We start from the raw sequence: 62,594 nt of genomic DNA, 5'->3' as shown, positions 1-62,594 counted from the left end.
TTGGCACTTTTGACAAATTTTGTCCAAATTGGTTCCAAAGTTTTTTTTTCAGATTCCTCATTTCATTCTGAGCATTTTGAAAAAAAAAAGTTTATTGTAGCTCAAAAACTCAAGGATCTATGATCGTTTTAGTAAAGCACTGTTCGCAAAACCTCAAAAACTTGAAAAACCCTCAAAAAATCGAAAAATCAAAATTTCTCAAAACCGTTTTAGGGGAGTGTTCTAGTCACTATTTGCAATGTTTTCACTAATTATCACCAAATTCAGAGACCCTCATGTCTAACTCCTCGTTGAGTTGACATGGAATGACCCCTCACTTAAGTCTAATAACAGGAAAAGTAGCGATATTCATCGGCAACTTTGGCCCGTCCCGTACATTATGAAACGTTCAAATTTCGCCTATGTTTGACCCTGACGGGAATTAAACCTGAGTCTGGGGTTAAAATAAATGTAGTTTTCGTCATCAGCACCCTCAAAAGCATCTGAAACAATGCGAACACTCGAATAAAAAGAATGTTTAAAATATACCCCACTGGGATTTGAACCCGGGTCCAAACTTCTCCGATTTGCTTGAAATTGGCACCATTGGTTTTGTCTTGTCACCCTGATTCCAAAAATACCCCTACATGCCCTCCTAGCTGTATCCGTTGCCGAAATCCTCCTCGACCCCATGTACACCATGATGCAACTGCAGCAGCGCCCCCGGGGCTCGGATCGGATTTGCTGCCACCGGGCGGTTCTTAGGGTCACCCAAGGAGGCTGCATACCAAATTTGGTCAAGATCGGACCACGGGAAGTCCTCGGACGGACGGACGGACAAACGGACGGACGGACGCACAGCAGGGATCATACTACTGTATATGCCCGTCCCTCCGTCATTTTTTTACAAAAAATAAACGGGACGGGCCAAAAAATGACGTAGTTGAACATTGCGTACCATACCTCAATTATTTTGTCAAAATCTTGTTATCTGGCTTTCAAGTTTTTTCACGAATATTGACTAACGTCAGAACAAAAAGATTCTCCAAACGCGAATAAAATCATATTTTTAACGTTGCGGATCTTGGAGACTATTTGGTCAAAAATGTATTTTTTTTTTAATTTTTAGACTTAAGTGAGGACAAAAAAAATTTTTGCCCCAAAATCGAAAAAAATCATTTTTTTGGACGTTTTAGACCATATGGAGACTTTTTGGTCAAAAATGTGATTTTGAATTTTTTTTGAAGTTTTTGGACTTTAGTGAGGACAAAAAATTTTTTTGCTCCAAAATCGGAAAAAATCATATTTTTGGACGTTTCAGGCCATTTAGAAACTTTTTGGTCAAAAAATATTTTTTGAGTGATTTTGAAAATTTGGACCTAGGTTTAAAACCCGTTGTAATATATCTCAGCAAAAACTTTTATGCGGAAAATTAGTCTATTGTATAGTAGAAGAGATCCCCAAAATATGATCAAAATCTGGATGTAACACCTGGGGCACTTCCCTTGTCAGATGGAGGAGCTGCGGCCCGAAACGGAATTTACATCTATTTTTACACCCTTACCGTTTTTAACAATTCTGACGTCCTGGAAGCGTCGTTTGACCGCCCCAGGTCCCGCGGGCACGGGCTTCTGAAAGCGTTTTTTATGTTCTTTCGATCCCAAGTGGTCGCGAGGTTCAATAACGAAAAGGAACCCCAGTAGACCGTCAGTTGTGAAAGCAGCATAGGTCACATGGTCACACGGTGGACATTTCCTCATAGGCTGTTTCGGGTTCAACAAGTGATGATACAAAAGTCACCTGCCGTAATTTTGTGAAGAATAAGTCAGGGAAGAGAGTGAAATAGCCAGTTTTCTTTTGATGTGGCTGAGTCATATACTACAGCATGGCAATGTTGTCTTATAGGTGTCGGTGACCATGACGGAACTTACAAAACGACACTTTAGCAGCTTACAAAACCTAGAAAATCAAAAGTTAGATTGACTTATCCACATGAGGACATGGTCATCGTTTAGTAAAACAAATTTGAATTGCCGAAGCTACCAAATCACCCTCAGTTCAGGCTCAAGGCCCCGGTGACCTGAAATGACCCCCTACGCACGGAATCACCCGACAGCCGACCACACTCTCACTGACCACGTCCCCCACTCACCACTGACAAGTGACCACTTCGCACTCTGACCCCACATACATACTGGCCACACTCTGACCCCTAAAAACTGACCACAATAAAAAAAATCGAAAAAGCAAATATTTATTCAAATTCAGGGTTCAGGGTTCAAGTTCAGGGTTGCGCTCCATCACAGGTTTCCGGCGATGTTGTGGCCGACGGCCTTCAGGAACTCCAGCATTTCTCCGTCCTCCTTGTATTGGTCGTAGCGCTCCATGACACGGCTGATGCGGGCGTCCATCAGCACGTACTGGTTGCGCTTCTTCTTTTCAGGCGACCGTCCGCTGCCCAGCCGCTCAATGTCCCACTCCACCTCCATGACCTCTGACTGCAGCTGGTCAAGGGCAAAGTAGAGGGTGGGGTGCGCCTTGCCCATGATGGTGTTCAGCCTGCGATGCCACGCCTCGACGCTGTTTGTTGTCCTCGGCAGGTCACCCAGGGCTCTCTCGTGACAGTTCCACCACTCCGGGGGGAACACCGGAGTCCGGCGGCCGTGTCTCCGCCTGCAACCACGGATGTACTTCTCGTCCACATACTTGAATACTGGGCGAAGTGCAGCCGGCGCCTCCCTGCGTAGCTCATCGAAAACATTCTTCACGTCGTCCAGGTGGCAGAAGGCGACGGCTATCAGAGAGTGGAACGAGGTGCGCATGTCCTCGTTGGCCTCTTGGCGGTACTCCACTGCAAGCCCTTCGTTTTGGAGTCTCCTCCAATACGACTGCCCCAGGTGGAAAAGGCAGCGAGCGATGTCCGCGTCAGGAAAAACGGCCATCACCGCTCTGATGACGGCCTCTTCATAATCTGTCGAGACATACTCAGGAGCCAGCCTCTTGTGGAGACGGACACTTACTTCATGTTTGAGAAGTTCCAGAATCTCTATATACAACTCCTTCGTCTTCTTGGTCATGAGAACCATGACCAAGGGGAACCACTGCCCGTGAACCTGGCCGTGTATGGTGTAAAGTTGGTAGAACACACTGGGCGCAGACTTGAATGTTCCGTCCATTATCCAGTACTTAGCCTTAGCCAAGTACCGCAAATGGCGGTTCGTAGCAAGCACGATCATCTTGTCCTCAGCGTCACGATCGAAGAAAAGCAGCCACCTCTGGCCATCCACCCTCTGGTACTTCTCGGCGATCTCGACCAGGTCATCGATGTCCTTGGGGTCCTCTGGCAGTGATGACCGCTTGACCCTGCGTACGGCGCGCGCCATGGAGGACTTGTTGGGGGTCGTCCACATATTACGTAATCACGATTTTTGGATTTTTGACCTCCCCCTCCCCATTGTAATCAAACGTAATCAACGGTCCGACCCCCTCCCCCCCAACGGAAGATTACGTAATCCACAATTTTTTTTTAAATGAGAGGACCAGATCTAGCGGTTATATATGTTCCCAAACACGGTACGAGTGACAAAAAAAGTAATAATTTAAGCCTATGGGCGAGACTTAATCGATTTCCAGGGAGTTCCTGGGCAATCCAGAAACCGTTTTTACCATGCAGTAGTGAGGACGACCAGTCCTGAAATTATTTCCCATGATCGATGATGCTGCCGAGCGGTGACCTAGTAAAACCTTCTTTGCCGGCACCCGAACTTGTGTGTATCTTGTCTGCAAACGATCACTGAAAAGAATATCAGGGGTTTTCCATTTTATTCGCTTTTACAGTTTTGACGATTGTTCACATTAATGAGAAGATTTTCATTCTTTTTATGAAACTCCTAAAACAAGACAAAAGAGCTTCTTAGCGAAATGATAAATGCGCATAATCGTCAATGTGTCTATTGGAGGATGGGAAAGTGCGATTGGTGTCGGTGTACTGCAGTATTTCCGTATCAACGAAATTGCATAAAGTGACTAAAAAATGATTACGTAATCAAAACGGTCACCCCCCTCTCCCCTCTGTAATCAAGCGTAAGCCTCAGCTATACCTCCCCCTCCCCCTTAGGTGATTACGTAATATGTGGACGACCCCTTGGGCAGCTTCACGGCGGCCTCCCGGGAAGTAGTGGCGACGTGACGCTGCACGATGGACGCCGTTGTTTCGCGTGAACCTGAGTAAAGTATCACTGTAACGCCCAACACTTCGGCCAGTCTACTTTTTTCGTAAGGTTTAATTACGAACCTTGTGCATCCTCGCGCATTCGCTCCACCGTCTCCTTGGCCTGCACGCGGCCCCAGTCCGCCTGGTGATTAGGGTGCTCCCGCTCCCTGAGCACCGACCTCCTGTCGCTGCTCAGGAGCACGGTGGCATTGCAGGACTCCGTTCGGCGCTTGTCACAACGCCACTCACTTTCTCCGGACTTCAAATCACGGTGGTGTACAAACATGTACCCTTTATAGACTAGCTTATCTTTCCCTCGTTGCGTTTTTGTGAACCGCACCTCTCCTGGCATTTTTTTTGTTTTTTTGCACCCCGCACTCCGGCTCGCGCCCTCGCGCCGCGCCGGGTATCGAAGTTGATTGTTGCCCCAGTCTGCCCCACCCTGCCCTACCCCACCCCGGGTTGAAACAGAGGTACTGTACAATTAGGTGCCATCGAAAGTTTTAAATAAATTAATAAAAAAATTAAATTGTTAAAAAAGTGGTGGCAATCTAATATGGGTTCACTGTGCAGTCGTGGTCAATATGTTTCAGGGGTCATTTTGTACCTGGGTCAGTTTAATTGTGGTCACTTGTCCGGATACCTTTCTTACAACATAGAAACGGTTTGCCGCAGCCAACAGGCGTAAGATAAGAGGACTTGAAGGAAGGTATGAACATGAACACGGGGCAATTACAACGGACAAGACCGGACCAACATTTAGTATTTTTCAAATAAATAACGGAAATTCTGCGCTTTCAGATACGCTTGCCTCACGCACTAAATTTGGTGTGATGTTTACACTGGTGTAAATCAACTCAGAAATTTTCTGATACTTTTGCATATCAGAACATTTCTCATGTCTGAGTTCTGATGTTTTTTCGGACACCTATTTCTGATGTTTGTGTGTCTGATGCCTCAGTTTTCTGATGACTTTAGTTCTGATAACATCGGCTGGACTCATAAAGAAATATATCAGAACAATCATTTTCTTCTGTAAACATATATTTTGATCTACATGAGACTCGGAAACGGGGAAAACGTCTTCGGGGGGTCGAAATCAAGTCCGATCCAAATCTGCAGTCCAAATTGAGCTAGCTCGCCATCAACTCTCAATAAGACAGTAAATGTGATCCTATCTCATTGAGATAATAACAGGAAAAGTAGCGATATACATCGGCAACTTTGGCCCGTCCCGTACATTAAGAAACGTACGAATTTCGCCTATGTTTGACCCTGACGGGAATTAAACCTGAGTCTGGGGTTAAAATAAATGTCGTTTTCGTCATCAGCACCCTCGAAAACATCAAAAACAATGCAAAAACTCGAATAAAAAGAATGTTCAAAAAATACTCCGCTGGGATTTGAACCCGGGTCCGAAGTTCTCCGATTCGCTCGAAACTGGCACCATTGGTTTTCTCTCGTCGCCCCGATTCCAAAAATACCCCTACATGCCCTCCTAGCTGCATCCGTTGCCGAGATCCTCCTCGACCCCAAGTAGACCATGATGCACCTGCAGCAGCGCCCCCGGGGCTCGGATCGGATTTGCTGCCACCGGGCGGTTCTTAGGGTCACCCAAGGAGGCTGCATACCGAATTTGGTCAAGATCGGACCACGGGAAGTCCTCGGACGGACGGACGGACGGACGGACGGACGGACGAACGAACGGACGCACAGCAGGGATCATACTATATGCCCGTCCCTCCGTCATTTTTTTACAAAAAATAAACGGGACGGGCCAAAAATTGGCCTAGCCAAATCTTGCAAACAGGACTCTCACCAAATTTGAAACTGAAATTACGTAAACTTCGATTATATTTCTGATAACTGGCAGTTATCAGAAATAAGATCGACTTATCAGAAAGGTCTCTTTTTTCTGATGTCTCTGTTCTGATAACCTATGAAAGTATCAGAAAAAACCATTTCTGATGCCCTCTTTCTGATAAATAATTGATGTTATCAGAAAATACTCAAAATCTGATGTTTTTTGTCAAGTTATCAGAAAATCCACCGTTTATCAGAAAATTTCTGAGTTGATTTACACCAGTGTAACCCTTGGCATTTCGTGTTGCAAAATTGACTGAACCTTGTTCGTAAAATTACAACTTAATGAGGAGCAGCGGCATGCAGAACTCTCGTTCACACTTCATTTCAGCTGCACTTCGAGATGATATCTGGGCGTGTTCCCCCCAAGAGAATGTTAACTAAAACGCAGGCGAAGGCCACTTGTGACGGATACGATAGTGATAGTAAGCGGAATATATTTCTACATGCACTTTTGGTTTCTTTGATCTTTTATCTTAAGACTTCAGTGAATTATATCACAAATTATATTGATTTGTAGCTGTATCATATGATCAAACTGAGTGAAATTCGCCTGCGTTATAGGTAAGATCCTCATGGGGAGAACGCCCAGATAAGATTTTTTGAATAGGACTCTGCGGATTCTTTGCCGACAGGATCACCGCAAACGCAAATCTGCTTGGATGCACGTTATTCCCGTGGCTTCCGACAGGACCATACATAATTTTGAAGTGGGAGTGCCTGCCGTGAAAGGTGCTCTAGCAGCACCGGACGGGAACGGCAGCCAGCCTTGGAAGGGTGCATTTTCTCCGAGGGACATGTTTGGCGGACATGGCATGTTCCTTCAAATTTATCCTATCGGTTGCACCATGGCGATTTTGGGCCTGTTGCCAGTCACATTCAACCCAAGTAAGCAGCAGTGGTGGAGCGGTTGAACTGATGCTCTATGCCATGCTAATAGTGAAGCAAAGGCATCAAAACTATGCTCTTACAGGACGTAAACGATTTTCGCCCCTGGAACGTGCGTGAATCGTTTAGTGCCCATGGGAAGAGTATGAATTGGTATCAAACTTTCAGGCATACTTTTAATGCCCTTCCAACGGCAAACGATTCAAGCCCCTGAAAGGCGTGAAAGACTATTTCCTGAAGGCGGTAGGTTTCACTATGCGTTTGTTTCTCCACTGTTTTGGTCCTTCTTGAGACGCCTGTTCCTCAAGTCACGGCGGAGCGCAGTGCCTTGGTCAGTACTTTAGCTTTTCAAAAGCTCGCTCAAAGGGTCGAAATGCGAGTGCACACAGTAAATTGAAATGGCAGAATCTGTAGTGGTCTGAGAGCCCCAAATCGCAGAAACCGACAGGTAAACAGATCTGGGGCGGTTTTGCACCAAAACCGCCAACGGCAAACGAGACATTCCATGCCGGTTCGGCCAGGGCCTGAAGGTGACCATTGACGATTTCCGCGCCACTTTGGCATTTCTTTGTACTCATCGAGATAGGGCGATTGCCAAATTTTTAGGTCCCTAAGTCCATTTTTGCGCCCAGGGTGGCAATATTTAGAATTCTCTGAACTTTCTTTAGTGGTTTTGTTGAAATAGCGCTTCGAAGTCCCTTTCTTGGCTCTCCACGGCACAATTTCAACGCTAGCTCAATGATTTTGTGCTTAAAAGATGCGTATTAAATAGAGGAAGAGACTCCAGTGGTCAAATTCTACTTTTGAAGTCATCTTCGTGGTGATCCCAGCGATTTTGTAAATTAAAAACATGTAAAAATGAGGTAATTTTTGCTAACTTTGGCGAGGGATCTTTCGATGACCGACATCGATATTTGAACTTTTTCTAACGGATTCTTGAAGGTCTCGAGGAGATCTTTCGAGTTCCGGTGCCAGAAAGTATGGGACCGGCCCTAGTTTAGCCGCTACACCGCTCCAAAGTTTCGAAAAATCCCAAATTTGCACTAAATGGTGCAAGGAGTGGACTTTCGCTTGCAGGCCCACGGCAATTGCCATACGAGTCCCAGGCCATCTCAGCCCGACTAAAACAGACCCCTGCAATAACTTCAACTTGATCCCAAGCCCCAGGGTCACTCACCGGCTCGGGGGTAAAGGGGAGGGGAGGAAAGAATACAGTGAATTTTCACAAAATTATGCCCTAAGCTTATATGTCGTCCTAGCCCCGCATCAGTGGTGATTATGGACCTCAGGCCCAGTATGTTTGACAAAACTTGATTCCGCCTCCCCCAACTCCCCCCTCGGGAGAAGCGGGTGCTCTACAGGCGTTCGCTCACATTTGTCCGCGGGGAGCGCCTGCGATTAAGTAGAGCAGGCAGCCCCTGCAGCACGCGTGCCGTTCGGTGGCCTACCTTACAGGCGCTTCGGCCCTGGACCACAGGCCCTTGAACACTTTCTTCGGCCCCCTCTGCTGGAAGCGTCGTCTCAAAACATAACCGCAGTAAAATGGGATTGGAATTTTTTTTTAAAAAAAAAGCAAGTTCACCGAAAATGTTGCTCATTGTATTTAGGTCCTTGCAAATTGTTTACCGTGGTTTTAATGACTTCTTCCTTAGCTTGGCTATGTTTTTGATCCTTGAAATTCCGCCCTTGCCAATGGAATACTCTGATGAGGCTTCCTTTGATACTGGGACTGTTCCCAGGACGTTAAGAATGGGTGGCACATGGCCGCTTCAGTCTTCATTCCAGGTGAACTTTGTTGCTGAGAGAGGTGGATGGATAGAGTAGTATCCGGTCAGCTTCTTGCTCTTGCATGTCAATGTCTGTGATGAGATCCACATAGGTTTTTTCTCGCTACTATTACGGCCTCAAAATTATTAATTTCAAAAGTCAGTACTCTACAAACTGAAGTGTGTACTCAGTATGCATCTACAGATGCATACTTATAAGTACACACCTACAGATGCATACCTAGCTGAGTACACATCTACAGATGCATACCTGTTAAGTATGCATCTGTAGGTGCATACTTGGCAAGTATGCATTAGTGTAGGTGCGTACTTGTCACTATATAAATGCCCAGTATCAAGTACACAAGTACAGATGAATACTTGGCTGAGTACACATCTACAGATGTATACCTGTCAAGTATGCATCTGTAGATGTGTACTCAGCTAGGTATGCATCTGTAGGTGTGTACTTATAAGTATGCATCTGTAGATGCATACTGAGTACACACTTCAGTTTGTAGAGTAGCCCACTGGTTTCGCAGATCTCATGGATGCGGGAAAAGCGTGCGTCAGAGCTTACGCTTTTGCAGCCAGCTGTCGTTTCTAAATGAAGAAAAAAGATACAGAGATTGAAAAGAAAATGACTGTCATTTTAAATATATCAGATAGGGAGGAAAAATGATTTAGAAACGACACAGCTGGCTGCAAAAGCGTAAGCTCTGACACACGCTTTTTCCGCATCCATGAGATCTGCGAAACCAGTGGGCCACTGACCTTTGAAATTGATAATTTTGAGGCCGTGAATAGTAGCGAGAAAAACCTTTCTGGCCCTCATTACAGACATTGACATACAAAAGCTAAAAGCTGACCTGATACTTCTCTACCCACCTCTCTCAGCAACAAAGTTTACCTGGAATGAAGACTGAAGCGGCCATGTGCCACCCATTCTTAACGTCCTGGGAACAGTCCCAGTATCAAAGGAAGCCTCATCAGAGTATAAATCTCATCTTGGAAAGCTTGGCCCCAAATTGCGTAGCTCTAGATGAAAATGTAGGATTGGCATTGAAATAAATGTAGTTTTTGTAACCAGTACTCTGAAAACTACATCAAGAACCTATATCAAGAACCTATAGAGACATTCCATGCCGGTTCTGCCAGGGCCTGAAGGTGACCATTGAAGATTTCCGCGCCGCTTTGGCACAGTGGCACAGACATTGACATGCAAGAGCAAGAAGCTGACCTGATGCTGCTCTACCCACCTCTCTCAGCAACAAAGTTCACCTGGAATGAAGACTGAAGCGGCCATGTGGCACCCAGTCCAAACGTCCTGGGAACAGTCCCAGTATCAAAGGAAAGCCTCATCAGAGTATTCCATTGGCAAGGGCGGAATTTCAAGGATCATAAACATAGCCAAGCTAAGGAAGAAGTCATTAAAACCACGGTAAACAATTTGCAAGGACCTAAATACAATGAGCAACATTTTCGGTGAACTTGCTTTTTTAAAAAAAAAAAAATCCAATCCCATTTTACTGCGGTTATGTTTTGAGACGACGCTTCCAGCAGAGGGGGCCGAAGAAAGTGTTCAAGGGCCTGTGGTCCAGGGCCGAAGCGCCTGTAAGGTAGGCCACCGAACGGCACGCGTGCTGCAGGGGCTGCCTGCTCTACTTAATCGCAGGCGCTCCCCGCGGACAAATGTGAGCGAACGCCTGTAGAGCACCCGCCTCTCCCGAGGGGGGAGTTGGGGGAGGCGGAATCAAGTTTTGTCAAACATACTGGGCCTGAGGTCCATAATCACCACTGATGCGGGGCTAGGACGACATATAAGCTTAGGGCATAATTTTGTGAAAATTCACTGTATTCTTTCCTCCCCTCCCCTTTACCCCCGAGCCGGTGAGTGACCCTGGGGCTTGGGATCAAGTTGAAGTTATTGCAGGGGTCTGTTTTAGTCGGGCTGAGATGGCCTGGGACTCGTATGGCAATTGCCGTGGGCCTGCAAGCGAAAGTCCACTCCTTGCACCATTTAGTGCAAATTTGGGATTTTTCGAAACTTTGGAGCGGTGTAGCGGCTAAACTAGGGCCGGTCCCATACTTTCTGGCACCGGAACTCGAAAGATCTCCTCGAGACCTTCAAGAATCCGTTAGAAAAAGTTCAAATATCGATTTCGGTCATCGAAAGATCCCTCGCCAAAGTTAGCAAAAATTACCTCATTTTTACATGTTTTTAATTTACAAAATCGCTGGGATCACCACGAAGATGACTTCAAAAGTAGAATTTGACCACTGGAGTCTCTTCCTCTATTTAATACGCATCTTTTAAGCACAAAATCATTGAGCTAGCGTTGAAATTGTGCCGTGGAGAGCCAAGAAAGAGACTTCGAAGCGCAATTTCAACAAAACCACTAAAGAAAGTTCAGAGAAATCTAAAAATTGCCACCCTGGGCGCAAAAATGGACTTAGGGACCTAAAAATTTGGCAATCGCCCTATCTCGATGAGTACAAAGAAATGCCAAAGTGGCGCGGAAATCGTCAATGGTCACCTTCAGGCCCTGGCCGAACCGGCATGGAATGTCTCAAACCCATTCTGCACACAGGCGACGGAATCCGTTCACTCGCCACGGAATCCGGACAACACTGCACACTGCAGGAAATAACCACAACAAAAGTACACAAATTTCTGGCAAATTTTTTATCAGGTTTTTATTGTACTTTCAAAGTACAACAATTGTTGTACAAAGTACAATGGAACCGGCATGACGAGTGCTGGGCAGTCCCGGCCTCGTTGTGGTTTGTACAATTCTCGTTGTACTTTCTACAATCCCTGTTGTACTTTCATTGTACAGTTTTTGTTGTACATTTGTTGTACTATTCACACTTTTTCTTGCAGTGGCACCGTAATCGTCAATTGCGATTCCCTCCACCTCGCGACTTTGAGATGTTATATTGTTGGAAATAAAGAGTGTTGATGTACCACGTAAGGAAAATATCAATTTATGGACTTGTCAAAGCAAGAAAAAGTAAACGCACTCATCAAAATATGGAAATAATGTCCGAAACAACAAAAGCATCCAGAGACACAGTGAGGTTAGGTTGGCCAGCGAGACCGCAACCCCTTAGCAGTTTCTGTGAGCCCATCCCAGTTTCTATGGAGCCTTTGTCAGTTTCTGTTAGCCCATGCCAGTTTCTGTGACTACCAAATTCAGAATCATTTACTGGCGGTTTCTGTACCGAACCGTTACGGATTCTGCCATTTCAATTTACTGTGCACTGCAAAGCCGGTGGTAAGTTTGCTTGCCACAAACTTGGCAAGCCGTTTTGAATGCCAAAAGTTGGCAAGTTTTGGTCGGAAGTCTTCAAAAGCTTGCCAAATTTTGGCAAGCTGGGGGTATTCCCGGGCCAAGCTTGCCAATTTTCGGCAATCAAAACGGCTTGCCAAGTTTGTGGCAAGCAAATTTACCACAAGCTTTGCAGTGTGCACTTTCTCCTTCAGTGTTCAATGTGTTGTAGTTCGCGTCTCTGCACACCCACTGCGCTCCACCCTCATCTACTGCGCTGCTGTGACGGCGGTCGTGCTGTGGTCGGGGTTCCACATGATACAGGACCGCATTGCCATGCTGAGAGACTCGGGTCGCTCGCTTCAGGCGTACATCAACTCCGTGCTCAGCATGGCACACGCAATGGGTGTGCTGCTTCTTCCACTGCTGTGGCTCGAAGTCGGAAGGGTTTACCGCAACGAGGCCACCTGTGCGTATCTCATGGTAAGCAAGTTTCGCGCTAACAGTCGACTTTCTATGTATGGAACCAGTCACTTCAGTCCAGACGCGTTCGAACTCCGAAGTTTTGCAAATTGTGCCCAAGCGGCAAACAGGTTCAAAAAAAAACTTGTAAATTCTAACTTAAAATTTAAGTTATCATACATGTTTAAAAGCCGTTATTTCGATTTCTTTAGCGCTCCGTTACTTCGAAGTTGTTTTAATTATGTACTCCCAATTTCCTACTGAGAAATACCGTGCAGTCATAATACTAAGCTAATTCTCAGTACTTTACGACACAAATCTGTCATAATACAAAGAAATTTGTTCTTATTACGAAGAAAAAGCTCAAGTGCATGCATGGCCAGGGATCCTTAACTTAACATTTAACTAACACTGCTTTCATAACGTAACATAAGACAATGTTCGCTAAAGGTTAAGGGTACGGACTTATGAAAGTACTTGCAAAAGTATATCCACTCAAATTCGAGACATAAAAAAATAACCTACCCTTTTCAAAAGATGTAAGAAGTTAAGGGTAATAACTTTAACTCTTATGATAACGTTATGATGCCCTTATGAGGTAAGTTAAGGATCCCTGTGCATGGCAGGCATGCGCTAGCTAGAGCGTGCTTGCCGGCATGCTCCAGGTAGAGCATACAATGTACGCTTTTTGATTTGTAGAGTTGAAGGGGGGTCTTTTGGTGTAGTGACAAATCCTTATCTCTATAATACTTTGAAAACTTAAACCTAACTGACCTAACTTACCCAACGTTATGTTAGATTAATTTTCCGCCCCAGAGTTCTTGCTGATATCTATCAGAACGCTTGATCCACGAAGCGGAAGAAGGGAATAATTCGACTTATCTCCAAATTGAGTTTTCATCTTATAATTGTGCCTCAGGATGGTTTGAATCATTACACCAAATTGTTTGACCCAACTCCTAACAGTTTAGGAGATAATCCACATAAAAAATGGATATAACTCAACTAGACCCCTTTTACGGTCTAAATTTTATTGGAAAATGGAGGTAACTCAACCGAAGTCCACATAACTCCTTTGCGCAAAATGGCAAAAGGAGATAACTCAACTTGTGTCTTTATGAAATCTTATGTAAAAAGAATCAACTCAACTCCCCATCACTAGATGGAAAAAAGAGGTAACTCCAAAAATGTACCACAGAAATACAGACTCAACGCAGTCAGCTCCACACGAATTGTCTCCAAATTCCGCCTCGTTTGGGAGAACTAAGTATATATGTTTCCGTAGTCTATTCCAACGCAAAGATTTAAATCACAGAAATCGTCTACAGAGTGATGCTACATTTTTGAAAATGTTCACAGTCATTTCTTGGGCTTTTTTGACAAAAATGCAATTGAACCATTCATCTGATTGGATTGAGTTTACCCAGCAAACGGTTTTTTGTTTCTCCTGAAAAATGATAAAAATTGAGTTATCCCCTTCTTCTGCTTCAGAGATCGCTTAAAAAAAAGTTTCGCATCTCGACAGTTATGGGACGTCATCAAAATTGTGTTTTTGTTGGTTTTTTTCCTCTTAATATTCGAACACTTTTATGGTAAAATATCTCAGTCATAACTCAAGTGCTGAGACTTCCTCCAACGTTTGTTGGTGCAGGAAAGCTTCCCTTGCACTGCAACTTGCCGGTGGTCGAGGGCACTGACTTGGATAACGGCTTTGAGCTGCGTGTTGGTCATGCCCCTCTCCACCCTGCTGTACGTCCGCGGCATCGCCTGGGAGGGCGCCACTAACCTGCACCTCATCATCCACAACCACGTGTTCCTGCTGGTCTTTTGCGTCTGCGCCATCCACTCCGCGATGGCATGTTGCGTCAGAACCTACGCCAACAACCTGCGCCGCTGTGTAACTGATGTTAGTACTCTGTCAGAAATTAGCTCCGAGTCACTCCGAAACATTACGGAGAGGAGCACTGTTAGCAGAGTAGTCCCGCAGAGAGGAGCCAAAGTCAGCAACCCCAACTGATGAGATACCAGAGTCATCATCTGCTGCCTGCCTTATGAACAGTTTTCCTTCCTGCCTTGTCACCTTGAATGGGATATCTCTTTCCTTACATCCCTTGGGGAATATCTCCATCATAGTGACACTGGAAATTCTAGCTCTGAGCTCCTCTTCATCTTCTCCATCTGCTCCCCCAGATGCTCGGTCTGCTAGTTCATCTAATTTATTCAATAGAGATACTGCCCGCCGCTTTTCTCACGGTTTGAGCTTAAAGTGAAGTAAGGCACTCTGTCAAAAAAAATAATCTCCGGAATTTGCTAGGGAACTTCTGGAAATTTTGGCAAATGCATGTAAAGGTACAAAATGTTGACCCCTACAGGAGCTATCTCTGAAGTGCCCAAGCCCGGAACGACTGTTGAAGTGCCGACGCGCTTGGGTGAGGCTTCGGGACTTGGCGCAAGAGCTGGTGGTGATGCCATTTACTACCACTTACCTGGTGCTGTTCGTCTTTCACATGATAACCTTGGGCTCGTACCTGTGTCTCACATGCTTCTATGAAAGTCAGGTTGGTCAGCTGCATTAGTATATCTCTCTCTATCATCCTAAAACCTCTGACGTGGTAGTTTGTTGTCATAAAGATGGGCTGATGGGTTTGCAACAACGTTTAAAAAACAACCCGTACTAGACAGCAAGCTGCGAATGAATTATTTTTTTTGACACATGTTGTATTAGAGATTATTTATTGGTCAAATTCGATCAAATTTTGTAAGAGATAAGAAAACTTCTTCATTGGATCAATAATATGCACTTAACTTATGAGGCTTTTCCTCGTGGACCCGCGAAGAGGTACCTCTGACACGAATCGTTTGTCTAGTTGTAAGACTTAAGTAGAAGTTAATGAAAGTCAGTTTTAAGGAAAGCCTTTACTTAAAATGGCTTAAGGTTAAATATGAGAACCATTATCTCTCAGGCCTGATGACTGTCAATATGTCTGGAAATAAGCAAATTCACTTTATTACTCCGTACGTCAGACTTTTGCAACAACTCAACCGAAAAATTCTGGCCAGTAAGTTTCCTGTTCAACTCCCACACTGAGAAGACCTTACAAACTATTTTGGGCCTTACAAAGAAAAGTAGTTTGTAAAACACAGTATTTTGAGCATACATAAGATTACAAAGAAAATACTTCGTAATTTACAAACTATTTCTTCGTGTAACAAAGTATATTAGTTTGTTATATGTATGCTCAAAATACTTCGTAAGGTTTTAAGAGTGCACGAATGTGTTATTGTTGAACAGGAGCCCCAAGTTTCGGGGTTGGCTATTCACTGGTTTTTTGACAAAGGGGCGTAAGTCCACAAATTGGCAAAATCCACTTTTTTTCAGAAAAGAATTTAAAATTAAAGAACAAGCCTACTGGTTTTTGAAAAATGAAAATATCTCAATTAGTTCAGAAGATACAGAAGGTGTCCAAAGGGCGTAAGTCCATTCCATTTTTGACAAAGGGGCGTAAGTCCACCCGTTTTCTGACAAAGAGGCGTAAGTCCAGGTGGTTTTTTGACAAAGAGGCGTAAGTCCAGGTGGTTTTTTGACAAAGAGGCGTAAGTCCAGGTTGGTTTTTGACAAAGAGGCGTAAGTCCATTGGCCATTCTGACAAAGAGGCGTAAGTCCACAGGCCATTTTGACAAACAGGCGTAAGTCCATGGGTCATTCTGACAAACAGGCGTAAGTCCATAGAACATTCTGACAAACAGGCGTAAGTTCATAGAGCTTTCTGACAATCAGGCGTAAGTCCATGGACCTTAAGTCGTAAGTCCGTTGCATAAGTCCACAGACCATCCCAATCAACTAACCACTCATGAGGTCACTGAGTGGTTTGCAACTTGTGAACACTGTTCCAATCAAATAATAATGACTACAGTGCAAACCTAACTTTCAACTAAGTACACACCTAAAAATGCAAGCTTCCAAGTACACATAAACGCATGCTTGGCCAAGTACATACTTACAAATGCATGCTTGCAAGTACACACTAACAAACGCATCCCTGGCGCCGTATAACTCCATGCGTGAAGCATGCGTTTGTAAGTGTGGACTTGCAAGCATGCATTTGTAAGTGTGTACTTAGTAGACAGTTAGGTTTGAAGTGTAACGTTTCCTCTCATCTCAATCGCATCAGGCTTACAATACGTATTTCAGAATGGACTCTTACATCTTTGCGAGGGTAATCAGATTTAAAAGAGCAGCATTCTTCCTCACCGGAGTCCGATGGAGATGGTGATTGGCGCATTAATCTTCTGCAGCAGGGGAGAACCTGGACTCATCCATGCTGATAACCTCCATGTAGCACACTCTGTGTTGGGCCCATGACTTTTAGGCCAAGTGCTGCCTAAGAAGACGAATGCAACATTCACCATCGTCATCGGACTCTGGTTTCACCATCATCATCGGACTCAGGTGACGAAGAATGCTGGTCTTTTAGATCTGATACCCCTTGCAAATATTTAAGAGTCCGTTTTGAGATATGTGTTGTTAGCCTGATGGGATTGAGATGAGAGGAACCATTAGTCATTGAGTGGACATTCGCCATTTTCACCACATTAGCTGTGGACATTCGTAAGTGGTTAATTACAAATCACAACTAGTTTATCGGGATAGTCTGTGGACTTACGCCTCTTTGTCAGAATGGCCTATGGACTTACGCCTGTTTGTCAGAATGGCTAATGGACTTACGCCTCTTTGTCAAAAATCCACCTGGACTTACGCCTCTTTGTCAAAAAACCACCTGGACTTACGCCTCTTTGTCAAAAATCCACCTGGACTTACGTCTCTTTGTCAAAAAACCACCTGGACTTACGCCTCTTTGTCAAAAATCCACCTGGACTTACGCCTCTTTGTCAAAAATCACACCTCATTTGGAAGGGTTTTTCTGACATTGTAGGAGTTACAAAAGAGTTACACACATGAGATTTTTACCAAAAGATGCAAACTTTCTCAAAGAATTTGTCACAAAAATTTGAGTGTTGTGTGGGAATTTATAGATCTTAGGAGCTAAAAACTGTATGTTTTTTGGCCGTCCTGAAAAATTTGGTTCAGTGGACTTACGCCTCTTTGTCAAAAAACCAGTGTATTGAGAGTGGGGCCCTTTAGACATTGCTCATATGGGCAAACACGTTTGCGGATGACTGCACCAATGGTTGTTTATAGAAAAGGAGCTAGAGTCACTAATTCCGAATTATTTGTTGGCACAGGTGGACAAGGGCATCATCATGGTCGTCCTCGGCCTTTCCGTTGGCGGACTCCTCATCGCCCTCCTCGACGCACTTCATCGCACTGCAGCAGCGGTTAGTTGAGTCGATTTATCAGTCAACGAACAAGCTAGGGATCGTGACCAAGGCCCACCCTTCTATTCAAAATGTGGACAAATACCTATGGACAAGATTTTTCAGTCGGTCGACCCTCTCTTTTTCAGAAGGTCTGTGAAGGTTTTTTCAGATACTTAACGTGATAACTGCCGAAGGCGGGCTCGTCGGCTCGTCGACCCCGCTTCCAACCACTCGTTGAAAAGGTCTTGGCAAGACCTATCGAAAACTGCAATAAATCCAAGATCCAAGGCACTCCCTCAGCGCCTTCCAAATTTGGGAATTCTAGCTCAACTTCGTCCTTGTACACAGACGACGACAACGACGACGACACACAGACACAAAGGCAAATGCATAGGCCTTCCCCCTTTTTTAAATAGAAGGGCGGGTCAAAAAGGTGCTTTGAATACTGGCCGCTTAGGCCTTCAAGGAGAAAAGTGTCGCATCATGAAGCGATTTTTTTTCATAATGCGTCACGTGGCGGGTGCCACTCCAAAGAATAAGCCGCCACACCATTCTGAACACCGTTTTCAGGGGGCGGCAACGGCCTAGGAAGCGCGTGAAGCCATGCGCGAGGGAGGTGCAGGGGTTACTTATGTTGCTTCGATTGGAAGATCTAGCCCGTTGATTGCAAAACGCTTTGCGCAGATCAAAAGAGCACAAAATTTAAGGTGCATTAGGCCTAGTAGACTGCCCGATACTTCTAATTCAACCGAACGCAAGGGCGGAATCATTTACATCAACATGGCGCATTCGAGCTTTTCCTGAATGTTATGATTTCTCGTGTTTTTCGGTGTTTTCACTGCACCTTAAGGGGGGACCCTGGTGAAAAAATGGCCAAAACTGCCAAAAATAGTATTTTGGAAGTTCATAGATAAAAATGTGCATAGAAGGTTTCAAATTCAACAGGTTGAACACCTTTAAACTATGTGGGTAGTTCCTTCATCATTTGGAAAGAAATAACATTGAGATCAGTTGTCGTTGGCTTATACGCTCCACTTCACAGCTTTGCTCAGTCGACAAAAAATTTTGTCGTAGAAAGACTTCCTGCATTCCTGGTTGACACCTACATGAATCGTCTTGCATGGACTCTATTCATTGATGACTTGTCGACAAATTTTAGTGACGGAATCTTAATATCAGCCCTACTTTTTATAACACACACCTAAAAGTTTCAAAAAAAGGCAAAAAATTCACTTTTTTAAAATGTTAAAATTTGCAAATTGATATCTCAGGACAGAAGTTGAAATTGAAAATTCCGTCACTAAAATCTCTTCTATACATCTTAAGGATGACCCAAAAAAAATTTCAAGACTTTCCGTTCCAATGAAAGACGCAGGAAGATTTTTCCCCAACGCTCTAAAAAACACTAAAAAGCCACTTTTCTCAGAGACCGTTCAACATTTTGGATTGAATTTTGTTTTATGAACTCACCATAATGAACCTAATAATCAAGCAAAGTTTCAACTTGCTGGGATTATTTTAAAGCCTACTTGAAAGTTTCACCAGGGTCCCCCCTTAATATAAAGTCAGAGGAGAGTTTCGAGAAGAGCAATTGGCCTAATGCACCCTAAATTTCAAGCCCTTTCCATCGGTGCAAAGCGTTTTGAAAAACACAGTCTAGTTTTCATGATCTCGAACAAGTGCGCAACCTCTGCACTGACGGCGCGAGCATCGATTCACGCTCTCCCTAGGCCGTTGCCACCCCCTGCCGTTTTCTTCCCACACAGTAGTATACACACTAAGAAAAATTGTGAATAGTACAACAAAAGTACAACAAAAACTGTACAATAAAAGTACAACAGGGATTGTAGAAAGTACAACGAAAATTGTACAAACCATAACGAGGTCTGGACTTCACAGCTTTTCTTGTGCCAGTTCCATTGTACTTTGAACAACAATTGTTGTACTTTGAAAGTACAATAAATTCCTATTAAAAATTTGCCAGAAATTTGTGTACTCACTGGTAGAACTCAAGCGTACTTTTACGCCGTTCTTCAAGCGTAGTAGGGACATTCCATGTGAAGTCAACCAGGCCTTAGCCACCATGGGCTCCGATCCGGTTCTCGTTTTCGGGGTTTGTTACCACTATGGTCCCATGAAATAATCGGTACTTGGTTTGGGGTCCGGCCCCCCAGGGGCTGGGCTATGGCCAATTTACTTTTTTGCTGTATATTGGAACAACGCAACTTTGGAGGGCAATATCTCAGCAACCATTCGTCGTAGGTCAAATCCAAGACCAGATTTGGAAAGAGGATGAAAAACTGAATCTTTTTTGTCTTTGAAGTTTTTATGTCCAAAAACTTTTTATAACTTTAAAACTTTAGTGAAGTTTTCAAATTAGCGCAATTTCCTAGATCCTCAACCGATTTTGACCAATCTGGGCTTAAAAGATAGCTTAAACCCTTCCCTAAACGAAAATGTTAACCAAAAAATGTGTTCGGCTTCGTTACCGAGAACGAGCCATTTTCGTGAACCCCTGCAACCACGTATTTCACCAAATTGTAGTGACGGCCGCACTCGATACCACACTGGACGCTCTCTTGGGTGTTTTCGGCTCAAAGCAAGTTTCCGGGTTGCTTTTCTAGGGTCAGGGGACCCAAGCGCCTGTCAGGTAGGCCAACAACCAGCAGACCTGCAACGCACTAGTGACGACAGGGTGGCCTACACTATAAAATCAAATGTGTGCTTAGTACAAAGCTGCCACTGTTAGAAATCCAGCCGCTTTAGAACGGAAAATTCGTGCAAAGTTTAAAAACGACTACTGATGTTCTCAAACGGCAAATCTCTGTTTTAAAACAAAAAATAATAATTCTAGAACAAAATTTTACCATTTGGTGATGAAAAATGCGCTTTCAAAACAAAAATCTGTTTGGAAACAGAAATTACGTGTTCACAAACGAAAAAACATCATTCGCACAACGCCCTTTTCTGTTATTTCCATTAACGGTAGGCATTGTTTTAAAAATTTGCGTTACTTTTTCCGTTTGAAAATGGTGCAAGTCATTCCTACCTTTGCTCGTCATTTTCACCGAACTGGTTTCAGTTACTGACGGCATTGCAATTCGAAATGGTCATCCGACATGTTGTATATCATATGACACTCTCAGGTTAGACCAAATATTCCTCGTTTCCCGGCAACAAGCAAAAGTATTTTGGCTGCTTACGGCTGAACCGCTCTGTTTGAGAACGGAGAATTTTTAACAGTGTGTGGGAGTATGCTTGGAAGCATACATCTATAGGAGTGTGCTTGTCAAGCATACACTCTTAAAACCTTACGAAGTATTTTAAGCATACGTATAACAAACTTAAATACTTTGTTATACGAAGAAATAGTTCGTAAATTACGAAGTAATTTCTTTGAAAGCTTATGTATGCTCAAAATACTTTGTTATACAAAGTACATTTCTTTGTAAGGCCCAAAATAGTTTGGAAGGTTTTCTCAGTGTACATCTATAGAAGTGTACTTGGGCAAGCATGCATCTATAGATGTGTACTCAGGGAAGAATGCACCTCTAGCTGTGTACTTGGGCAAGCATGCATTCATCTCACCCATTTAAAAGCACACAGCCATAAATGCATGCTTGCCCAAGTAGCTATAGGTGCACATCTAAAGACGTATGCTTGTCAAGCAGTTTTCTATAGATGCATGCTTACCCAAGCATACTTCTATAGCTGTGTGCTTACCGTAGAACGGGGTAATATGAGACATGAAGGAAAATAGAGACAAAGCGCACTTTTTTTGGTTTTTGTCGTGTTGCTCTCAAGCGGTTGTTCAGAAGACCATCGGGAATTTTTTTTCGTGATCTAGGAGGCCTTAGCAGATCACGGGAAACGCACGAAGGCAATCAGAGACTCGCCAGGATTATTAAGAACCAAACGAAAATCATCTAAATTCTGACAAGCTTTATAAAGTTCGTAAAAACCTCCCCAGAAACCTCGGTTGGAACTCTGGTTCTCGTCCGAACGAGGTTTAAATCTGTAGACAATCATGTCAACATAATCAGGACAAAATTTGGTTCTGTTATGTCTACTCCCGGGCCGCCTGTTCCAGATGGAATACAATTTTGTAACCTTGCAGGGAAAATAGAGACACCTCTTTTCGTTGGAAACATAAGGCCAAACATACTCCACTGTTCTTAATTTCAAGTAATAATGATTTTAACACGAATTTGTTTTACTACCTGACCGGCATCTATGCTCTTCGTTTAGTATTTTCATGTGACAGGCACAACTCATGACTTCTTAGACATTTTTCAGCTCTTTTTGGTGACACCCATTTTTCTTCCCTCCAGATTTTATCCCTCCTTCATTATAGTCCCCAATCATCTTTAAAATGAATGAAAAGAACTTAAAAAGCTCCAAACCCACCTAAATGAGTTTATTTTCCATACTTCTTTACCATTTTTCTCTTTTGTCTCATATTACCCCACATTGCAGGGAAATATGGGACGGCATTCCGAAGGTTATTGAAAGGTCCCTACTGCACCTAAAAATCTGAAATTTGGAGGGAGTGTAGCCAAAGGGTCAATGAACAAGTGATGAACACCTCAGCACCTCAAGTTGAGATTAAAAGGGGGAAATTCACATAAAACCTCGAAATTTGTCTCATATTACCCCGTTCTACGGTACACAGCTATAGGTGCACATCTATAGATGTATGCTTGTCAAGCACTTTTGTATAGATGTGTGCTTGACAAGCACACTCCTACAGATGTATGCTTCCAAGCATACTCCCACAGCTTTGTACTAAGCACACATTTGATTTTATAGTGTAGGCCGCCCTGTCGTCACTAGTGCGTTGCAGGTCTGCTGGTTGTTGGCCTACCTGACAGGCGCTTGGGTCCCCTGACCTTAGAAAAGCTACCCGGAAACTTGCTTTGAGCCGAAAACACCCAAGAGAGCGTCCAGTGTGGTATCGAGTGCGGCCGTCACTACAATTTGGTGAAATACGTGGTTGCAGGGGTTCACGAAAATGGCTCGTTCTCGGTAACGAAGCCGAACACATTTTTTGGTTAACATTTTCGTTTAGGGAAGGGTTTAAGCTATCTTTTAAGCCCAGATTGGTCAAAATCGGTTGAGGATCTAGGAAATTGCGCTAATTTGAAAACTTCACTAAAGTTTTAAAGTTATAAAAAGTTTTTGGACATAAAAACTTCAAAGACAAAAAAGATTCAGTTTTTCATCCTCTTTCTAAATCTGGTCTCGGATTTGACCTACGACGAATGGTTGCTGAGATATCGCTCTCCAAAGTTGCGTTGTTTAAATATATAGCAAAAAAGTAAATTGGCCATAGCCCAGCCCCTGGGGGGCCGGACCCCAAACCAAGTACCGATTATTTCATGGGACCATAGGGGTAACAAACCCCGAAAACGAGAACCGGATCGGAGCCCATGGTGGCTAAGGCCTGGTTGACTTCACATGGAATGTCCCAGTAGAACTGCGCCCCGCTTCAAGCGTAGTTCTCCATTTCGCCCCCCACCCGCCTATCTAAATGCATGGGTGACTTGCTTCTCTACGCTTGACTTGAAGCGCAAAGTCTTCAAGCGTAGTTGTATGCTTGAATGAAGCATACAACTACGCTCCAGTTTTACCAGTGCTTTTGTAATGTTTTTTTCTTGCTATTTCTTAATCAAAGTTTTTCTCCTGAAAGGTCGGTGAAAATTTCTTGAAACCGCTAGAATTATTCTGCAGCGCCATAAGTGGGGTCGGAGGGGCAGCCATGGGAGAGGTAAGACATTTCTCATTAATGCAAAATTTTCCGTCCAAATTTGTCCAAATACAAATTTGGAAGTGCGTCGCGCGAAAGCCATGGACGATAAACGACGTCAGGATAATTTGTCTGCGCAGGTCAATATATTTCGCGAAATCGTGGCGTCGAAGGAAATCACCATAACAGCAGCTGGCTTATGGGTCGTTAACCGGGGAACGATTAGCTCGGCAAGCCTAGTGAGATTACTGACGTAACCGCAACTTGTCCGATTAACTAACACCACTCTCCTTCTCTCTCAGCTTGCGGCAGCAGCAGTCAGCTATCTCGTCGTCCTTATTCAGTTCCGTCCAACAGAGAACTCTGCTAACGGCGTCTCAAACCATTCCCAAGAAACGATCACTTTTAAATGAGAAAATGTCCTTCAATAACAAACAACACACCGAATTCAGAAGTATAATTTTAAAACCTGGTCTCGGAAGATTTTGAGCGTACACTGTTACAAAAAATGTTGTAAATTAACAACATTTTTGCTGCTCAGCTTTTTTTAACGCATCTTGTTATACTACAAACATGTTGTAGCACTCTGTGCTGTTTTCTGATGAATCGATTGTTGTAAAACACCACTTTTATCGAGTCTTCGATTTTGACTTGGCCACATGTGTTGGCCTTATCGTGTTGTAATTTAACAAGATCCTTGTTATATGACATCAATGTTTGTTTTAGAATTGCATGATCGTTGTTTATAAACAGAAAATCTGTTGAATGACAACATAACTGTTTTTAATCACGATTACATTATTGTTTTCGGACAAGAAAGTTGTAATAAAACAAAAGAGTTGCCTATAGGATGGATATCCTGTTCAGACAACAAACAGACGTGTTGTAATAAAACAACATCGCTGTAGGATATCATGTTGTAATATTACAGTGGATCTTTAACAATGTAAGTACTTTTCGTATAAACTTGTGCGCGATTTGGCACGACTTTGAACGATGCCGCGTTCAAATTCGTACGGAAAACTTCGCGGTTTTAAACTTGTGAGAGGGCACCGGCTGTATGTTCTCTTCACCATGAACCTGATACAAGAAGAAATGTCATCAATGGATAACAAAAGTACTCAAGATTCAAAATTTCAAAAAATACTCCAGTTTGGATCATTTTAGCAATTTCGACAAACGTACTCGAAGAAAACGTGTCGTATCTCCGTGTCGGGCGGTTTGTTTCCAATTCTTGAAATCAGTCATTTTAACTTTTGGGATCCAACAGTTGGCTTCGGAATGACTTCACAGTCCACTGCCAAGCAGAAACATGGAACGGCCGCTGCCCTGTTCTTCATGTGGCGCGCTGTCACTCGGAACATGTACCGTCCGTACGGCATCACTGGAAAGTTAGGAAACGTCCAGCTCACTGATTCGTTCTTCAAGTCGAAGTAGCCCTGCCGAACAAATTAAGTGTTAAGCGGAGGTTGTGTGGGGTCAGCCAACACATTGCCCGTCAGGCTTCCGGTGTAGCTGCACACTCAACATCTTATGATCGTTTTCATACGTATTACGATGGTTTTTAATCGTAAGGTACGCATAAATTTGCACATACGTAATATGCTTAATTTTTCATCGTATTACGCATGAATTTCATCGTATTACGCATGCATTTTATTGTAGTACGTATGTTCTCATTTCAACGTATGTTACAATGGCTCTTTCGTCATAAGAATCTAAGGGGGTGCAACGTAGGGGCCGTCCATTAATTACGTTACGAACCAAGGGCGGGAGGGCATCTGTTCTGCATATTGCTGCGGTACATGCGGGACGGGGGGTACGAGCCAGCACAACGATATTACACTAAATGCATTTTATGTGAGGGCGCATTTCTGAATGACGAACAGTAAATAAGCGGTACTAGACCGACGCCTACTGAGAAACCTCGCCACCTCCGTGTCCATGGAGCGAGGCTTCTCCATTGCTGGTGGTATCGCCGAAGAAAAATCTCATTCAATGAACGTTAATGAAAGCAGATGATACTCGTTTGGTTTTCTTCTGCGGGGTGGTATGGGCTCATTCCAAAGATAGTACTTAAAATCTCATTCGACGAACGTCTGAACGAGGCCGAGCTGGCGCCGAAGTCGGCACGAGCTGAGCAGAGCCGAGGTCTGCCCGAGTCACCCTTTGAGACGTGGCAGGCGGAGAGGGGTTGTCAATGTTGCGCGCGGGCCGTCGCGCGCGAGGAGGGGGTAGGGGGTGCCATTGTCCGCGCAGGCTGCGCCTCACCGCCAGCCAGCCAGCCAGACACACCAGCCCGCCCCGGCCGCCAGCCCCTATTATATTGTTAGGATATGCGCTTGGTTTCTGGACTTGAGAGTAAAAGCATGCTGACACCTTCATTTGTGTATAGTAGTTTTAAGTATGTTCCAAGTGTGAAGGTATCATCTGCTAAAAAGGCAACAGGATTAGGCCCACGTCAACGCACCTGCGCTGACGACTTTTCCTCAAGACGGTCCCCGTCACTTTCATATCTTCAGCTGCAAATTTGAATTCTTGTCATCTGACCAAAAGCTTAAGTTACATTTATGTCGACATGTGTTTGCTTTAAGTCTCTGAAAAGCACTTTGAAAAAACCTGACATTACGTTATTATTTGATTACCAATCTTGTCTAGTCTATCCATAGACAATTCAGACTAATTTGATACGTAAAACGATCTTATTGACCTCTAATACCTGTGAAAACACTATTTTGGCTCCATTTTAAATGCTTGATCGACCACGCGCCAATTATGTGATATATTGACATGATAATTTTACGCGATATATCAATATTCGAAATATCGGGAGGTGAGAATATCTATATTTGCGATATCGATACTTTTCCTTTTCAATAGGATGCATATCTCTAACACCTCTTAACCGACCACGCGTCAATGCATTCGATGTTCATTTAATGTATCAACATATCGATAATTTTGACACTATATATCGATATTTGATATATTGAGAGATGAGAATATCGATATTTGCAATGTCGATAATTTTCTATACGATGCCCATCTCTACTTCCCCTTACTGCCCGTGTTGATCGAGACGTACTCCCGGTATGACGCATGGCGCCTTCTTGTCCATGCTCGCTCCGGTATGCTTGGCCACGATGCGGTACATGTCGGGCAGCTGGTCTCGCAACGCAGAGCAGCCGGAGTTGGGGAAACTGAAGACGAAAGCATTTTCTTTCCACTGGTTGTTCGACCGAACGGCCATGTCCACTCGCGCCTAAAAAGACAGCTTGATTTGGGCCTGTCTCGTACACGGTAAAAACGGTTCCTGGTTTTCCCAGTAACCCCCTGGAAATCGCCTATGCCTTCACCATTGGCTTCCTGGGAAAACCAGGTTCCGTTTTTACCGTGTAAGCTTAAAAATTAAAGTTAATTTTGCCTCACCAAAAGATTGTCTGAGATATTAAAATTTGCTGACATGTATCCTGTGAGCATCTGACGGTCGAAGGGTTTGACGGGGTTGAAGTGGCTTGCACGAATGGAGGCCATCGCTGATCCGTCTGATGGGCAAGGTTCGAACGTGTGGCCGAAAGCGATGAATGGGCCCTGGAATGCCAAAGAAAATGTTGTCGTGCTCCAAGCTGTAGCGAATCCTGATGGTAAATTACATCCGCCGCCGTAAGTCTTAAATTAAGGTGAACTAGACCCCAACAAACAGCGAGCCGAATTTTCGCAAGACTCTAGCTTTCGATTCCACTCTTCTGAAAAGTCAAAGAATGCCTAGTTCTCGCTGGGGAATGGTTTCACTGACACTCAGTCGAAGCTGTCACGTGCGTATGCCGGCAGCGCGGAGCACGGCAGCATGATACCGTTTTGTTTTTAAAAACTAGAGGGGCATTCCACGTCAAACCATCATGGCCCAAAACGCACTTGCCCAGATCTGGTTCCTAAATTTTTCTATCATAGCCTACCACTCAAGGACCACACGTATAATTTTTATTCAGAACTTTAGCTGTGGCGATTTTTTGAAATTTCAAACAAAATTTCAAAACTCTTTTTAAAGTTGTGCCTTTAGGCGCTCAAATGGGTTGAAAACAGTAAATGGCAACATATTTAAGTGAGAAACAAGTTTGAGACCCGCATCCTTTGCCAAAAAGAGCGTTTTTGACTAAAAATAGCGGTTTTTTAAATTCCCAAATTCAAAATTTGAATTTCCAAAACTTTTCGACCATATTGGTATTGTCCTAGTGTCTGTCTTAACTCTCTGGAACCATTTCAAGGTGAAGGTCAGCATTACAAGAGTTGCGGTCTACGATTTCTTGCTGTGTAGTGCCTAAATTCTTGTAATGCTCACGTTTACCTTGAAATGGTTCTCCAGAGTGTTAAGACAGACTAATGCACGGGAGCAATATGGGTGTCATATAGTCAATTTTTTTAGGATCCTTCAAGATAACTTTTAGAGTGTTTTGACAATATCTCTGGTGTTCATGGATTGCTGTCCCCAATATTTTGCTGGCAGTTAGAGTACCACGCCAGGGCCCTTTGATTCGGAAAATTCAGACCTACCTGACACTTCCGGCACTGAGAAACCAAACGCTGTGAGTATAGCGTCAATTGGTGCAATGCATTTGAAGACGTTTTCATTGCACCCATTGGTGCAACGCTTTTGCATTGCACGTAAAGTGCAATGCCTTCCCATGCATTAGCATAGGGCATTTTCGGGGCGCATTGCACGCAAGGTGCAATGTGGCTATGGCATACGTGCTATTCTCATAGCGTTTGGAATCTCAGTGGAGATGAATTCTCAGAATTCTATTGAACAGTGGCGACGCACTGTGTACATGGTCCGACGAAACCTATCGGGCTAACATGCCGTAGCTGCCGTGTTTCATTTCACTGAAAATTGAATGGTCGGACACACGGTCAAAATGTGGCGTGACAGGAAATTCACGCCGAAAAACGGCATGACGTATGCGTCACACCGTCATCTGGCTTGAATGTACCCTGGATGGTAACACGACGTTTTGCACAATTTTTTCTTATAAGTTTTGATTTTTTTTTTTATTTCACCCAAACGGCTTTGCACAAATTTTTTCACACATTTTTCTTTTGACCTACAATGCCACAATTTGTTTCAAAAGGGTAACAAGGGTACAGGGATATTCATGAGATCCATCACACACAGAATCGCATTGGACCAGAACGCGGACCAGAAAAAACTTCGGTAGCCTATTCAATAGAGTGGCACACATGAACTTGCCCAGTATTTGAAAAGCTTTCCCCAGGGGGAGGTCGAAGTTACGCGTTGGCGATTACAGGTTTGTGATAGCGACACTGCAAAAAAAAATTCTGAAATTTAAGACATGAAAATGTCTTAAATTTAATAACATTTTGAAATGATATGAAAACTCAGAAAAGTTTGTGAAAAGTGCTATACTTTATTACATTTACCAAAACTAAAATGAAAAGTAATAAATAGTTGGTAAATTTCAAAACCACTTTTAAAACTTAGGAACAGGGTTGTCAAAATTAAGATTGCCTGCCAAAAGTAAAAATTGGTTTCTTAAAATCCACATAAATGATGACTTTTCATAACTAGATTTCTGAAACTAACTGATTGAAGTTAAAGTTGAACGCTTCAGTGATAGCTGTCACATTCAACGTAAACCGAAGGTTTAGTTTGATTACTTCACGCAAACTGTCGACAAGCCACTTCTCACACAGTATGGCCCACAGTCAGCCGCTGGGTTCAAGGTCAGGTTTCACAGACCTGCCGCTAGGTGGCGCTTAGAGCGCCGTGTCCGTTCCCGAATAAGTATTTCCTATTTGTATTTCTAAAAGAACTTCTTTTGGCAAATGATACCATCTGTTGCCTTAGTAAATGTCTTCTCTAGCCGCTAGCTCAAATTTTTTTACAAAATATTCCACTGGAGTTGAGTATAACGCATAACCATGTTGCCACTCGCTGGCGTCTGCTGTCGGCCATTAGGTTAGGTCCAGGCACCTCCTCCGCTGTGACACAGTCGGAAGGTGGAAGACATACAATGTCAGGTGTTCGTGCTCCGATTAATTTTTGCCAACCGTCACTGTTATGTGACACGATGTAAGATGCATTTCAGAATTCTGACATCCACACTCGAAGTCGGACGTCGGTATAGAAGTTCTTTTCTCCCACTTTAGTCAAATATGTTTATAAATTTTAATAAACCATGATCTATGAATTTGAAAAACTTGGTCATTAGTTTTAAGAGGAGAAAGTTTCTTAGTAAACTGCTTCACAAACTACTTTCTTAAAATTAAGATGGATTTTTTTTGCAGTGGAGTTAGGGCAAAGTGACCCAATATTTTTGTTTCGAAACTTTCACTGCAAATCCAAGTGTAGGACAAGTGGACACTTGTAGGCGTAGACTACTTTGTCCAACGCTTGCAAGTGTCGACCAGTTGTGTCCGACGCTTTGAAGTGTCGACCACACTGTGTCTGACGGTTCTACGACGGTTCACACAAACTTTTTCACATACTGAAGTTTTGCCTAGTGTTATTTCACATAGACGGTTTCACACAATTTTTTTCACACAAAGTACCATTTCACATTTACAACGGTTTACACATTGTTCACACAATTTTTATGTGAACCTATTTATTAGCAGTTCCTTGCCGATTGACTCTCCATATGGCGGCCCTAGAGTACGGAGACTACAGGGAAGACTGTAAGGATGTGCGAATCAAGGATTTTCATTTCGAATCAAACTCGAATCGAATCTAAAAAAGAAGTTTCGATTTAGAGTCGAAAAAGTTGTTTAATTAAATCGATCCGAAGTTTAAAGATCAAGAATCAAATCAAATTCAAACTGAAACAAAGAAAAAAACATAAAATGGTGTGTTTCAAAACACATTTTCTGTATTAAAAAAACATAAAGCAGGATTTTTTTTTTAAATCTGATCTTGCTTAATATAAAAACAACGCTAAACGCTGTGCGCGCGTCTTTTAACCGGTCCCGAGCAACCAATTCGAAGAGGAACCAACGTCTATTCGAAATTCCGAATGTTCCGGGTCAAAGCAAAGATATCCGTCCCCGAATCGAATCACCCTGATTCGATTCGATACCGAACTATATCCCTAGAAGACGGCCGCTTCTTCGAGTACTTGGCTCGCCGTGGCCACAATTTCTCGTAGTAGCCTTGATGGCTAGTGGCCTCGTGCCCCTTGAAACCCTTCGAATAAATGTGGGTTAACTGGCATTGTAGGTGAAAAGAAATTTGTGTGAAAAAATTTGTGTGAAACTGTCTTTGCGAAATTACATTAGGCTAAACTTCAATATGTGAAAAACTTTGTGTGAACCGTCGTGTTACCGTGTCCAACGCCTCCATGTGTAGGACACTGTCCTACGGCAAATTCCACTGAGTATTCTGTTGTGGCTCCACACTTTAGCCGTCGGACATGCTGTGGTCGACACTTGCAAGCGTCCGACGCAGTGTGGTCGACACTTCAAAGCGTCAAACACAACACTTGCAAACGTAGGACAAACTGGTCTACGCCTTTAAGTGTCGCCCTTTCCTACACTTGGATTTGCAGTGTACAGTCAGCTCTGGTTAACTGTCCCGAGTTGGCACCTGGTTAGCTGTCCCAGAGACATCCCCACCACCACCGGCCGGCGAGGGATTACCGGCTATCCCCGGTCCCGGGTCGGCCGGGCATACCTGCCCGGCCTCTGGTTAGCTGTCCTCGGCGCCTCCCGGTTGTCGGGACAGCTAACCAGAGCTCACTGTACCTCCTGTACAAGCATTTCCTCCGTTGCAGTTTTGATTGCTATCAGTTTTAAAGCCGAATAGAGCTGGCGCTTGGGCTGGTGCAGCCACAAAACATGCCTGGTGCCGCGAAATTCGAATGCCTATAGCAAGAGACGCAATTCGCGGACAAAACTTTTCTTCCGCTTTACGAACGAATCGACACAACGTTTCAGGACTCAAGTTAAAATGTAGATTGAAGTGTCCACACTGAAAGCATTGGGTGTTTTACCGGTTTTATAATTAATTAAACTCCACAATGTATTTCAATCGGGGATTGGGACACCGACGAAACTGCCATATCTGTACCCTTCCGACGCTAAATGTAGTACAAGAAAACAAAAATTTTGACTGAAAATCTGCACATGACTTTCTCTAAAGGTGCTATGTTGTTACATAAGAGATATTTGCTGATTGGAAGTCGGTGCAAGTGGTAATTGAGCTTAACATCCGGGCGATTCCATGCCAAACCAACGAACTCTTGGAAATTCATCTCTTCGATTTGGATGAACCTTCTTTTAGAGGTAGGGGTCATTATGAAAAGATCCAATGTTAAAGAGTTTTGCGATATCTCTCCCCGTTTGGCTGTAATAACATAGCGAAGTTTTCACTTTGGTCAGAATCATGATATTTTCTTTATTTTTCGCCGTACTTACGTAAAAAGAGCTGGGGAACACGATGGAAATAGTTCCGAGACGATTGGGTGTAGTTTTGATGTCGGTTTCTCCATTTAACGTAATTTTTTTTTTTCAAAAAATCGATGTCTTTAATATAGCTCATCTTCGATTTCGATGTGACGTTCCTCACATGATCCTCTCACATATTGAAAGAAAATTCTAAAAGGATTTGGTCGGCCCACCGAAAGTTTTCATTTGCACAAGAAAAAATGTATCATTTTGGGCGTTTTTTCTTGAATTCCCGAACCAACTTTCTGAGTTTGCGTCCAAGCTTATGTCCCGCGAGGAAATGAATTTTGTCTTGTCGAGACGAATCCATTGATATATAGAAAAGTCATTTTGGACAATTTTGAAAATTTCACCCTATTTCAGTATGAGAGACACTATGGTAAATTTTCAATTTCGTCATGGGACGTTGTCCCACGATTTCTGCAATTTTAAGCACATTCGACGCTGATACAATTTTGTTCCCGTCTGGCGACACATTTTGTCGGACGCCTGCTGCAACATGTTCTTTCACTGGACAATTTGTCCCGCCTGGCGGACACAAAATTGCATCACCACCGGATGTACTTAAAATCGCATCATTCGTGGGGCCAAAAAAGTCCCATGACAGTTAGTGTGCAGTGTTTGAAAATAAATCGAACCGTGGCACCTGCGACACTGACGTACAGCAAATGAGTTGATTGTGTTGCTTCCAGCTTGGTGTACAAAACTCAGCATCAGTGCCTCACCTAAGAGACAGAAAAGCGACGACATGATGCTCCACGCACCGGCACGGATGTTGTTTCGGCCGCTGTGCTGCTTCCGCCGCTCGCCTACCTCCCGTCCATTCGCGTGTTTCATTTCGCTTCATCACAGGTCACGCAATCCGCAACAAAAGTGAGCAGCCAGAGTAATTCCAAACGCAATAGGGTGATTCCGTGCGCAGATGCCGTTTTAACCCCCTCATAAAGTCAAATAATGAATCTTGTTTGTTCGACCTGAATATCGTCTAGTTGGCATCAATTGAGTCCTCGGATGGGTGATTATCACCGTAGGTTGTCACTCGCGTTCCCCGGGGAAGTGCTTCTTAACTAGACCACATAGGATGTTGAAATTTGTTTTGAGCTCGCCCCTTGGGGTCCTTTACCACCCCCAATCTTGAGTTTTGAGCTGCCACTTCTGAATCGGCCTTAATAATATTGAGAAGTGGTCAAAAAGTGAACTCCGTCCACTTCCCCCGCACCAAGTCGATTTCGAAAAGTGGTGTTTAACAACCTCCTGCGAGATGAAAGCAGACTTTCTTCTGACCAACATGAAAGAAAAAGTATGTGGGGTCACATCATCGGCCACGGTGACTTTCTGAAAGCAACAAGCGTGAAACAGCACGTCATCAAAATTGTTCCCCCAGTTTTCATGTGAACTCCGTCCACAGTGCTTATTTTGGCACCAAAATCGCTAGAATAGCTTTAATAACACGACCCGACTCGGGAATTGTGCATCTTTCAGTTCTCCATCCGCCACCACCAAAATCAGCTGGCTGGTGTTGCGCGAAGGGAGTCCAAGTGGAATTTAGTCTTCGATTCCGCTGCGTATGCACTGTAAAAAATTTTGACACGAAATTTCGTGTTGTGGCTAGTGAAACGCCCCTTCTTAGTTATACTTTAAATGAATTTCGTGTGCCAGTGGCAATGAAATTTCGTTCGCCATGGCACACGAAATTTTGATGGCCACTGGCGATCAGAAGGCTTACACTGAGAAAACCTTACAAACTATTTTGGGCCTTACAAAGAAAAGTAGTTTGTATAACAAAGTATTTTGAGCATACATAAGCTTACAAAGTAAATACTTCGTAATTTACGAACTATTTCTTCGTATAACAAAGTATTTTAGTTTGTTATATGTATGCTCATAATATTTCGTAAGGTTTTAAGAGTGTTCTTTCCTACGCCAAATGGCAATTTTTGAGTCGTGGCGCTGGAAAGGATGCTCGGAACCAATATTGTGAACTTTCAAGTTGTGGCGAGGAGAATTCGTCTCGGGCCGATGAAAAAAGCGGCACGAGCGGTCGGCATAGAACCCGAAACTTCAACTTGGATGTCTTGTGCCCTGACCCCTCGGCCACCGCACCACTGCTTGGCAGAGCGCTCGACGGAGCTTCATCATGGACTCGCGAGGACTAGTCTGGCCACCACCAGGTGTGGCGAAGCAAAGCATGCTTCCCTTAGCCACAAATTGAAATTTCATAACTGTCGTCTGGGTAGGATGCCTTTTCAGTGCCACACCTATGATTTTTCTTTGCCAAGGGGCTGTCAAATAGTCTATTCTAGTCCTCGCGAGTGAAGAACAAGAAGAAGCACAAAACCGGAAATCGGGCGGAATATGGTGGATAGGAGTGGGGGAAGCCGGGTCGCGTCGCGAGCGCCATCTTTGGGGACTTTCGGAAGGCGTTTGGCGCGTATACTATCCGCATAACGTTAAATATCGTATTGTGATCCGCTGACTAAGGTATGTACACATATTATTTATTTCTAAGACGAAATATAGTGGTCCTTGTGTATTTCTGACAATATTTCTGTGCAATAAGACGAATATGGCAAAAAGTGAACAACATAACCTCACCAACCGGCCGTGTCGCCCTTTGTTTACGTCTGAAATCAATGTTTTATGAAGTGACAAGCCAAAGAAATTACTTTTGTTGGTTTTAAATGTTATTAGAAACTGTCAGAAAGTGTCACTTGTCTGTATTTCTCATTGAGATTGAAATTATGTCAATACCCTTCGATGACACCTGCTCCGATACCTAGACCCACAACACTCCAGTCTCCTGTGCTTTTACACCACTCATTTTACTTCATTTCTTTGCAGTTGCTTGAATAAAATAATGGAAACACTGGTGACTCCCACCAAAAAAGGCACAATTGAGGCAGAAGTGGTATCCACAGACAAAAAATGGAAAGTTTCCGATGTACGTACATATTTAACAAGAAAAAAAATATCTGCATGTCATTAATCCTGTTTCTTATATGTCTCCTTTTTCTTTACAGTTGGATGTCACACCTCACAGGCCATTCCCACAAGGAGCAGTCCCAAAAGTTAGAGCCTGTTATAATGCCATTTCATGTCTATTATTGCAATGGTGGTTACTTAAAATTTGTGTCCTTCTTTTCTTTTATCTTGTAGTGGAAGAATCATATGGCACCCGTTGAACCACTGTACCCTCTGCATCCTTGCATTACGAAAACTGATTGGATGGGCTTACCCCACTCTCATGGTGGTCTAGTAAATATGGGAAACACATGCTTCATGAATGCTGTTCTTCAGGTGAGATATTTAATTAGTAATCTTTCAGTACAAATGACTAAATTTGCTGTGGTTTTTACTTTTTGTGAGCACTTTATTGCAGGCTCTCTTCCATGTACCTCTATTTGTTAAGTGGTTGAACAGTCATAAGAAGTGTGGTGTTGTAATGTGCATCACATGCAGGTTGCTGATGTTACATAATCAGTTAGCAAACAAAAAATTTCAAATATTGAAACCAAATCTGTTTGCGGCCGTATTTAAAGGTAATTTGTTGTTCTTCATGTTAAGCTACTCACTCACATTCAAAATTTTTTATGCCTGTACCCTTTGTAAACTGTGGCGTGTTTCAGCTTTCGCTCCAGAGCTGATGAAAGGGGAACAAGAGGATGCGGAGGAATTCTTTGGAAGGCTCTTGGCAGCACTGGAGTCTGAATTCATTCAACGCAACAAAATTAATATGAAAAGGTTGTAGTAACACGTTTTGTTGATACACTCTCACAACAAACTAAATTTATTCTCATTCTTTGCCTTCAGACTGGATTACCTTACTCAACTTACAACTCCAAACAACAGGATGTTTTTGGGCTGGACAAAAACTCTGAGTAAGCATCAATCATGCCATTTCATGAATTAATTTTCTTCCTAATCTGATATTTTTCCCCAGATACTTGCAACAATTGTAAATGTCAGTCTACAAAGTATGATCCATTTTTCCACTTGTTACTTGTCCCAACCTTTGAGAATTTGTTACCTGGGGCTCAAGCTCAGTCTGTGCAGGGTTTGCTTAACATGTATTTCAAACCGCATGAAGTAAAGTTGGATTGTAAGTGTAAGCATGACACTGCCACTTGCTTGTATAGTATGTATAAGACTCCTGCAGTCCTCTTTCTACAGGTGAAAAGGTCCGTGCTAAATTGCTGAACTGTAATGTTTGTTTTTGCTCTACCCGTTCACATGATGCCTCTTTTTTGGCTGAGCGATAGCGAAGCCCTTGCCGTGTTTGGGCGCGCTGAAAAGTGACTGGTCGTGCGTCTGTCTGTCTGTCTGTCTGTGAGTCTGTTTGTACTCACCAACGATTCTCAGCAACTACAGTGGCTATAGTTTCAAGATTTCGTATTTAACGTCGCCTTAGTACCCCTCAACACGAGTTTGTTTCAAATCGTTGTTTAGTATCGTTTGAAATATTCAAAACATACTTTTGAATCAGGTTATTAGCATGGTTAGGTTGGCAGCACTCAGCACTCACGAATTTCTCATACCTGCGGCCGCGGCTCTCAAATACGGGACAGAAGCAAATAAGCAAATAAAACAAAATAACGAGCAGAAGGGTTTGGAAATGAGATCGGCCATAGTTTTTCCACATTCTAGAATGATTAAAACCCTTTTAGAGTATCAACACAGCGAAATATGGAGAATGGCAGTGAAAATGATTTACGTGTTTCGTTCCCCTCTCCCCCCTCCCCCTTTCGAGGGGAATCTTCTTCAGGTCAGTGCACTTTGACAGAGCAGTGTAAAAAGAATGTTTTTATTTTGACCTTTTGTATTGTGGGCATCTACTTGTTTCATTTTCTATAGTGTCATCCTCTTTTTTAAATTTTCATAGTAGAGGAAATCAGGGAAATGCATAAATAACTTGTGTTGACATTAGCAGGCATACTTAGTTTGGACTCGAGAAATACATTCTATTGCAATGCTGCAGGCTGACAAGAGTGCCAAAGTACTAACATGTGTTTATTAATAGAATCAATGTATGGTTGTGTATATTTAATCCTAATAGAGTTTGAATTGATATTGGGTTCAAAGAGACGACTCAGGTTTTGAGCGGTGAGTGAATTAGTGAATGGATTTAATGAGACGATTCCTTTCACTTCACTGAAGTTAATATAACTGGTACTACTCAGTATTGCATACCTGAGTAAGATAAATTGTGTCGGTTCATTAAGCCTTGGGTAGCCTTGGCATTGGACTCTATGAGACGAATCACTGGATTTGACAATAATTGGTCCCCGTTAACAGGTTCAGATCAACCTACCCTAAACTGACTCTCTTAATATTAACTGTGATAACGTATGCCAATCAATATTGTTTTATTCACTGGTTCACAATGAAAGAATGACAAAATGTTTCATAGATATTACTTATAAAATTGAGAATTCATTAGTTAAGAAAAAAGAGATATCGAATAGTGACCCAATCATACGAGTAACCAATTAAGCGATTCAATGCTGGCAATTGAATGTTACTCGACTGAGGGATTCACATTGGTGTGGCATCAGGGAATTGGTGATGACAGTGGGTGCTTCATGAAGACAGTGTAGGAATGTACAGAAATTGAGTCTAGATAGTTGTTTGTAGATTTCAGTGTACTGGTCACAAAAGCTACATTTATTTCAATGCCAAACCTACACTTTCACCTAGAGCTACGCAATTTGGGGCGAAACTTTCTAATTTGAGAGTCATGCGTTTCCCTGCAGTTTTCAGTGCGCTGACTTCAATATTGACTTCTAAATAGTCTCCAGACCCAAAATTTAACCGATTTTGGGTCAATTTTTTTAAATTGAATTCCACATTGATTCTTGCAGTTTTTTGAGTGCTGATAGCAAAAATCCCTTCCATTTTGACAACAGACTTATATTTTCATCCGAAACGAGGTCAGTTTGGACCAAAATTTTCAAGTCGAGTCTTATATTGTTTTCTGCAGTTTTTGGTGTGCTGAACTCAAAAATGACTTCCAAAATTTTCCCAGACTCACACTTACCCGAATTTTAACCAATTTTGGACCAAAATTTTTAAATCGAGTTTGACATTGATCCCAGCAGTTTTTGGTGTGCTGATAACGAAAATCACTCTCATTTCGACTCCAGACTTATATTTTCATCCCAAATTAGGTCATTTTGGACCAAAATTTTCAAGTCGAGTTTAATATTGTTTCCTGCAGTTTTTGGTGTGCTGAACTCAAAAATGACCTTCAAACTTTTCCCAGACTCACATTTAACCGAATTTTAACCAATTTTGGACCAAAATTTTTAAATCGAGTTTGGCATTGATCCCAGCAGTTTTTGGTGTTCTGATAACGAAAATCACTTCCATTTGTACCCCTGGTCCAAAGTTCACTCAATATGAGTCCTTAAGATGCACATTTCTTCTTCTCAAGCAAAGTCCAAAGTGCACAAACCATGTCAATTCGCATCGCTCAGCCACACTACGCGCCCAGACTAAACGGCGCGTACCCCTAGTTAGGTTTCCTCATTTAGGAACGAAAAATTGCCACCCTGTTAAAATATGTAGTGAGGTAACACTGCCAGGGCACTCAGACAAATATTCTCTCAACTCTGTGGTGGTTCACAAGGGGCCATCAATGGGCGAAGGCCATTATGTGACAGTGGCCCAGTGTCCTAACAATGATGTCAATATGTTCGATGACTCACAAGTGAGTTCACAGATGTATGTGAGATACAGTATCAAAGTATAAATCTTAAGTTATTCCCATGCTCTTTTTTCTCATTCCAGGTATATCGTTCTTCTTTTAATAATAAGGAGAACCAGGAAGGTTGTTACCTACTTTTCTACACCAACAAGTCCCAACCAACTACGACTGTTACCAGCATACTCAGACCGCAGCAGCAGGCAAATAAAGTTGAACCCAAGGTGCATCATAATTTTCTGTCTAATTCCAATAGTCTGTTTTATCCATACTAGCATTTTCAGGCAAAAAAAATGCCAGCAACATAAGTAGTACCTCTTTAGCCAATGTAGCATTTTATTTTTCTGATTATGTAATTTGTTTGTGTGGAACATGTTTGTTTTTTCCAGGCTAGGTTTCCATTAGTGAAACAGGTCAGTATTCTGAAGCGGAAACAACCTCTTGACCCGAAGGTACTTAAATAATTTTAACCATTAAATTGTTCCTATAATTTTTGGAAGGTCATTATCATTTCCTGCAACAATTTTTATTTCAGACTGGCCCACCTCAATCTCACCTCAATCCACCTGAGAGCACACTTCAATGTAAGCAGTTGAGGAGAGAGGAACCAAAGGTAAATAAAAAAATTAATTATAATTATAGATTTCTTTCAGTGCCTTGGCACAGAGAGGCCATATGAAGATTTCCTGCCTTTTTTTCTCTCAGTTACGTGACCATGCTGCAATGGCTGAAACCAAGCAACTGACACCTGTTAAGAAGACGGTAAAGCCCCTGTTTATCAAAAAATCGAAGAGAGAGCAACCAAAGGCATGTCAGAATTTTTTGAAAATGTCTTCCTTTGTTTTGTGGCACATAACAGTCTGTTAAACTGCTAATTTGTCACCCTTTTCAGACTCATTCGTACCAGTCTTCTAATGACTATACTGTGATGAAGAATATTGTTAGTCCTCTACACATTCTTAAGTCACGAAGAAAAGAACCAAAGGTACCTGATAACTTTTTGAATCTGTCTTGAAGCTTATATATGTGGCATGTAAGGTCCTGTTATGTAATTGCTCTTTCATTACACATTTCAGACTCACTCATCTCAGTCCTCTCATGACTATGTTATAAAAAAGGAAACCGAACAGAAAAGGAATGTCAGCCCACTTCTTAGGAAGAAAACAAAAAAACTTTTACCAAAGGTATTTGCCTGTTATTATTTTTGTAAGTTTTTGTATGAGTATTTAAAAGTATTCATTACATCATTTTCTAAACGATACACTCACAGATCCATTTGAGCCAGTCATCTAATGAGAATGAGACACAGAAAGCCATCCTCAAGGCAGATAATGTGAATGTAGCAATGCAACCTGGTGTAAGCATTTGTTAATTTCCATAAATTTTATATTTTTCATTGTCTTTTTTCCATTACTGACATTGACTTCTTTTTTGGTATATTTCCAGAGTGATGCATCTCCTTTCAATGTGCCCCCTGAAGATGACTTTAATCCACCTGTAAGTTTTTTTTTCTTTCCTTTTTTTTTGTACTGACAGCTTACAATTATTAAACTTGTATTTTCTTATGCTTTTTTTATTGATTGATTTGTTAAGGTGTTCTCAACACAAAATATGCCTGAGAGTGAACCTCACAAAAGACAGTTGTTTCATTCTCCTGATAAGACCTTGAATATCACTGGAAGTAACAGTGCATATGAAACAGATTCTTCAAACAAAGTGAGCGCTGATTGCATGGCCACTGTCTCATTTTCTTTCATGCAAAGGGCGCTTGCATTCATCTTTTTAACATCCCATCTGTACAGACTTTGGTGCCCATAACTCTACCTTCAAAGATCATCGCTAAGAACAAAAAGGAGGACCTTCAAGATTTTCTGAAAAGTGTACAACTCTCAAGGGCAGGACGCAAGGCTGAACTAGTCGCCAGGTATGTTGGTAAGACTGCCCTATGCCTTTTTATGTCTCCTTCTCATTTGGAATTTCATCTAGGGTTCAGGGATTCTACAAGGCTCATCCCAACTGTCAGCGGAGAATCATTCCCAAAATGGTTCTTGAAACATCAAAGCGCCTAAAGGTATGCACTAAATCTTTCATTGCCTGTGTTTGCACATTTTCAGTTGCTATGTTTTTCAGAACGTTATATGTTTATGTCAATTTCAGCAGACATGTAGTCAGGCTGTCGCTGCCTTTCCATCTGATGGCTGGGAACCCTTTCCAACCAACGATATCCCGACGTCATTCAATTTTGGAAGGATATACGATTATTTGGTGGAAAGTGCTCCCCAGTATATCCCAGCTGAGCAAACTGATCTGAATACTTCTATCCCAGATGTTGATATGGATTCAGAAGACGAACTTGATCTGGAACTGTCTGTGCGGCCTAATGGTAATTTAAATATTGAAACAATACCCAATTACCTACTACTGGTTTCAATGTCAGAGGTCTACAGTTAAATAAAATTTTATGGTTTGGCTGCAGGTGTTCCTGCCCACTGGAAGACTATTACAGACTTCGAAGAGCACGTAAAGGAGGATGAAGAATTTAAAGACCCATTCGATGAAGAAAGAGGGTTTATTCATGATGTGAAAAAGCTGAGGCAGGGCTTTAAATTCTTGAAGAGCAAACATGCCAGAAATATCAGAGATGTTCTTAAAGGCAATACCTACTTTGTGCGATGTGACATGAAAGCATCAATGGAGAAGGTGTTCTACAGGGTCAAAATTGCTGTATCAGTTCCTTCTGGCAATATCAAACTCTGTGAATGCGAATGTAAAGGCAAGTCCTTGCGTCGCTGTTGTCACATAAGTGGCCTGTTGCTTCTGGTTTGGTGCCATGTAAGACTTAATGGCTATCAAGGTAAGTCATTTAATTTTCTTTTTTGCCTTACAATCGAATTTAGAATGGTGGTCACTCCTTGCCAGATATCTCTCACTGCATCACAACTGGCTGATCGATAATTGAATCTGTGTCCTGCTGCTCTGCTAAAAATATTTCAAGGGTGTATTATTTTTATCTTCTCACAGTTTCTCTTTTCAAATTCAGAAATCTTAATTCATAACGTTTCTTAACCTAATTGTTTAGAGGAACTGTAGCATCATTTTCCAAACGAGAGTTAAAGTATGATGCCATCATCTTCATTCCTAACTTACATCCACCTCATGATCTCGACATAATTACAAGGAGACAGCATGCACTGATTTCCAAATTTAAATCCTGTGTCTGAAACTTTGCCAGTCTCCTCAGACTGTATTGGTCTTACATCCCACCTCAGAGGCTGCATTTCTTTGTGTGCCTTTTCACTCCACCTACTTTTCCACTTCGCCAACTCTCATTATGCAGTGTAGTTCAGCCAGTCGAATGCGATTGTGACTAACACTTTGCTACTAATATGTCATCTTCTTATTTCCCTTCATTTCTCCACTAATAAATAAGGGTGACTTTGTGCATGAGCATGACTTTAAAAAAATGTAATTCCACTGCATGTTGTAGAATAAGGACTAACAAGAACTAACAATATAATACAACTTATTTTAATTTTTTTGGGAATTTAGGTACCCATGAGTGTAGCAGAATGTAGGTAAATATTGTTGGGTTTGTTGAATTGTAGAATTACTCCATATTGTGTACTTTGTAAAGTTTATGTGTTTATTTGTAAATGTGTTTATTTCATTTTTTAGTTGGGACTAATTAGTACTGATAAATGCATGCTTTCTTTCTACCTTTTTTTTCGTTACTCTTTTCAGCTGCTTAATTGTAATGCTTGTAGATTTTCAATAAAAGCTGCCATTGAATCAATGTTGTCAATTTTGTTTTATTGCTGCTAACTCTTCAAGGTATGACACAATAATCACAACACAATGGAACTTAGCACATTGCAAGAAAATTTGTGAACATATTTATTATTCATCAGTATCCACATTGGTTCAAAAATTACAACATCCTCTAATTGACCCGATTGCAAAATAAACATAATCAGTCATCATATTTGGAGCGACGCTTCTTGGTTCTTGACTTGATGGCACGATTGGCGAAGTTTGACAGGTAAGCCGCTACCAGAACTAGGTCATCCATCACTCCCCTCATACTCAAGGGAATTGTGAACCTCAGTAGTCTAAAATCCTTGATTTTCCCAATCGCATGCTCAACATATATTCTTGACTGAGAAATGGCTGAGTTGTACAGTTGTTTTTGAGCTGTCATCGCCGTCACACCTTTCATACTTGGTGGTTTCACTGTCTTGACACCAAGTTTGATCAGATCAGAAGCTACATTGAAACCTCTGTCACACATGACAGCATCACCAGGTTCTAACAGTTCCAACAGGCCACTTTGAATCATAATGTCTTTGTCACTTTTGCTGCCTTCGAAACCTTCACTGACAAACATAAGTGCACCATAACATGAGATGCCAACAACATATTTGAATGTGTTGGAATGTTTGTATTTTGAAAACGTATTATTCTGCTGCTGCGCATTGGAAGGTGTCTGGGTCCTGAATTCAACTCCATCAATAATTATTCTGACATCGGGAAAAGCCTTGAAAGCTGCAGGCCTGTTCTCCTGCTGTTGTTCTCGAGTCACAAACATAGCTCCTTCGAGGCTCTTGAAGGTTTTGGCAACTTTTCGTAGAACAGCGAAGAAAATGAAACCCGCCCAAGCCTTGCTGATGCCAAACTGGTATGCCAAGTCTCTTAAAGGAGTGCCTCTTCGCATCCTCACAAGCATCAGCAATAATCTGCTTTTCGGAGACAATTTGGGTGGTGTTGTTGGTATCTTCTTCGGAGTTGTCATATCGTAGAGGTACTTGAGGCGCATCAGACCATTTTTACCATCAAGTAACAGGTATAAAGCCTCAAAATTAAATTTGGATAGACCAGTGAAAAATCTGAAGTCCTCTTCACTCATATTCTCATTCCATAGCTCATATGAAATCATGCACCGTATGTAGACTATCCTTGAAGCACACAGCTGTCTCTTCCTGAAACACAGATGAAAAATGATTTTACAAAACATGGAATGGGAACACAATAAGTACTCTGACAATGACAAAGGTCAAATAATCATATACATTAGGGTATACGACCAAAATGTGAATTAAAAACCAGGAAAACAAAGCATTTCAATTGAAAAAAAAAAAAAGATTCTAAAAAAAAGACTTTTCATTTAAGGGAAGGCCCCAACACAATAGAAATATGTACCCTCATTCATACAAAATGTAACAGGTAATGACCATTATAATCTTTTACTTCCAGCTCCAACATGTACTTCAGTCCCCAGCTACTGGCGTAAAGGGTCACTGAAGACAAATCCTGGACGCATAAAGGAAAACAGGTATGACTCTGTCAAAGTAAATGTTGAGCGGAGAGCCAACTTCGACACTAGGCCAACACAAGACCAGGTTACAGTTGCAAGTCAAGGGGACTTGAGCAGTTTTGTGGCCTTTCTGTCTGGTAATCCCTACAAGACATTGTGGGAGATGCACATTCCTCTCATATATGATGACTACCCTTTCGAGGACCTGACAAGTCTTGACAAGAAGATCCTAAAATACTTATCACACAAATTTTTGAAAAGTTTGGCAGTGGTTGATACAAACAGAGGAGTGGTGGGAGAACTTTTTACAGAAACAAATCATAAGATGACAGTTTTTGAATTTTTAGAGACTGCTGGGCAAGGTGAGAACCCTACCTGGCTGGCAGCCAGAGGGCTAAGGCTCACTGCATCAACGGTGTACAAAGTGCTGCATTTCAAAACTGTGAAAGCTCGAAGGTCATTTTTAAGAAACCATTTGTGGGGCATGAAGCAACAAGATGACCGAGAGCCATCAAAAGGAGAACCACTTGCCATTGCCCACGGAAAAGCCTATGAGAAGAAAGGAATACAGAAGTACCTGAACTATAGGTGTACATTTGACAGTACAGTGTCTGTGGATGACACCATTGGCCTAACAATGCGTGAAGACTATCCTGAATTTGGATGCAGCCCAGATGGACTTGTATATTCAAATTACAATGCACCCCGCCTCCTAGAGATCAAGTGCCCTTACAGTCTGAGGTTTGCTCATCCAGAAGATTACGAAGACGCTCTGACAGACCGTCAAAAAAGTACATTCTACCTGGAGAAAACTGCTGATGGTGACATTGTTCTGAAAAAAGAACATGCCTATTATTACCAAATTCAGTTCTCCCTGGGCATCCTCGGTTTGGACTATGCAGACCTTGTAATATACACATTTAAAGGAATTTTGGTCATTCCCATCCAATTTGACCCAGATTGGTGGACTGAAAACGCAGAAAAGCTGAAATGCATCCACCATCAGTTACTGGTGCCTGAATATTTTCTGCAGCGAACTCCTCGCAATCTTCTGCCATTTGAGTTCAACATAGATGATGACATCTTAGATACCCCTAAAAAAGGAGTGAATGATTCTTGTGGGGAAGAGGAAGGTTCAGGAGACATTAGTGACTTAATTGATACCCATTCCCTTATATTTGATGAAGATGACCCAGATGAAGTCTACTCTGAACTCTATGGTGATCCTGACGAACTCCAACATCAACAAGAAGATGACCCAGATGAAATTGAAGTCTTAAGTGACCACAGTGAACACTCAAATGGCATGGATGAACTCGAAGATCAAGAGGACCAAGATGAAATTGTGTTCTTAAGTGACCTCAATGAAGATTTCGAGGTTTCCTTCGATGAGGAAGGTGATTGAGTGACAACAATAGTGTCGCATATAGTGTTTCCTATGATGATGAAGGTAACGAGTACTTTTAAATGTCAACCTCATTGAAACACTTGAGGCAAGAAGTTTGTCTTTTAACTTTTAAATGCTATATCCTTTGGTTTTGTTTTTAAACTTTAAAAGGCTGTATCCTGTTGTTTTTATCTCAAATTTAGAAATACTCATTTGTCCTAGTCTGTGATACTGTTTCTTCCAAAGATGAAAGTAACATTTAATTTTAGACTGGAACTTAATAGTTTTTAAGTTTTTTCTTTTGCATCTGATTGTGATAATTGCAATGTTATTGTGATTTTAAGTCAATGATGGTTGTGCTTATTTTAAGGCTGTTTAAGAGTATTTTTAGTACTGATGAAAAAAATTGAGTTGCTCAGGCTCTTAATGTGACTGTTAATGTTCTATTACTTACCATTGTGTTTGTGTCTGTCTCCCTTCTTTTCTTGTTTGGTATGTCTGCTTCATCCTCTTTTGATTCTGCACCCTGCAAAGAAAAGTCATTGTGTGAGAATTTTAAATAATATTTCTGTTCATAAATTTGTAAGGCAGTGCAGAGTTAATGATGAGCATCTGTAAAGTGCAGTGAAGAAGTGTAGGAAACATACCGTTTCAGTAGAATCCACTCTACATCTTTTTCTCTTATGTATAATAAATGGCTCTTCTGCCATATCATCCTCAGAGCATCCAATCTCCTGCTGCAATAATTAATGCAAAAAAAATTAACTGTTGTGGCAATGTGGATTTGGTTGAGCCTTGCACTGAACATTACCTATTACTTTACTCACATTGTTGTTAATTGTTTGGAAAGATTCTGAGACCCACTTCTTACATGTAGACATAGCTCTCTTCTTAGCCTTTCTATTATGCTGAATGGAAAAACCCGATGGTCTTCATTAAGGTGTCCAAAAAAAAAGCATTTCATAAAAATTGGTGAATATTAAGATGACATACCTTTGGAGTTGTTGGTTGACATGCATTAATTTTTTCATATAGCACCATGCAGGCATCACTCTTCAAGTTCCCACTCAGTAGTGATCCATAACTCATATTCGGGTCATTCCATATAAGATTTACACGGATCTGGGCGACCATTGACGATTTCGACCAAATTTGGCACGAAGGTAGCCCTAGGGGTCAGGAACATGCCCATAAATTTTTAGGTCGATATCTCAAGTGGTTTGGTCAGAATCGGCATTTTAATTTTTTACTCTTAAAAAATTTGTAATTTCTTCAAAATGGCTCTAAAAGGCCATTTTTTGTCGGATTTTCATGCGGTAAAGCTATTCCGACGTAAAATGCGACGAGGAATCGGAATCTGCCCTCAGATTTGGTCTAGCGTGATTACCAGGGGAGTAAATTGTGAAAAACATGAAAATGAAGCCTTATTTCACGAGCCTGTCTACCCTAGTAGAAAATCCAAATCTGCACTTCCGAACAGGCTAAATTGTAGTTCATTTCATGGGCTTTCCATATCTGTATTCAAAAATAGTGGGTGTGGCCCTCCCTTAGGAGCTGTAGGCCGCAATAAACAACTCTGCACTCAAATTTTGACTAAATAAAATACACATTTTCGAGCTTTGAAGCTCAGGGGTTTGAGCTACACTCGTGCCGCTTAAACCATTCAAAAGGGAATTTTGAGACGAATCCAACGGTACCAATATGAGCCCGATCGGGTAAGTGGATCCCAAACTGCGCCCAAATGCCGCTAAAATTCAAAATTTGCACTAGATGTTTTTCCAATTAAGAAAGTAAGTAAACGGCAGCATTTTAACTTGTCAAATGTGTACTCATTTACTCAAAATTTCATAAGCTTTCGATTGGTATATAGAAAAATTTGGGGTTTCGTCCTCTAAACACAAGATTTCTCAATTTTACTCAAGCTATGCACGCGAATCGGCTCAGACGCCCCGTGCAGGTAGGCAGCCCATCCGGCGCGCAGGCTTTCCGTCTGTTTGGGGTTGTTTGGCTGTACCCGCCCCATCCCTCGCCGGACCCCGCCCCACGCCCCACTCGCCCCTCTCCGGACCCCACCCCGCCCAACCCCTCACCCCACCCCACCCCCTCCCCCCACCCCACCCCCTCACCCCACCCCACCCTACCCCCCACCCCCCCGCCCCCCCCACCCCGCCACCGCACTCCGCACCTTCAACTCACTTCGGCGTTTAGGCTTCCGCGTCCATCTCCCGGCCGGCAGTCTCTTGGAGTGTCTAGCTTTGTTGTTGCTTGTCGATATTGTTTTCATCAACATATAAAAATTTCAACTAGCGTACCTCGTCTGGAGACCAGCAGCAGGCAGTACCGTCATGGATCGAGGTATGTGTCTGTTATACCTCTACTCCTAGGTTATGGTGTCTTTGTTGTTGTTTTGTCTCAGTGATTTTCTTTGCTTTTTTGGGCTCTTTCCGTCTCATTGAATTTTAATAAGCTCTCTTTGGTCTTAAGGGGGGACCCTGGTGAAAAAATAGCCAAAATTCCAAAATATAGTATTTTCAAAGTTCATAGATAAAAATGTGTATAGAAGGTTTCAGATTCAACAGGTTGAACACCTTTAAGCTAAGTGGGTAGTTTCTTTATCATTTGGAAGGAAATAACATAGAGATCAGTTGTCGTTGGCTTCTATGCTCAACTTCACAGCTTTGCTCAGTCAACAAAAAATTTTGTCGTAGAAAGACTTTCTGCGTTCCTGGTTGACACCTACATGAGTCGTCTTGCATGAACTCTATTCATTGATGACTTGTCGACAAATTTTAGTGACGGAATCTTGATATCAGCCCTACTTTTTTTAAAACACACCTATAAGCTTGAAAAAGGAGATTCTGTCACTAAAATTTGTCGACAAGTCATCAAGGAACAGAGTTCATGCAAGGTGACTCATGTAGGTGTCAACCAGGAACGCAGAAAGTCTTTCTACGACAAAATTTTTTGTCGACTGAGCAAAGCTGTGAAGTTGAGCATGGAAGCCAACGACAACTGATCTCTATGTTATTTCCTTCCAAATGATAAAGAAACTACCCACTTAGCTTAAAGGTGTTCAACCTGTTGAATCTGAAACCTTCTATACACATTTTTATCTATGAACTTTGAAAATACTATTTTTTGGAATTTTGGCTATTTTTTCACCAGGGTCCCCCCTTAAGACCAAAGAGAGCTTATTAAAATTCAATGAGATGGAAAGAGCCCAAAAAAGCAAAGAAAATCACTGAGACAAAACAACAACAAAGACACCATAACCTAGGAGTAGAGGTGTAAACAGACACATACCTCGATCCATGACGGTACTGCCTGCTGCTGGTCTCCAGACGAGGTACGCTAGTTGAAATTTTTATATGTTGTTGAAAACAATATCGACAAGCAACAACAAAGCTAGACACTCCAAGAGACTCCCGGGCCCGGGAGATGGACGCGGAAGCCTAAACGCCGAAGTGAGTTGAAGGTGCGGAGTGCGGTGGCGGGGTGGGGGTGGGGCGGGGTAGGGTGGGGTGGGGTGAGGGGGGGGGGTGGGGTGAGGGGGTTGGGCGGGGTGGGGTCCGGAGGGGGGCGAGTGGGGCGTGGGGGGGGGTCCGGCGAGGGATGGGGCGGGTACAGCCAAAAAACCCCAAACAGACGGAAAGCCTGCGCGCCGGATGGGCTGCCTACCTGCACGGGGCGTCTGAGCCGATTCGCGTGCATAGCTTGAGTAAAATTGAGAAATCTTGTGTTTAGAGGACGAAACCCAACTTTTTCTATATACCAATCGAAAGCTTATGAAATTTTGAGTAAATGAGTACACATTTGACAAGTTAAAATGCTGCCGTTTACTTACTTTCTTAATTGGAAAAACATCTAGTGCAAATTTTGAATTTTAGCGGCATTTGGGCGCAGTTTGGGATCCACTTACCCGATCGGGCTCATATTGGTACCGTTGGATTCGTCTCAAAATTCCCTTTTGAATGGTTTAAGCGGCACGAGTGTAGCTCAAACCCCTGAGCTTCAAAGCTCAAAAATGTGTATCTTATTTAGTCAAATTTTGAGTGCAGAGTTGTTTATTGCGGCCTACAGCTCCTAAGGGAGGGCCACACCCACTATTTTTGAATACAGATATGGAAAGCCCATGAAATGAACTACAATTTAGCCTGTTCGGAAGTGCAGATTTGGATTTTCTACTAGGGTAGACAGGCTCGTGAAATAAGGCTTCATTTTCATGTTTTTCGCAATTTACTCCCCTGGTAATCACGCTAGACCAAATCTGAGGGCAGATTCGGATTCCTCGTCGCATTTTACGTCGGAATAGCTTTACCGCATGAAAATCCGACAAAAAATGGCCTTTTAGAGCCATTTTGAAGAAATTACAAATTTTTTAAGAGTAAAAAATTAAAATGCCGATTCTGATCAAACCACTTGAGATATCGACCTAAAAATTTATGGGCATGTTCCTGACCCCTAGGGCTACCTTCGTGCCAAATTTGGTCGAAATCGTCAATGGTCGCCAAGATCCGTGTAAATCTTATATGGAATGACCCATTCTTCACCTGCAAGTACAAATCATGAGACTGTATGGGTGGAGAACACTTCACTTTGAACTTGAAAACATTATAAAACATTAAAATTTTAGTTACTCTTGCATCGTTGCACTGCACCAAGGAACCAGTTTTACATTTCAATACACAGGTATAGTGGGTTGGTTGACGGTTACTTTCAGAATGAACAACAGAAGACAGTTGATAATTTACATTTGATACAGATAGTTTATCACTAATGGTCACCACTCTTTGCTCATTCCCCTCATTAAGTTCAGTTGGGCTGGAAACATTATTATTATTATTATTAATGACGATCACACATACATGATCTCAGAATTAATTTGTATCACTTGCTTACCGTAAAAAGTGCAGACATAAGACAGGAGGGGTTTCACTAAGCTCAGCACAGTACACAGCCTCATTCTGGTGGCATTCTGGACATCTAGATTTCTCAACGGTTCCTATTAAATAACTCTCTAAGGCCTCTTGCACAGTCTCCACCTCTTTTTCTAGAGGTATTTCCAACACATGAAAAGGTTCTAAATGAGTTTCACTGAATTCACAATTCAGACAGGTTCCTGCATTTAAAAAATACAGGTAAGTAACCTTTGGAAAACATATTACAGCATTGAATCAATAATTATTGATTACCAGTAACTGTTTGTGAGCCGCCGAATAACTCCTCAACTTTTGACTCCTTCCCAGTTCCAGACACCGTCCTGAAATAATCAAGAATTTAATTACATTAGAGATTGAATTTAACTTAAAACCCTTCTTATTTAAAACACATCTTACAACATTGACCTTTGCGCATCTTGAAGTTTGGAGAGAAGGAGAGCAAAGAAATCAAAGACATCATTCACTGCATCACCACAGCACTCTTCATATAATTCTGGTGACACAAAAATTAGTCCCACACTACAGAACACAAAGTTACAAGGAGTTTAATGTTGAGAAATGAGCAATCTCGCCCTGGTGTGATCTCCGCCTTGTATCACTTGGAATCTCTGCCTGGCAGTGCAGGTGCCTGTCCAGTGTCTTTCGTCCGTTTCCGGGGGCTCTCTGTGTGTGTACCTTGTGTGAGAAGGACGTATTAAATCTTGATCCTAAAGTTCATCGTGTTTCATCTGTTATTCTAAATCCCCAAACCTGATATCACAACAGGTTATGGGCCCAGTAGTATTCTGCTTAAATATCAAGTGAAAAATAGTTTTTCTTCGTGAAAAAAAAAAAAAAAAAAATCAAATTCAACTGTGGTTTGTGTGATACGAAAACTTAAAACTGTAAGTACATGTGCGAACTCCTGGTGGAGTCGAAATTGGCTCTTGGAATTTGAGAGACTTGTATTGTGCTTGAAATTAACTCTTATGGACGGTACTTGTACTGGAATTGTGCACCACCGGCTGATCACCGGTTGGGAATACTCCAATAACTGGAGGAATACTCCAATAACTGGAGGAATGCTCCAATAACTGGAGGAATACTTCAATAACTGAAGGAAACTTCCAATAACTGGAAGGAACTCCTGATAAACACAGGAGGAATGTACACTCTGGGTGGAAACCTTAGAGGAAGGAGATGTGCCGGCCTCAAGTGAGGTTAAACGGCCTTCTCCAAACACGCGTGTTGCGCGGGAATAAGAGAGGTTAGGTGCCCTGTGGAGAGTGGTAACTATATGTGCTTTGTATTCTTCTAGGAACAATCATGGAGGATGAAAATCGCTTCCGTGTTCCGCTGTTTGATGGCAGGAATTACGATGATTGGAAGTTCCGCATGGAAGTGTTCCTCCGCAAGGAGGATGTGCTGGAACTGGCCGAGACCGGTTTGGTGTCGCTCCAGGCGCCACTGGAGGACCATGAGGACGACTCGGACAGAGTTAGGCGGCGGAAGGCAGAGGCTCGGGAGGACGCCAGGAAGCGCGACCTAAAGTGCCTAAACTTTATTGTCAGCAGGGTCGCGGATTGTCAGCTTGAGTGTCTGAAAGGCACCAAAACCGCGAAGGAGGCATGGGATGCCTTGAAGTCAAACTTCGAGAGGTCGACATGCCTCAGCAGAGCGGCCATCATGAAAAAGTACATGAGCCTGAAGTACAGACCGGCCTCCTCAACATTCCGGGAGTACTGCACGGAGTTTGACAAGACGCTCCGAGAGCTCCGGCAGACTGGGGCTGTGAAGGACGAAATGGACACAGTGCTGGAGTTCATTTTCAGCATGCCGCCGGAGTACGAGAGTATTGTGTCCGCCATACGGATCGTGGAGGCGTCGAGGCTGACTCTCTCGTTTGCCCGTCTGAGGATCGAGGAGTATGAGCAGAGTCGACCGGTGCAGAAGCGTGCCCCGAAAGCTGAGTCGGCTTTCTCTGCCAAGGGCCATCGGACCCAACCGTACTCTTGCCACAGGTGTGGTGGTCTCGGGCATATGCGGAAGGACTGCGAGACTCGTGAAGAGAACATCCCCCAGGTCAGAGAGGCGGCTGCCCGTGCCCGTGCCCGTGGCCAATTTCAAAATTGGCGCTCCAGCCGGGGTGGCGGGCAGGCACATCGAGGCGGCTACGCGGAGAGGGCGCAGCCAACGGCAGCTCCCCCCTCCAGAGGCGCTCCATCCGGCCGTGGACGGGGACTCAGAGGCTTCGGTCGAGGTGGCCGTGGCGGTGGACATCAAAACAACAGCCGGGCCATGAACGCAGCAGAAGCTCCAGCAGACGACAACAATGGCGGAGTGATAGACAAGAGCTTCAGCTTCATGTGGAAGGAGGATGACGAGGTAGTTGTGGTAGAATCTGATTTCGAAAAACTAACTGCTGATGTTTTAGCTCTACGAGTCGACGAGAAACTTACTGAAGTCAGGTTTATTTTGGACTCTGGTGCGTCGAGACATCTGGTCAGACCTGATGTGCCGGTCTCTAACCTAGTGAGGCTGGAAAAACCAGTGGTGATCCAAGTAGCAAAGTCTGGAGTGGCTCTAAAAGGCTGGTCCAAAGGAACTCTGTATGGTTGGGTGAAAGTCCATGGAGTGGACCAAAGACTTGACATGGAAGTCCTTGTGGTAGATTGTCTTTCACATAATTTGTTATCTATTTCTAAATTAGACGATAAGGGTTATATGATTGCATTCTGGAATAGCCAGTGCAATATCTATGATAACGGGTCCTTAGTTGCTACAGGAAAAAGGGAAACTAACCTGTATGAATTCAATGTTTTAACGTCAACAGACTGTGGTGAGTTGTCGCTTCTGACTGAAGAGGAACGACTTTGGCACAAACGTTTTGGTCACCCAGGAAATGACAATTTGAAGAAAGTGTCTCAGATGGTGGAAGGTATGGTGAGACTAAAGTGTGAAGGTCGTGAATTCTGTGATATTTGTGTACAGGGAAAACAGGTTAAATCCCCCTTTCCAGGTTCTAGGCCGAGGACCACCAGAGTACTGGAGAGAATCCATAGTGATCTATGTGGTCCTATCCGTCCCATTGCTTACAACGGCTTCAAATATGTTATGACCCTAATTGATGATTTTTCCCATTTTATAGTGGTGTTTCTACTAAAAAGCAGAAGCGAGGTGTTTAGATGCTTAGAGTCTTTCATTGCCAGAGTGAATGCAAAGTTTGGTCATGGTATTAGTGTATTTCGGTGTGATAATGGAAGCGAATATGTAAATAATGAAGTCCAGGAGTTGTTCAGAGTAAAGGGCATTAAAATGGAGCTTAATATTCCATACACACCTGAAAATAATGGAGTTGCAGAAAGACTGAATTTCACAATCCTAAATAAAGCTAGATGCATGTTATTTGGTAGCAATCTCAGGAAGAGTTTCTGGCCCGAAGCTGTACTAACTGCTGTCTATCTGTTAAACAGGTCACCAACTCGGGCTATTAACCAGGAGGTCACTCCATTCCAACTGTGGTCCGGGGAAAAGCCTAAAGTCTCCCACCTAAAAGTGTTTGGGTGCGTGGGCTATGTGAAAACACCAAAGGAACTCCTGAACGGAAAATTTGATTACAGAAATAAGAAATGTGTTATGTTGGGTTATTGCGACAATGGATATAAGGTGTGGTGTATTCCTGACAGGAAAGTTATGTTTGCAAGAAATGTTGTGTTCGATGAAAGTAGAAATAAGTTTGATGATGAAGAAGATTGGATATATGGTTCAGAGAACGAACCAGACTTACAGGTTGGAGAGGAAGATGTTGCTGATGAGGAAGATGTTGCTGATGAGGAAGATATTGCTGATGAGGAGCCAGTGCCAGGAGGGGGTGACGAGGCTGTCCCTCAGGAGGGGCCAGCAATTCCTGATTTCCAGGTTGAGGAGTTCGACGAGGAGCACCCTCAAGGAGTAAGGAGAGGTGCAAGGGTGCGAGTCCGTCCACAGCATCTCGAAGATTATGTTACTATGGCCTTGATTGCTGAATTTGTTGACAAATGTGAATGTGAACTTATTGTACCTCCCCAGGAAGGAAACTTGTGTCTTACCGATCAGGAGATTGCCTTGTCCGCATTAAGCTGTTGTAGTAATGCCCCTGATTCCTACAGGTCAATTGAGGGAAGGGAGGATGCTCATATATGGAGGGAGGCTGTGTCGGAGGAATTGACATCCCTGGTTGACAGCAATACGTGGGATCTGGTCGACAGGCCTGATGGAAAAACTCCACTTAACTGCATGTGGGTCTTTGCAGCAAAGGAGAATGGAGAAGGGGAGATGGTGAGGGCCAAGGCCAGGCTGGTAGTTAAAGGGTGTGGTCAAAAGCCTGGAGTCGATTTTCATGAGATCTACGCTCCTGTCGCCAAACTAATTACTGTAAGGATATTTCTTAGCTTAACTAATCAACAAAATATGACAGTGTTCCAGCTTGATGTCAAAAACGCGTTCCTGAATGGGGACCTCAAGGAGGAAATCTATATGTGGCCCCCTGAAGGTTTAGTTCTCAAAGATTACAGTAAGGTATGTAGACTAAACAAGACACTCTACGGCTTAAAGCAGGCGCCCATGGAGTGGAACAAGAAGTTTGATAGCACGGTTAAGTCCCTCGGTTTAGTCAATGTCATAGTGATCAGTGTCTCTATGTGTATAAAAATAATGGTGAGTGTATGTATCTTCTGTTGTATGTTGATGATTTCCTGTTGGCAGGTGTTAATGTAGATTTATTGTCCAAAGTTAAATCCAAGCTAATGTATATGTTTCAAATGAGAGATTTAGGTGAAGTGTCATATTTTCTAGGAATTAAAATAAGTCGAGTTAATGGGGGCCTGTTCCTGAGTCAGGAAGCCTACATTAATAAAATGTTGTCAAAGTTCAGAATGGAAAATTGTGCTACTATCAATACTCCACTTGAGATTAAACCCTCTAGGGTTTCTAATGGTGAATCTGTACTTGGTGTTAAACCTTACAAGGAGTTAATAGGAAGCTTGATGTATGCTTGTATGGCTACTCGCCCAGATATTTGTGCGGCTGTTAATCATTTTAGTCAGTTCCAGACCAACCCTACCACAGATCATTGGAAGGGATTAAAACGAATTCTTCGGTATCTCAAAGGCACCTCTAAATGGGGACTGTGGTTCAAATCTAACTCTCTCAACCCTCTGACTCTGCATGTAGATGCAGATTTTGCCAACGAACCAGGACGAAAATCAGTCTCTGGGATTGTGGTAGAAATGTACGGTGACTGTGTTGCTTGGGCAACCAGAAAACAAATATCTGTTGCTCTGTCTTCTACTGAGGCAGAGTATGTGGCTTTGTCTACTGGTGTGAGAGAGCTATTGTGGTTAAGACAACTTCTAAATGAGTTAGGAGTAAGGGGTTTGGACAAACCCATTCCTGTCTTTGAAGATAACCAGGCGGCCATTCATGCGCTCAAAACGTGGGACATGAAGCGCCTTAAACATGTAGATATCAAATACAACTTTGTTAAGGACTTGTACCATAAAAATGTTATATCTGTCTTCTATCAACCTACGGGTGAACAAGTTGCGGATATTATGACAAAAGGGTTGTCAATCGATGTTTTCTCCAAGCATAGAAAAGGACTTGGTATGTGCTCGATTGAGGAGGGGTGTTGAGAAATGAGCAATCTCGCCCTGGTGTGATCTCCGCCTTGTATCACTTGGAATCTCTGCCTGGCAGTGCAGGTGCCTGTCCAGTGTCTTTCGTCCGTTTCCGGGGGCTCTCTGTGTGTGTACCTTGTGTGAGAAGGACGTATTAAATCTTGATCCTAAAGTTCATCGTGTTTCATCTGTTATTCTAAATCCCCAAACCTGATATCACAACATTTAATATAAGTATTCCCAACATACCCTTCAGCAGAGCCATCAAAGTTTCCTTGTCATCACTTACAAGAGACTTTAACAATTTTCCGAAACTGCACAAGAGGCATTCCGCTCTCGTGCATTCTTCAATGTGCCTATTTAATAAATTGGGAATGTCAGAAATATTCATGAGAACCTGAAAAAGACAAGAATATTCACTGAATAAATCAATGAATGCAAAATAAATAACAAGAAAACAAGATCGCAATGCATGAACAACGTACCTGCAGCGAGACGCTCAGTTGGCTTAAGCCATTACCACCCAGACTGGGGATGCCCTTGGGTTCCATTATTTTATTCAAGCAACTGCAAAGAAATGAAGTAAAATGAGTGGTGTAAAAGCACAGGAGACTGGAGTGTTGTGGGTCTAGGTATCGGAGCAGGTGTCATCGAAGGGTATTGACATAATTTCAATCTCAATGAGAAATACAGACAAGTGACACTTTCTGACAGTTTCTAATAACATTTAAAACCAACAAAAGTAATTTCTTTGGCTTGTCACTTCATAAAACATTGATTTCAGACGTAAACAAAGGGCGACACGGCCGGTTGGTGAGGTTATGTTGTTCACTTTTTGCCATATTCGTCTTATTGCACAGAAATATTGTCAGAAATACACAAGGACCACTATATTTCGTCTTAGAAATAAATAATATGTGTACATACCTTAGTCAGCGGATCACAATACGATATTTAACGTTATGCGGATAGTATACGCGCCAAACGCCTTCCGAAAGTCCCCAAAGATGGCGCTCGCGACGCGACCCGGCTTCCCCCACTCCTATCCACCATATTCCGCCCGATTTCCGGTTTTGTGCTTCTTCTTGTTCTTCACTCGCGAGGACTAGAATAGACTATTTAAAGTCGTGGCTGAGGGAAGCATCGTTTTGTTAGCCAAGCGGTAAATTTCACATTTCGACTTGGAATTTCATGTGCCACTGGCTCTACAAATTCACTGTCGCGGTTTGGAAAGTGACCTTTCCATAGCCAGTGGCGCTTTAAACACACTTTCGTGTCTGGCTAAGAAAATTCAAGAAGCCATTGGCTACATAAATTTAAAGATATTTTTTACAGTGTGTTTTTAGCAGATGATACCTTTAGTACTTTAAAACGTACCTAGAACAATATAAAACACTTAAAGGTGTCAGCTAGCTTTTACTCGAGAGTCCAGAAACCAAGGCTGTATCCTAACAATAATGGGGGCTGGCTGCCCGGGCGGGCTGGTGAGTGAATGAGTGAGGCACAGCCTGCGCGACGCATCGACAACTCCTCCTCCGGGTACAGCGCGAGCGGCACCGGCCAACAATGCCCTCCCCCCTCTCACACAGTCCCTCCCTGGGTACAGCGCACAGAACAGCAACAATGCCTCACGGCTCGGCACGGCTCAGCGCGCTCGAGGCACAGCGCGGCGGTGCAAACCACAGCTCGGCTCGCACCAACACTGTCCAGCTCGCTTAGGTCTATGTATTTTATTGGGCTATCTATTTCATTTCATACACAATTATGAATAATCGCGAAATACTACCTAGAAGAAAACCAAATGAGTATCATCTGCTTTCATTAACGTTCGTTGAATGATATTTTTTTTAAACGAACTCCGTCCACCCCCTTTTCTCGAAAACCAATGTTCCAAAAGTGCCCCGATTTCTTCAAAAGTTAGGTTTTAGTGGCCCCTTTGATAAGCGCTTGGTCGGAAGAATCGTATCTCAGCCTAGCGACCAGTGCGTGGCGAGATACAGTGATTGTAAACGGTACAAGAAATGAACTCCGTCCACCCCTTTTCAAACTGCATATTTCAGCATAAAAATCAGGTTGTCCCGTAACAAGATTGATCAGAATGAATTGTGTCGTCACTTATATGCACTTAAAAGGCACCACAGACCTGCATTTAAATCGTTTTTTTAGGGGAAATGGCGAACATAACCTCAAATTGCCGTACGGCGCATGGCACCCGTACACCTATGGTTGCCGGTTTGGCCGGCGCTTCTCTCTGTTCTGTTCAGCGCTGTGCTGTGCACTTAGCTGGGGATCATTTTACTTTCTTCCACTTCTGTTTTGACCACCCTTTGGCATAATCTACGACCGTTACCTAGCCTTAGAACTTGAAAAAAAAAACAGCAATTTGAAATTTGATTATGAACTATAAATTTCTCCCAATCTTTTTTGGGCTGTCATTTCTAAACCCGTGGGCCGATTTCGCGGAGGCTTCGTATTTTAACCCTTCTAGTAGTCCCATATCGCCTCCGTGCAAAAATAATTTTTTTCGGGAACCTTTTGTTTCAAAAGTATCCTCGGCCTAAAATGACAACCTACGCTGATAATCACCCGGATGACAGTCCGAGCGTGGACGAGCTACAAGTTGACTTTCGTTTTCTCCCCTATGAAAAGCGAGAGAATTTAGTGAAACTATGACGGAAACTGCGCTTGACGGAACTTTCAATCAGATGTTCACTGTAAATCCAAATCAATACTTTTAGTACCTTAACTAAATAACAAAATAATCGCACTCCAGGATGCGATAAATCGTGGGAATCGCAAGCTCGGTTTTATCGCAAAAATTTGTAGTAAAAGTATCGCAAAATGAATGACAGTGTATTGCCAAATTTTGGCGATACTTCTGTGTATCGCCGTTCTGAAGACATTACTTTTCCGTAAGGCCGTTTATTGGCGATACTCAATTGTATCGCCAGAAAATGTACTTTAGTATCGCCTTTGCATTTGCAGTGTTTCCAGCTGACTAACGCCTATCGCCTCAGAAATGAGCCATACGTTTGGTACAGTAGTTCAACTCAACGTCTAGACACGTCTTTTCACGCATAGGATGACTTTTAAAACCTAATAGGTAACGTGCGAGGGGGAGGGGGACATTAAGAAATTGTTACACTTGTTACGACCCACCGATCTCACGCACAACTTTACTGCAAGAAATAGTGTGAATAGTACAACAAAAGTACAACTTAAACTGTACAATAAAAGTACAACAGGGATTGTATAAAATACAACGAGAGTTGCACAAACCACAACGAGGCCTAGACTGCCCAGCACTCGTCATGCCGGCTCCATTGTACTTTGTACAACAATTGCTGTACTTTGAAAGTACAATAAATTCCCGATAAAAAATTTGCCAGTGATTTAAGTACTATTGTTGTGGTATTTTCTTGCAGTGTTCTTCCCTCACACTCACTGCACTCCCCTTACTTTTACGCCACAGGGATTCGTTTATTGGGTGATAAGACCATGCTGATTCTGAATGCGGTGGTGGTTTTGAGCAGGGACCACTCCTTGTAGTTTTATTTTTTTCGTAGGTATTTGATGAAAATCGGAGTACGGTGGACATTTTTTAAGAGTCCTGAAAGCCGGGTTAGCAAACTTAACAAACAAGATGTTCCAATGCCGGGACACCGTGCAATGCGTTAGCATTGACACTTTTGAATTTTCCGGCGTTTTGATTTCTTTGTATCGCTGAATTTAAATTTTGACGGGTGCAAGGTGGGACACCTCCGTGAAGCTGGCAGAACCCAATATTGCACAATTGATCAGACATGTCTCAAAAAATTGAGCACGAATTGAGCAATCGATTGCACTATACCGTTTTATTTGTGCATGCTCGGAACAGTACTTACAGCGTCTTGCTATTGGGTTCTGCTGGGTTCACGCCGGCAGCGCCCAATCGAGCTACAGCAACGGGACAGGTGCCAAAAAATTGAGCACGAATTGAGCAACCAATTGCACTATACCGTTTTAATTGTGCGTTGAAACGAAGGTCATAATCCACCACAATCGTTTTCCCAGGTAACACTTACCAGCAGCGCCCAATCGTGTTACAGCAACGAGACAGGTGCCAAAAAATTGAGCACGAATTGAGCAACCGATTGCACTATACCGTTTTAATTGTGCGTTGAAACGAAGGTCATAATCCACCACAATCGTTCTCCCAGGTAACACTTACCAGCAGCGCCCAATCGTGCCACAGCAACGAGACAGGTGCCAAAAAATTGAGCACGAATTGAGCAACCGATTGCACTATACCGTTTTAATTGTGCGTTGAAACGAAGGTCGATTGGGCACTGCTGATAAGTGTTACCTGGGAAAACAATTGTGGTAGATTATGACCTTCGTTTCAACGCACAATTAAAACGGTATAGTGCAATCGGTTGCTCAATTCGTGCTCAATTTTTTGGCACCTGTCTCGTTGCTGTAGCACGATTGGGCGCTGCTGGTAAGTGTTACCTGGGAAAACGATTGTGGTGGATTATGACCTTCGTTTCAACGCACAATTAAAACGGTATAGTGCAATCGGTTGCTCAATTCGTGCTCAATTTTTTGGCACCTGTCTCGTTGCTGTAGCACGATTGGGCGCTGCAGGTGTTACCTGGGAAAACGATTGTGGTGGATTATGACCTTCGTTTCAACGCACAATTAAAACGGTATAGTGCAATTGGTTGCTCAATTCGTGCTCAATTTTTTGGCACCTGTCCCGTTGCTGTAGCTCGATTGGGCGCTGCTGGCGTGAACCCAGCAGAACCCAATAGCAAGACGCTGTAAGTACTGTTCCGAGCATGCACAAATAAATCGGTATAGTGCAATCGATTGCTCAATTCGTGCTCAATTTTTTGAGACATGTCCGATCAATTGTGCAATATTGGGTTCTGCCAGCTTCACGGAGGTCGATGACCTCATGCCGTTGCCATGGAGATTGTTATTTTATGTTTCAGCGTTTTGCTCAGAACCCAGCCTCTACACCAAAAACATTAGAGGTTCTCGGGAACCCCTCAAAAAAAATCTAAACAACAAATAATCATATAGCAATAAGACTATCAGTTGAGTAGGAAAAATTCGGAAGTTTTGTCTTGTAAACAGGGGAGGTGCACGGTACGCCAGACAGTGGTTTGTCGTAACAGGCTTTGCGATGCTGCGCCGGTCCGACAATCCACGCCTGGCGTTTACAACTGCCTGCGGCGCAGGCCTGCGTTCGGCAAGCTCTTTGGCCACGCATCGGTACTCAAAGGGACATGATCGCAAGTCGAAACAGAATTCGGTTTTTGCATCAGAGCTCCCTTGCAAGTGCGGAGTGACGGGTTCGCTGGTCACACTGCATGACACCTTTGAGAAGGCACACTTGGAATTCCGGTTAAATTCTGTACTTTTGGGATTCAAACCTAGCTCGAAGGTCATAACCGATTCCATTTTCGTCATCAGCACCAGCTTGAACATATGAAATGATGTAAACCTTGGCATGAGAACAAATGTCATTAGAAAGTTGACTTTTCCTGCCGTTTTTAAAGTGTTTTTTGGCAGTTATGAACAAACGGATTGAGATAGAAAGCTGAAATTTGGGGAGTGGTGAGCCACGGGCACACCTAATAAGCTTTCAAAATCTCTGTAAGATCGGCTGAGCCGTTCGGGAGGAGTAATGCACCCACACACGCGCGCAGACAGAAAAAGTTTTTTAACCCCACTAAAGTAACGGGCTACGCCATCGATCAGCCAATAAATTGAGACAAGGTAGGTGTCTCATAATTGGTGAATTTTCAGTGCAGGTTGTACTTCTCCTTTAAAGTTGCTTGGCAAAACTTGATTCTTCATCACTCTCAACTTCTACAGAAAAAATTGTTGAAGAGCTCTCTTTGCTGCGGCCGCCATCCTTATCTGTTTCTTACTCTTCTACTTCTCCCTTTAAGTGACAAAGCCTTCGCCATACTTCTACGAGGTATTTCTTGGCATCTTTGATATCAGTGGGGTCAAGCAAGGTAAGGTAACGTGGGTCCATCAGTAAAGCAGCTTTAAACTCTGGGTAGCCAAACAGGCTGGACAACTTTTCTCCCTTTTCGTGGTTGGCATACATTTCTGATTGTTTCCTTATGTCCATTGCTGTGCAGAGTGCAGAGGGCCTTTGCTAATGGATACCTCATTATGGGGGTCATTTTGTTGTCCGAAGAGTTTTTGCAAAATGTGCGGAGTGAAAGGTGTTTATGTTTTACCAAATATCACAAAATCCAGACAATTTATTTTTGTTTTATTTCTGCGGAATATTTGTTGTGTTATCTAAAAGAATGATTTTCTTTCGGTTTTGACCGCTACAGGAAAAGAAATAAATAGATTATTCGCAGCCTCAATAGTAATAGGGGTCCTCCTTTGTTAATGCGATTAGCATTGCATTCTTTTAGTCGTTTCTACGCCCTGCCCCAACCGTTAGTTTGTTAAAGTCTTCGACCATGGAAAGGTGCTGAACGCGACAGCACTCAGGTAAAACGAAAGCGTAACTCTATGCTTGAGTCAAGCATAAAGCTACGCTTGAAGACGTTACGCTTGACTTGAAGCATACCCTGCAAATACCCCCATGCATTTAGATTGGGGAAATCTTGGTGGATGAGCCTGTTACGCTTGAAATCAA

General features: G+C 42.8%; 5 protein-coding genes and 1 long non-coding RNA gene across 12 annotated transcripts; 2 read left to right on the top strand and 4 right to left on the bottom strand.

The window, feature by feature from the left end:
* Window positions 1-1,888: 1,888 nt before the first annotated feature.
* Window positions 1,889-3,403, bottom strand: LOC117643707. Its single transcript, XM_034382761.1, has one exon. The coding sequence runs from the start codon at window positions 3,387-3,389 to the stop codon at window positions 2,280-2,282; it is 1,110 nt and encodes a 369-aa protein (XP_034238652.1). The 5' UTR covers window positions 3,390-3,403; the 3' UTR covers window positions 1,889-2,279.
* A 3,410-nt stretch (window positions 3,404-6,813) lies between these two features.
* Window positions 6,814-15,237, top strand: LOC117644067. Its single transcript, XM_034383253.1, has 5 exons — window positions 6,814-6,943; window positions 12,214-12,464; window positions 14,095-14,349; window positions 14,816-15,001; window positions 15,169-15,237. Exons 1-5 carry the CDS (start codon window positions 6,853-6,855, stop codon window positions 15,235-15,237), a joined length of 852 nt encoding a protein of 283 aa, XP_034239144.1. The 5' UTR covers window positions 6,814-6,852.
* A 2,469-nt stretch (window positions 15,238-17,706) lies between these two features.
* LOC117643716 lies at window positions 17,707-23,791 on the top strand. The gene is made up of 3 exons (XR_004587641.1): window positions 17,707-17,780; window positions 23,452-23,529; window positions 23,649-23,791. It is a non-coding gene; the product is annotated as an uncharacterized LOC117643716 (long non-coding RNA).
* A 346-nt stretch (window positions 23,792-24,137) lies between these two features.
* LOC117643713 lies at window positions 24,138-32,886 on the bottom strand. Of its 7 annotated transcripts, none has more exons than XM_034382768.1 (5): window positions 32,629-32,886; window positions 26,938-27,099; window positions 26,594-26,734; window positions 24,694-24,947; window positions 24,138-24,588 (listed from the first exon to the last, which is right to left on the bottom strand). In XM_034382768.1, the coding sequence occupies exons 1-4, from the start codon at window positions 32,800-32,802 to the stop codon at window positions 24,753-24,755; spliced, it is 672 nt and encodes a 223-aa protein (XP_034238659.1). In that variant the 5' UTR covers window positions 32,803-32,886; the 3' UTR covers window positions 24,138-24,588; window positions 24,694-24,752. The 7 variants fall into 7 exon arrangements, with proteins under 7 accessions (XP_034238659.1, XP_034238660.1, XP_034238658.1 ...); XM_034382769.1 differs by having other exon boundaries at window positions 26,594-26,708; XM_034382767.1 differs by having other exon boundaries at window positions 26,594-26,770; window positions 32,629-32,882.
* Window positions 32,887-42,258: 9,372 nt separating this feature from the next.
* LOC117643703 lies at window positions 42,259-46,514 on the bottom strand. Its single transcript, XM_034382755.1, has 5 exons — window positions 46,357-46,514; window positions 46,191-46,271; window positions 46,011-46,100; window positions 45,818-45,889; window positions 42,259-43,641 (listed from the first exon to the last, which is right to left on the bottom strand). The coding sequence occupies exons 1-5, from the start codon at window positions 46,410-46,412 to the stop codon at window positions 42,636-42,638; spliced, it is 1,305 nt and encodes a 434-aa protein (XP_034238646.1). The 5' UTR covers window positions 46,413-46,514; the 3' UTR covers window positions 42,259-42,635.
* Window positions 46,515-49,614: 3,100 nt separating this feature from the next.
* Window positions 49,615-56,913, bottom strand: LOC117644066 (ubiquitin carboxyl-terminal hydrolase 36-like). Its single transcript, XM_034383252.1, has 8 exons — window positions 56,425-56,913; window positions 56,189-56,336; window positions 50,709-50,796; window positions 50,556-50,623; window positions 50,263-50,482; window positions 50,001-50,184; window positions 49,780-49,913; window positions 49,615-49,675 (listed from the first exon to the last, which is right to left on the bottom strand). Exons 1-8 carry the CDS (start codon window positions 56,488-56,490, stop codon window positions 49,615-49,617), a joined length of 969 nt encoding a protein of 322 aa, XP_034239143.1. The 5' UTR covers window positions 56,491-56,913.
* Window positions 56,914-62,594: the final 5,681 nt, after the last annotated feature.

The sequence above is a fragment of the Thrips palmi genome, unplaced genomic scaffold, assembly GCF_012932325.1.
Source record: "Thrips palmi isolate BJ-2018 unplaced genomic scaffold, TpBJ-2018v1 HiC_scaffold_17, whole genome shotgun sequence".
Taxonomy (NCBI): Eukaryota; Metazoa; Arthropoda; class Insecta; order Thysanoptera; family Thripidae; genus Thrips; species Thrips palmi.
The sequence above is the reverse complement of the archived record's forward strand: the minus strand, read 5'-3'. Positions and strand labels throughout refer to the sequence as shown.

Excerpts from the sequence above, each read along its gene's own strand:
- LOC117643707 (XM_034382761.1), bottom strand. The coding sequence starts at position 3,389 with ATGTGGACGACCCCCAACAAGTCCTCCATGGCGCGCGCCGTACGCAGG.
- LOC117643713 (XM_034382767.1), bottom strand. The coding sequence starts at position 32,802 with ATGAAACACGCGAATGGACGGGAGGTAGGCGAGCGGCGGAAGCAGCAC. Across the intron at positions 27,100-32,628 it reads ACACAATCAACTCATTTGCT|GGCCCATTCATCGCTTTCGG; the intron begins GTACGTCAGTGT and ends TTGGCATTCCAG. Across the intron at positions 26,771-26,937 it reads ATATCTCAGACAATCTTTTG|GCGCGAGTGGACATGGCCGT; the intron begins GTGAGGCAAAAT and ends CTGTCTTTTTAG.
- LOC117644067 (XM_034383253.1), top strand. The coding sequence starts at position 6,853 with ATGTTTGGCGGACATGGCATGTTCCTTCAAATTTATCCTATCGGTTGC. Across the intron at positions 6,944-12,213 it reads GCCAGTCACATTCAACCCAA|TTCGCGTCTCTGCACACCCA; the intron begins GTAAGCAGCAGT and ends AATGTGTTGTAG. Across the intron at positions 15,002-15,168 it reads CATGCTTCTATGAAAGTCAG|AGATTATTTATTGGTCAAAT; the intron begins GTTGGTCAGCTG and ends ATGTTGTATTAG.
- LOC117644066 (XM_034383252.1), bottom strand. The coding sequence starts at position 56,490 with ATGGAACCCAAGGGCATCCCCAGTCTGGGTGGTAATGGCTTAAGCCAA. Across the intron at positions 50,624-50,708 it reads AAACTTCAAGATGCGCAAAG|GACGGTGTCTGGAACTGGGA; the intron begins GTCAATGTTGTA and ends TGATTATTTCAG. Across the intron at positions 50,185-50,262 it reads TTATGTCTGCACTTTTTACG|CCCAACTGAACTTAATGAGG; the intron begins GTAAGCAAGTGA and ends TAATGTTTCCAG.
- LOC117643703 (XM_034382755.1), bottom strand. The coding sequence starts at position 46,412 with ATGCCTGCATGGTGCTATATGAAAAAATTAATGCATGTCAACCAACAA. Across the intron at positions 45,890-46,010 it reads GAGTGGATTCTACTGAAACG|GGTGCAGAATCAAAAGAGGA; the intron begins GTATGTTTCCTA and ends TTTTCTTTGCAG. Across the intron at positions 43,642-45,817 it reads AGACAGACACAAACACAATG|GAAGAGACAGCTGTGTGCTT; the intron begins GTAAGTAATAGA and ends TCTGTGTTTCAG.